The sequence below is a fragment of the Podarcis gaigeae genome (assembly GCF_964106915.1).
Source record: "Podarcis gaigeae genome assembly, chromosome: 2".
NCBI lineage: Eukaryota > Metazoa > Chordata > Lepidosauria > Squamata > Lacertidae > Podarcis > Podarcis gaigeae.
In genome coordinates this window covers 26567236-26638307 of record NC_139679.1, presented here as the reverse complement: position 1 = coordinate 26638307, position 71072 = coordinate 26567236, and the positions used below count along the sequence as shown (strand labels likewise).

General features: G+C 43.3%; 1 protein-coding gene across 3 annotated transcripts; it reads right to left on the bottom strand.

Annotated features, from left to right (window-relative positions):
- Window positions 1-23204: 23204 nt before the first annotated feature.
- On the bottom strand, window positions 23205-66248 carry KCNJ16 (potassium inwardly rectifying channel subfamily J member 16). Of its 3 annotated transcripts, none has more exons than XM_083727674.1 (2): window positions 66173-66248; window positions 23205-25057 (listed from the first exon to the last, which is right to left on the bottom strand). In XM_083727674.1, exon 2 carries the CDS (start codon window positions 24961-24963, stop codon window positions 23659-23661), a length of 1305 nt encoding a protein of 434 aa, XP_083583800.1. In that variant the 5' UTR covers window positions 24964-25057; window positions 66173-66248; the 3' UTR covers window positions 23205-23658. The 3 variants fall into 3 exon arrangements, with proteins under 3 accessions (XP_083583800.1, XP_083583801.1, XP_083583799.1); XM_083727675.1 differs by lacking the exon at window positions 66173-66248 and adding an exon at window positions 50425-50491; XM_083727673.1 differs by lacking the exon at window positions 66173-66248 and adding an exon at window positions 37966-38092.
- Between the last annotated feature and the right edge of the window lie 4824 nt (window positions 66249-71072).

Here is a 71072-nt window from a genome sequence, read left to right as displayed (position 1 = left end):
CAGTTTCAGGTTAAGTACAGACCTCCGGAACGAATTAAGTACTTAACCTGAGGTACCACTGTATTATCTTTTATATATTATGTTGGAAACTACTCTGTGGATATTATCGGAGATGGTTTTAGGGTAATGTGACCAGTTCGGCCGCACTGGGTGCCAGCGTCACAGGGGGTGCTGCAGCCATGATGTAGAACGGAGTGCAAGATGCGGGGGCATCCAATTTTAGCATTGTTCAGGGATCTGCTAAAGTTTGAGGGTCCAGAGGGCGCCATGTCATAAAGGGCAGTGTACAAATCTGATGAATAAACAATACATAAATTGTTGGCCCGCATGGCAGCAGAGGAAAGAGAGAAAGCCCCAGTTTTATTTTATTTCTGAGGCCAATAAAACGTACTTGGGAGAATCCCTTAGTTCTGCCTCACAGGTGTGCACAACTGGAGGGTATATTTATTCCTTTAGGGAAGGGAATAGCACATGCTTTCATGGAACATGGAAATGCCGTTCAGTGGAACAGCACATGCTCTCAACCCAGAGCATATTTCCCAGGTTCCTTCCATGGCATCCTCAGTTAAACAGATCAGGTATTTGTTTATTTACAGCATTCGTTCCTCACCCTTTATCCAAAATGGCTCTGAGAGTGGCTCACATAAATCAGTTCGGAGAAAGACATGACAATCGGGGGGAGGGCGGGAAAAGCAAGCTCAATCACATCTTGAGCTTGCAGTTCAGCACACTGAAGCTTACAAGCTTCACACACCATGGAACCATCCTGACCATTGGCCATGTTGGCTGACAGTTGTTAGAAGGCCATTCACAGAGTAACAATTCCCAGCTCCTTTAGCAGACTATGGTCCCCATAACTTGTTGAAGTGGCAAATAACCCAACAACCCACCCACCCCACACTTATACAAACAAGCTACAAGAAAGGTGAAAGGTAATGTAGGTAAAGGACCCCTGGACAGTTAAGTCCAGTCAAAGGCAACTATGGGGTTGCGGCGCTCATCTCGCTTCAGGGCGAGGGAGACGGCGTTTGTCCACAGACTGTTTTCTGGGTCATGACTGGTGCAATGGGACACCGTGACGGAAACCAGAGCGCACGGAATTGCTGTTTACCTTCCCACCGCAGCGGTACCTATTTATCTACTTGCACTGGTGTGCTTTCGAATTGCTAGGTTGGCAGGAACTGGGACAGAGCAATGGGAGCTCGGATTCGAACCGCCGACCTTCCGATCGGCAAGCCCAAGAGGCTCAGTGGTTTAGACTACAGCGCCACCTGCTCCCAGCAACGCTGCAACCAACTGAATGCATCCAACCAAGCTCTGGACCCCTCAACCCCACGCAATGCCAATAAAGATAAACAAATATATAAATAAGGGACCTACCGATGAGATGCTGACACAATCCCCATATTAACACTATGCAATGGAACGATAGAACAATACCCCCTCTTTCTTTCCCCCTTCCCTTCCCCCAGCTGCAAGATGCCCATGACATTAGTATCTCATACTGAAGGTTAACGGACTGCTATATTTACTTTCCCATATTCTGTAACACAAGAAAATCTTCAATAAAAACTAATTTAAAGATGGTTTTAATGCATGGTGTGCTGGTGACCTGAGTGACCTCAGGCAAGTCCTTGCGTCGGCAGCCTAAGCTGCCTCTTAGGCTTGTCGTCAGGCTTCAGATATTACTCTGGGCTCCTTGAAGGAAGGAGAGGATGCAAATGCCAACAGATAAATAAAGGCTCTTGCCAAGCATTTTTATTCTCTTCCTCCTCTAGCATGGAAGCGAATGTTGTGTGCCCCTTGCTTCCCAAGATTTGCAGGCCCAAGAGCAGTTTGAAGATTGCGGATTCAGAGGCTAACTGTTGTCAAATGCTTAGCAAAGCCATCTGTTTGAAGACAAATGTTTCCTTAATGACCAACACACAAGGAAGTTGATGTTACATGAAAACAAAACAAAAACCCTCTTCCTGCTGCATTTACTTGACTGAGAAAGAAGGGGTGAGATACAGTTGAAAAGTTAACTCTTACTGAAAGATGAAGGTTTGTTTTCCTCCACTTATTAGCTGTGTATCTTGTCATCCATCCATTCACATCCTAGAATATAGGAAGAGTTGCACCCACTGTATTCTTTAAAATGAATTCTGTTTTCTTACTGCTTTTGTTTTAAAACTCATTGTCCAATTCACTGTACAGTAAGGATCAGCAAATCTTTAAATTTTAGTTTCTGATTTCTTCACTCCAAAATTCTTCCCATTTCCAAATCAGTTTGAATTCCCCCCCCCCCCCAAAAAAAAGTCCCCATGGAAATTCATCTGCATTTTAGTGCAAAGTTATCCTAATATAAGCACAGCTTTGTATGCCATTTTTTGCCTAATATGCACTTTCCCCCAAGCACTATCCCCCTTATTTCTGTATGCTGTTTTCAGTGGTTGGCACATTTCTGTACACATTGCAAAATTCAGAAATAGACATTTTTTATACAAAAAAATGGCTGTGCTTAAGCTGTGTATTATTGTGAAAAGTGTGAATTAGGTAGGTACACCTATAAATACAAGTGAATTGTTAATGGAGAAATCCGAGGGCTCCCTTGGACAAAAAGCAAAGACACCAACCAGGACAATTGGAGCAAAACAGCAGACAGTAGGCTTGGTATTTATTGAGACTGTCGTGACAGGACTCCAACTCACTACAGGATGAAGCAAGATGGAAGCCCTGAAAAAAAGAAGACCCCAACTTTTATTAGCTACTAATCCCCCATGCTACACCCCTAAGACTACATCATAACTACATCATGACTACATCATTGACACATCACAAAGAGGAGGGGTTCAGGGAGGAGTTGTGGTGGTAATCTGAGTGTCTTGTCACCTGTCCGGTTCCTCCTTTCCCCCTCCTCATGATTCATTTCTGAGGACAAAGAGGAGTTCACTGTTTCCTGCCCCCAGAGGGAAGGGCTGGTCACTGTCCTTTGTTTCAGTCCGTACTGAATCCACTTCCATATGCAGGTCCTTTGTGAGTGTAATGATCTTCTGTCTAGGACCATCAAGGTTGGCATTCCAACTGGGTAGGGCTCACTGTGGACGTGTTGGTATGCTCACGGAAGTTTCATTAAATGAAGCATCGCATATGTTGTGTGTGTGTGTGTGTGTGTGTGTGTGTGTGGAGTTTGTACAAACTGAATGATGGGGGGGGGTTCCTGCAACAGAATCAAATTTCTCCCCCACCCCTGCTGTACAGCTATAGCAGATATAGACAGGAATTCCCTTCTTCTTATCCTTCAGTTTGCTACTCTAACTGGAATTAGTATAACTGGGACCTAGAACAAAATATTGTCCCATGGGATCCTGCTGTTCAAAGCTTCAGCTGTACGCTCTATTCCACCACCACCACCCTGGGTTTTCCATATTCTCTCCCTGACAATCAATACTGTGTGCCCTTTAGGTGTGCTGAGTCATCATTCAGTACTTGTTTGTTTGTTTAATACTTTAGGATTATTTGCATAGGTAAAGGTAAAGGGACCCCTGACCATTAGGTCCAGTCGCGGACGACTCTGGGGTTGCGGCGCTCATCTCACTTTACTGGCCTAGCAAACCAGCGTACAGCTTCTGGGTCAGAGCAGCGCATGGAAACGCCATTTACCTTCCCCCTGGAGTGGTACCTATTTATCTACTTCCACTTTGACATGCTTTCAAACTGCTAGGCGGGCAGGAGCAGGGACCGAACAACGGTAGCTCACCTCGTTGCAGGGATTCGAACCACTGACCTTCTGATTGGCAAACCCTAGGCTCTGTGGTTTAACTCACAGCGCCACCCACACCCCTTATTTGCACAGAAGTGGGGATTATTATTATTATTGGTGCTTCTGAAAAACTTGTGGTTTCCCCAAGTCTTCCTATTGTGTATGGCTGGTGCTGTTTCAGCTATATAAGGATAGGCATTTGGAATCTGCCATTAGTAAATATGACGCCATTAGAAAAAGAAGCACACAGAAAAGTAATGAATCAACCCTAATGTCATTTCAGGGGCTGTTGGAAGCTGAATAAGTGCAGAACAGAGCAACAGAGTGGAAAGCTCTGCCCGGACAGGTTCAAGGCACTTGTGCTAATTTACTCGGCCCAAAAAATTGAGTCAGAAGCACATCCCTTAAGGACCATCTGATTCCTTATGCTCCACCTCAATCACCAAGCCCTCTCATGGGGCACTTCTAGTGGTTCCGCACATCCCAGAGCTTTGGTTGGTTTTCACTAGGGTAAAGTAAAAGGTAAAGGACCCCTGGACAGTTAAGTCCAGTCAAAGGTGACTATGAGGTGTGGCACGCATCTCACTTTTCAGGCCAACGGAGCCGGCGTTTGTCCACAGACAGCTTTCCAAGTCACTTGGCCAGCATGACTAAACAGCTTCTGGTGCAACGGAACACCATGACAGAAGCCAGAGCGCACAGAAACACCATTTACCTGCAGGCCGCAGCGGTACCTATTCAGCGCTGTCTTTAGCATGTGCGCCGTCAGAGTGCAAAGATCCACCCAGCGCACCCAAATTTAGTTTAGCCCCCAAATTAACACCACCACACTTAAACTTATAAGTATTGTTTAGGCACCTACTTAGGAGAAACATCAGTCATGTCAAAGGTGCTGCTGACCTCACTGCCGCGTAGCAGCTCAATACAATACGTAACATAATATTTTGATGTAAGAGTTAATTTCGCGTGCATGGCGCTGTTGAGAATGACAAGTGCCATCACTGAGTCTGACAAGCACTGCCGTTGTTAATGACAAGCGCCACCGCTGGCATGGCACGTCTTTGGTAAATGAGTGCGCAAAGTCGAAAGTCCTTTAGTGAAACAATAGGTATACATTTTGGTAGTACCTAGGTATATATGTATTTTGTTTTTCGAGCTTGATCAAAATTATTTAATATTTCATAACAGGTAGATAGTTAAGAGCTTAGGCGGCTTCAGCAGTGAGCACCTGGCACCCCACAGAATTTAGCACCTGGGTGCCCCGCACCCCTTGCACCCTTGGGTAAAGACGGCCCTGCACCTATTTATCTACTTGCACTAGAATGCTTTCAAACTGCGAGGTTGGCGGAAGCTTTCACTAGGAGCCAAGCCTTAAGTGTGGCAGGCCCTGCCCTGTGCAACTCCCCACCATATTGTTTTGACAGGCCTATGCACTATGGATTTTCTCTTTTTCATCCAATCAGTATTTATTGATGGTTTTAATGAATCCTTTGGGCTGACTTTATTCTTATATGTTGTACACTGCCATGATATATTTTGTATGAAAGTGTGGATTATAAATACATAAGCAAATAAATAAGCACCGTTTGTAGATGCTGGCAATGAAAAATGGAGTGTTAGCAGTGGAACAGGATTTGGAAGGTCATAAATAAGCCTCTTCATTTGCCAGACAGGCCCAAACAATGGGCCCTAAACTCTGTCAACCCTACAGCTGTCTTAATTAATTCCCTCCCATTAATGGAAATTGGATTAGAAAAAGAAGACAGCGAGAAAGGGAAAGAGAAACTGCCTTGGCATAGGAAGCAGTGGTAGCCAGGGCAGTAAAAAGATGACAACCATAAGTGAAAGATGCCATCTACCTTTCAATAAAAGTCTTTGCTGAAATGGTTTGGAAGGACAGTGTGTCCTAATGGGTGCTAAATGCATTATCTTCAAAGACTAGGAAGCGAGGAGACTGTGTGAGCACTTATTGTTCAGTGGGTATAATACTTTTTATAAAAGGAAACGATTGATTTTGTTTCGTGTGTAGCAAGGGAAACCAAGCTAATGGTTAATAAAAGTTGCTGCAGTGGTGGGAACATACCCTTCCCCCTCTCCTGAGCTGACATAAGTGAGCTGACAATTCCTGGAAGGAATAGGGTTAAGAGCCAGCAATTTACACATGGCACAGTGTGTGAATGTGCTTTCATCCTCTTCCTTAAACCCCCCAGATGCTAGTTCTACTACTCAAAAAGGTTGCATGAAAATGAAGATGTAGAGTGGAGGTGAACACAACCGTAATTGTCTTTTCCTGGTTTGCAAGCTTTTTATTTTTATTATTTGTGTGCACTTTGTTTGAATTTGAATCAAAGCAGAGTTCTCTGCCTGTGGCAAACCCGCACGCTGATTGTTGAGGTTCTCAAAAGTTTGTTGAACAAAGCCACTTTCTCACAAAGAACCAGGAACTCGAACGATAAGCTTGTGTGGAGTATGAGGAACATGTTGCAACAGGAGCTGATGTTCTCCTGCCAGGAAGGAACTTTACCTGTTTGATAATAAGGTCTTAGACGCTGGCTTAAAGAGCACACAAGCTTAAAAGCAATAGGTCTTGCCTGATATTTAAGAAAGCAGTTTCCTCTCTTCACATTCCTAACTGATAGTCTGCAGGGCCTCTCATATAATCAGTGGTGGAGCAAGCCAATCAGGCGCCTAGGGCAGAACGCTCTGTGGGACCTCCAAGGAATCTGCCTGCCTCCTCCCACTCAGCTGAGGGAGAGGTGGCGGGCAGATCGTCTGGAGCCATGCGGAGCCTGTGGGTGCCCAAGCCATTGCATCACTCCCAGGAGAGTGTTGGTTTCTGCTTCCTTCACTGAGCAGCGAAGTGCTTGTCACAAGACAATGTTTACATTCCACAGTCAAGTGCTGTTGGGTTTTCTCACGGGAAAGGAGACTGGATGTGACGTACACTGGTTTCCTGTTTTTCACTGTTCTTTGCAGTTCAGTGTGATTCTCTCCGTGCTTTAGAGGAGAGAGGATGCCTTTCTCTGCTCCGGCAGAGGGAAGATGTTTTTCTGTAAATTACCAGCTTTGAAGTGTAAATAAAGTAATATAGAGCATGTTGGCACGTACTTTTCATCATTCCGCTGTGCACTGGACACTGCTTATCTCCAACATTTGGTTCCGGGCCCAGAAAAACGCAGTGTTTTGAGAATGGACTCCAGAAGTCGGGCTCCTGGCAAAGGAACAAAGGAGCAAAGAATTGGAGTGCCGGCAAAGGATCGGAATGCAGAGGGCCGGATCGGACGATATCTCTGCGCGTCAAGATGATTTGATGAGGTATGTGCTACAGCTCCGGGCAGCCTGCCAGCTTCTAATTAATGGCTTTATGGCTGGACTTTGAACTTTTATAGCCGGTTTTGCCGTGGCACAGGCAAAAGGCTAGAAGGATAAATTTTTCCTATGCTGGGGGAAATCGAAAGTAAAGCAGCTGCAGCAGTGTCGCAGCATGAATTTAAGACAGCAGAGAGAACTTTCACTTTTGAACTTGCCTTTGGAATGCGGTTTGAAGCAGCTGCAGATAAGCAAAGCAGTTAAGCAGAAAGGCACAGGTTCAAAGGCAGAGGCTGTTTTGAATTTGCTTTTGGATTGAAGCAGCTGTACACAGACACAGCTAGTATAAAGCAGCCTGATTTAAAGCAGCAGAGATGACGCAGAAGGCTAATGCCAAAGTCATGATGGCTAGCTGCAGAAGGCTGGATGAGGCAAGTGGGGAATTTGATGCCAATCAGCCAAATGCTCAACTCACAGTAGCCAGTGATACTGCCATGATTCAGAATGGAGCAGACCGCCGGGGTGCTAGCTGCATCAACAAGGGGGAGACTTCACAGACGTCATCCCAGAGTGCAGTGGAACCACCAGATGGCGCCAGAGCTTTGAAGGCAGTGAAATGCTACTCGTGTGGACGTCTAGGCCATATGAAGAGGGAATGCAGATATCCCAGGGCCAAGACAGAGCAGCGCAGCGAAGGCTCATCGCGTGGAAAAGGCCGAGGCAAAGGCAAAGGTCCGGTGTCCAGGACAACGCAGCACAAGGCAATGGTCTCACGCTTCACTCCAAAGGTTGCAGAGGTCCAGAAGACATCTAGATCTTTCTTCGTTGTTGATTCGGCTGCAACGCATCACATGTGCAATGATAAGCGACTGTTCGTGTCTTTTACACCGCAGGAAGGTGCGATTCACCAGGCGGATGACCACACAATCCCCAGTAAAGGCTACGGAACTGTTGTTCTTCACAGTTTGGACTTATCGATACAGGATGTGCTTTATGTGCCAGATGCCAAGCATAATCTGCTCAGCGTTGGACAGCTGAATGAGCGGAAAATTGACGTTTCCTTTAAGAACAAAAGGTGCATCATCACAAAGAAAAATGATTATGTATTGCATGCTGAATATGTTGATCTTTTGTATGTTTTGTATTTTGATGATGTTGTGCAGGATGACACTTGTTGCATTGCAGGTTCTAACAAAAGTTTGCATGCAGATTGTATTCACGATTTTCATCGAAAATTTGGTCATTTGCATTTTGAGGCAGTATCTAAAATGCCTGCCTTGGTTGAAGGTATGACTATTAAACCCTGCAGGTACCACATGAAGTGCAAGGCATGCGCAGCAAACAAGGTAAAAATGGCTGCGAAAGGTAAGGTGTCTAGTAGGCAAGCTACAGAACCATACCAGGTTGTTCATGCTGATTTGGTTGGACCACTAGCGCCCTCTTTGGGTGGAAACAGGTACTTCATGGTTCTCATTGATGCATTTTCCAGGTATATTTATGTGTACAATCTCAAGCAGAAATCAGAGGCTTTTCCAAGGTTCAAGGAATTCTGTGCTTGGTTGGGAAATGTGCATGGTAAGAAGGTAAAGACTCTTTTCAGTGATCGCGGGGGAGAATTCACTTCTCAGCAGTTTGAAGCTTTTCTGACTGAGAAAGGAATTCAACACGATTTGTCTAGTCCTCGCTCGCCATGGCAGAATGGACTTGCGGAACGAGCAAATCAGACATTGCTTCAAGGGTTAAAAACCTTGCTGCATGATGCCAATCTTCCAGAGAGTTATTGGGCCGAAGCTCTCTCATGTTTCACTTACAGTTATAATCGCAGGTTATCTTCAGCGATTGGTTGTACCCCCTATGAGAAGATGTTTGGCAAGAAGCCATACATCAAACACATGAAAATTTTTGGTTCTGACATGTGGGTTCACTCACCACAAAACTCCAAGTTAGACAAGCGTGGATTGCATGGTATCTTTCTAGGTTATCAGAAAGGGTCTTACAGAATAATGATGACTGACTCTAAGACAATTAAGCTCACAAGAAGTGTTGAGTACAATGCCAAGTGGGGGGAGAATGTGGGAATTTTCCAATGTTATCCTGATGACAGTGATGAAACTGAGGATAGTCAAAAGCAACCGCAACAACCCACACCCACTGATGAAGGTTCTGATTCTGAGTCTGAAACTGAATCGGGTGATTCAGAGGATTTCAAGAGTGCGAAAGCCTCTATGCGACCCTCTGAAAGCTCTGATCAAGAATTAGAGGAACCATTGTTCACAATAGGTCACTTTTCTCCCAAGAAGGAAGAGGAGAGTATTGAAGACTTAAGGCTAATTCGCAGGTCACAGAGAGCAACAAAAGGCAGACTTCCAAAGAGATTTGCTGATGAGTTTGCTAAGATAGCAGTAACAGCTGTTAAAAGCTCCAAGAAGGTATTTGAACCTTCAAGTTTCCAAGAAATCCAGGATTTGGATTCAAAGGAAGCTGAGCCATGGTTAAATGCCATGAAGGCTGAGCTTGATTCCTTGGAAAGGAACAAAACATGGGACCTTGTTCCAGTAGTTCCAGGAATGAAACTGCTTGGAAGCAAATGGGTCTTCAAAGCGAAGACTGATCAAAATGGCAAGATAGTCAGACACAAAGCCAGATTGGTAGCCAGAGGTTTTGCACAGGTACCAGGTGAAGACTATCACGAGACCTACTCACCCACCGTGAGGTATGAGAGCATTAGGCTTATGCTCAAGCTAGCTGCAGAAGAGAATCTACACATTAGTCACCATGATGTGAATACAGCTTTTCTGTACGGATCTCTAGATGAATCACTTTATATGCTTCCACCTGATGGCGTACAGGTAAAACAGGGATTTGTTTGTGCTCTGAAGAAGTCCCTTTATGGTCTCAAACAAAGTGCACGGTGTTGGCACACAAAACTCACTGAAGTATTGTTTTCTCTAGGTTTTAAGCAAGGGAAAGCTGATCCATGTGTATTTGTCAAAGAGGAGGGGCAAAAGAAACTGTATTGTTTGTTTTATGTTGATGATCTTTTATTCTTTTGGAAGGATGTCACAATGTACAATAACGCCCTAGCTCAACTGAAAGAGCACTTTGACATGAAAGATCTTGGTGAGGTAAACAACTACCTATCTCTGGAAATAGAGAGAGATCAAGATGGTAACATTCTAGTACACCAGTCACGTAAAATTGCTGATGTGTTAAGCAAACTAAACCTGATGGATGCTAACCCTGTAGACACACCGATGACAACAGGTTATCAGGTAGATGACACTGGAGAAGCATTTTCTGGTACTACACTGTACAGAAGTGTGCTAGGCAAGCTAAACTTCATTGCCAGATGTTCAAGACCTGACATTGCTGTTAGCTGTAATTTGCTAAGCAGACAAGTCAACAATCCTACTGTTAAGGATTGGAAAGCTCTGAAACGCATAGCGCGGTATTTGAAAGGCACTATGCATTACAGACTGAGATTTAACAATCAGAAGTCTGGTGGTCTTGAGATATTTGCAGATGCAAGTTTTGGAAGTGACACTACAGACAGGAAAAGTACGTCTGGAGTTTGCTACAAGTACAATCAGGGTCTATTTGATTGGTCATGCAAGAAGCAAACAACAGTTAGCTTAAGTACTTGTGAAGCTGAACTGAATGCACTGTCTTATTCACTTAAGGATTGTGAATGGTTGTTACAATTGTGCAAAGACATAAAAATTCCTGTCAAATGTCCAATCCAGGTTTACCAGGACAACAAAGCATGTTTGGCTTTGCTGAATTCTGAAGGTTGTAAGCAAAGCACGAAGCACTTGCAATTAAAGTTGCAACATGCTAGGGAACGTATTCAAAAGGGACTCGTAACGGTGTCCTATATGCCAGGTAATGAAATTCCTGCTGATGTATTGTCCAAGATTGTATCAAGGGATCAACACTGTACCTATGTGCAGAAGTTGGGTTTGTACTAATATTGTACGAACACGCTGCCCAGTGATGTTCACAGAAAGGGGGAGGATGTTGGTTTCTGCTTCCTTCACTGAGCAGCGAAGTGCTTGTCACAAGACAATGTTTACATTCCACAGTCAAGTGCTGTTGGGTTTTCTCACGGGAAAGGAGACTGGATGTGACGTACACTGGTTTCCTGTTTTTCACTGTTCTTTGCAGTTCAGTGTGATTCTCTCCGTGCTTTAGAGGAGAGAGGATGCCTTTCTCTGCTCCGGCAGAGGGAAGATGTTTTTCTGTAAATTACCAGCTTTGAAGTGTAAATAAAGTAATATAGAGCATGTTGGCACGTACTTTTCATCATTCCGCTGTGCACTGGACACTGCTTATCTCCAACAGAGAGATGCGTGGCTCGGGCGCACTGCAGGCCCCACATGGCTCTTGCTGGCTTTTGCAGGAGGTGGGGGAAGGGACAGAGGGCAGCCCCTCAATCTCTTCCCCCACCTTGCGGAGAAGCCTGCAAGAGCCACGCTCCCTTTAAAGAGCCATGTGGAGCACATGTGCGGCTCTTGGGGGCTTTTCCCCGAGGAGGGAGAAGGGACTGACGGGCTGCCCTTCTCCCTCCTCGGGGAAAAGCCCCCAAGAGCCACACACACACTCCACACAGCTCTCTAATGGGAGCACTGAACAGAGCTTCCTGCCTGCATTCGCTCCATAAGACACACACACACATTTCCCCTTACTTTTTAGGAGGGAAAAAGTGTGTCTTATAGAGCAAAAAATACGGTAACTTTTTCCATGTTACTGATCATCCTTCCTCCTACTGCAGGCAGTAGGCATGAGTCAGGCATTATATTTATAATCACCTTTAATGGTTTAAAAGTCAGCTTTGATTGTCTTACATTAATTGGGGTAATGCCCAAATCCTATTAGCAATTTATGGGTTACAAAGGTTGAATGGGCAAAGTATAATGTCATATTCTTACCAAGTATTCAAACAGGGAAAAAAAGATCAAGAACATTCTTTTTTTTAATTCACTATTTTCCCTGTTCTTAAGGATCAAGAATATTCTTAGCAGAATGGTTTGCTGTGAAAGATACAAAGCATATCTCAACCTGCAGGTTCTGCAGCTATACTCAAAAGCATGAAGTAAGTTTCGGCATTTTCGGATGCTACTATATGAAGGTAGCAGATTCAGAAACAAGAAGTAAAAAACAGGAAGCAATTGATTTTTAAAAGAACACTTCTTATTCATTCACTTTTCACTGAAAATAGCCTTCTAAAGTCTGTTTTTCCTTGCCCAATTGATCTTTGGTACCTGAAACATTTCTATTTTAAAGACTGTGAAATGCTAACATATTTCTCTAGAAAGGTGAAGGCAATGCAGATGAATTGCAAAAACTTTTTGATCAGATTGCCATTCACCTTTCCCATAAGTGGCCATTTTAGATTGGCATAATGATTCATTAGGAGTTTGTTTTCCAGATGAATGGAAATGTAAAATGTGCTATCTAAAATTCAAATGGTTTTCAGCTGATGAGTTCTCTGCAATTCTCTTCCTAAGCATCGTTACTAGGGAGCAAATTCTGGATATGGCAGAAGGCCTTGGGTCCCTTTAAACACCTTTTGCTCAGTCTGTTATCCAGGTGTTTACCAGTTGTTGAGCAACTTCAAGGCCTTCCCTGATCTCCCTTCTTAGGGTTCTTTATTTTATCCTCTTTATCTTTAAACTGGATGTGGAGTGCAGAACCCTTCGAATAGCAGGCACATTTAGACAGAAGACTATCCCCTGCCTGGCAAATGATTATCGTCTGCAGTATAGGACACAGAACAACCCTACATCTCAGTATTCCTGGAAGAACACCATCTCCTCCTCCAGACCACAAATATGGCTATGCTCTGTCATCCCTGCTTCTGACTTCCCCACAGAAATCTCCTCTGTACTGATGATCCAAATTGATTAATTAAAGGGCATCTCATGACATGAGCTGCAGCATTCTGCACATGCTGGAGTTTCAGTATGCTTTTCAGGAGAGTCATCCAGTCTGGATGTTGGACTAGGAATGCTTTCTAGAAAAAGATGATGCTGGTGCACAATGCAGGGCCATGCTACTACTCACAGCAACACTTGAATGTCCAGGAACAAAACCAGTTCTAGGAGTACTGACATGGTTCAAAACTGGTCCAAAACAGACTGTGTACACTTAATCCCAGATTAACTTTCCTGTTGACCCAAAGCACCTCTGCTGTTCAATGTTTTAGCCCGTATCTAATCCTCCACCGATTGCAGACACTGATTCAGAATTTTTACTGGTTTCCTAGATTCAAATTAAAAGAAGTGAGGCACTAACATATTGGTGACAACTCAGGCCAGTTTTCCAGGTGACCTCTCTCTGTGTCTTTATGTAAATGTTAAATACCCTATCGGGGATAAAAATTGCCCTTGAGAGGCCCCATGGGTTAGTGGCCAAGAAGCTAAAGAATAATCCCTCAGCACCACTGCTGGGATGTGCTCCTCCAGACAGATTTCTTTCAGTGTGGATTATTCAGTTCAGAGGAGACCATGAGACCCTTTTTGGAGGACCAGCTTGGACTGTGAAGAAATTCCATGCATCAGAAGACCAAGGTGGAAGAGGGCATTCTACTGTCTTGTTAAATAGTAATGATTTAATACCTGCTAAGGGACGCAGGTGGCACTGTGGGTTAAACCACAGAGCCTAGGGCTTGCCGATCAGAAGGTCGGCGGTTCGAATCCCCGCAACAGGCTGAGCTCCCATTACTCGGTCCCAGCTCCTGCCAAGCTAGCAGTTCGGAAGCACATCAAAGTCAAGTAGAATAAATAGGTACTGCTCCAGCGGGAAGGTAAACGGCATTTCCGTGCACTGCTCTGGTTCACCAGAAGCGGCTTAGTCATGCTGGCCACATGGCCCAGAAGCTGTATGCTGGCTCCCTCAGCCAATAAAGCGAGATGAGTGCCGCAACCCCAGAGTCATCCATGACTGGACCTATTGGTCAGGGGTCCCTTTACCTTTAAGTAGGAGTTGAGTGTATGGACATCCACTATTCCCATGATTGTGATTTCAGTGGTCTTGAGGAAGCTTAACTCTGTGTTTGGCTGTGGCCAATGCACAAACATGTGTGCATATGACCGTATAGTGCACAGCTGTGTATCAAGCATGCTCAGAACCATTATTATTTTTCCATGGCTTGTGGCTTGAATACGCAATAGGAGCTCAGCATGCATGCTATTGAGCTGGAAATCATTGTAAACAACCTCATTTGGCTTTGTTAAAAGGTTTGATTAAAAGTACTGAAACATCATTCCTCTTTTATCGCAGTGTGCAAGTATAAGTAGACGGGCAGCATTTAGTTTCTTGTAATAGATACTCCCTTGGTGTCACTATGTTGTGCCACAAATAGATTGTTGCTGTCTTTGAGATGTTCCTTGTAGAGTGCAACTGGTATTAACTTGCTTATACATTGAGCCTGGCCAAACAAACAACCCCTGACAACCTTCTGCTTCTATATATGTATAATAGGAATGGAAATGTTATGCTGTCAGTCAGGGAATTCAAGACTTGGTATTAATGGCATCACCTACTTAGCTAAGTTTAATGTGCTGTGTGTTGACAGTGAGCAATTGAACCAAACTGTTTATCAGATTTTTCATCAAGTTCTATTTCTCAGGTTGAATAACACGGCACAATTGGTTACTGGCTCAATAGCAAGGGACTGAATTTATGCAATAAATGCTCCCTACATGCAGTTTGTATACAAAGCCAGTGACCGCTTGCCATATACAGCCATGATTGATATTAATTAATCTATAAATAATATAACTACTATTCATAGTGACTTTAATAGAAGCCATTTGCACCAGTACAGTGGTACCTTGGGTTACAGACGCTTCAGGTTACAGACGCTTCAGGTTACAGACTCCACTAACCCAGAAATAGTACTTCGGGTTAAGAATTTTGCTTCAGGATGAGAACAGAAATCATGCTCTGGCGGCACAGGGGCAGCAGGAGGCCCATTAGCTAAAGTGGTGCTTCAGGTTAAGAACAATTTCAGGTTAAGAACAGACCTCCAGAACGAATTACAGGTACCACTGTAGTTTGATATATAGCAGCAATAGTGAACCCACAGTCCTCTGGATATTGTTGGACTCCAGTTCCCATCAGTCTTCAGGGATCATGGGAGTTGTAGTCTAATAACATGTGGAGTGCCACAGGCTCTACGCCCCGGCTACAGGGGGTATACAGTGGTACCTCGGGTTAAGTACTTAATTCATTCTGGAGGTCTGTTCTTAACCTGAAACTGTTCTTAACCTGAAGCACCACTTTAGCTAATGGGGCCTCCCACTGCCGCCGCACCGCCCTTGCACAATTTCTGTTCTCATCCTGAAGCAAAGTTCTTAACCCGAGGTACTATTTCTGGGTTAGTGGAGTCTGTAACCTGAAGCATCTGTAACCTGAAGCATATGTAACCCAAGGTACCACTGTATTAAACTACTGTGGGAATCAGTGGGTTTGTACAGATCAGATGCCAAAATTATCTCCTGGTCCATTTCCTTGACTGCAGCTCCTCATATACCAAGGAACGAAACGGGCTCCATTGTGCTTGGGAGGGTGATGGTGTCAATGGTCCGATGAGTCTTGCCATTCCATAGTGAAACGAGGGCCTCAACAGCATCGTCTGTTTTATCCACTGGAAAATCCATCTCCTTCCAAGGGGATGAAGCCTGGCAAATTCCAGAAAGAAAAGTGCAGCAGTTCTATTACAAGGGCAGATTTCACACTTGGGGGGGGGGGGGATGGAAACCACATTTTCTTCCCCTAGTTTCCCCACCCACAGAGGTCAATTTCAAAACTGGGGGCATGATGGACGTGTCCCTACTTAAGAAACCTGCCGGAGTGCAAACAAATAGGTCCAGAGGTTGTCGTGCTAGGTTCTTTTTTTCCTTTGCTCAAAAAAATCGAAAAGTCATTCCCCCCCCCCCCATTGTCCCCCCTCCAAAGGATCCTCCATGAAGGGGAGAGGGGAAGGGAGAGGGAAAGAAGTGGACCACCCCAATAGTCAAACTTTGCGACTTATCTTCTGTTCTCACAGCCAGACTCAGAGGTCCCTATAAATTTTATTGTCTTAACCTGTATATTAAGGTACTTTTATAGCTCTGTTTAGAGTAGGTAATGTCTTGATAATATAAAAGTTTTAAATTTTTTGTATTAATCCAGCATATTTTCTTTTAATTGTTGAATGATCCTGTATACATTGTGGCAGCCTTTGGCTATGTGCAATTAAGCTGACTGACTGACTGACTGACTACTCAGAGGACCCACATGATGAATAACTTTACTTCACCATCCCTCCCCCCCCCCCCAAATCACAGTGATTGGAGTGTCCTCAGAAAACAATGTAATTGTGATTAAAAACTAGGCCCATACATCAAAACAAAAGACCCTCCATTCTCTACCACACCTCCCTGCTCTCCACTGGCTCCTCTCATGAGCTCTGAGAGTTTCCTCAGGTAACTTGGAGAAGTTTCTCAGAAAAGAAAATGTCCGGTCTTGTGGGCGGAGGTTGGAAGAACTGATGCTGCAGAGTTACTTGGAAAGTAGAAGAGTCCCCAATCTGCCACAACACGCCTTGTTTGTAGCGAGACCTGAGTCTGCCTTGAATCACCCTGAATCACCTCGTAGTTCGGAGTGCACACTATATGCCCCTTTGAGGTCAGTCCATAAAGGTTACGTCTGCTTAAGCCTCTTGGTTTCCATGAGCTTCTGCATGCTTCAGTCCTGCATTGGACAATATTTGAAGAACTCCCTGGAGGAGAAGGAGGCTTTGAACGTGCATTTGGGTGGCAGGCCAGTCTGCACCTTTGTTCTATCTTCAGTATGTACAGTACTCGGATAATGAGGCCATTGGGACCCTAAGGAGCAAAAACTTTCCCTGGGGTGTGAAGCAAGAATCAGAGTGAGCCATTTTTTCCACTAGTAAGTGCTTCCCAGCAATGATTCTCTGAATGCCTCATCCCGAAGCATAAATCAAACACACTGAACTATTCTGTGCATGTTGAATCCCGTGTTTTTTTAATGTCCACAAGGTGGCGGACTGATGACCCACAATATCCCACCATTAAGTGGCTGCGAGAGAGCCCAGGTTAGGACAACAGGTCTTTTGCATGTTTGTTTCGGTCCCTGCTCTTTGGACATGGTGGGGCACTCCAGTATGAAAAAGAAGAATTGGGATTCATGTAAAAGTATCTACCTTTAAGAAAAATGAAACAGAGCAACAAAACAAACCAACCACAACCTCCATGGAACTATGTAAAACTCAGAGATTCCCTCCTTCTTTGCCTAGAAAAGTGAAACTAACACTAGGGAAAAATTAAGTATGACAAGTCAGATTGGTTTGGGGATTTGGAGCTTTCAAGAAACCCACAATTCCATTGCACAAGAGTTTTGAGCAAACTTGAATGTCAGCAATGGTTAGATGTGAAGCAAGGAACAGGTTGATGATTCTGACTCCTCAAGGGGCATAGGTTTCAAAGCGCATCTCTAAACATTATTGTGTTGAATGTTAGGGATGTATGCCCACTGCTTCCTCCTCAAAAGTATTTGTGCTCCTCAAGCATTCTGTTCAAAGCCCCCAAAACCCTTGAGGACAAAACTGGCTTGCTGTGTGGAGCAGAGTCACAACATTATCTTCCCAGCAGCGGCGGCCTGCAGCTTACTGGGACAGAGAAAGGAAGATTGGGGCTGTGTGGGATAGGGTTGCCATACGTCCGGGAAAACCCGGACATATCCTCGGGGGGGGGCAACATGTCCATCTGGGCAGATGTTTACATTTTAACGGAAATGTCTGGGGTATTTGGGCTCGGGCAATTCAGGCCCAGGCTTGGCTACTCTGCATGCCTCAGCCACTGCCAGCCCGAGCTGGGAAAAGATGCGCGCAGGCACAGTGGTGGCATCCCCGCTCACCTGTGCATCTCTTTTGCCAGCCCAGGCTGGCAGTGGCTTGGGGTGTCCTCTTTTTTGCTCTTCAAGATATGGCAACCCAGGAGCACTGGCACAGCCAATCCAGTGTTCCTGCCAGTCCACCCACTCAGCTTTAGAGAATGGCTACACACTGTTGTCCACTGCACCTTCCATTGTGTCCTAGACAGAAGCTTCCTGTCTGCCCTTGGTTCAATGCAGGCTTGGTTCAATGCAGGATTGGCGTTGGACTCTTGGTTTCCCCACACCCATTGACATCACACTGGCCTTGGCAGAGTGATCAGGGCTCCATGGCCTTTCACCACCTTTTTGGTAGGTAGCTGAAAATGGGAATGAACACAATGAGGCATCTTCTGGGAGATGAAGGGATACTTCCTCAATGCCATGGAGCTCTAGGGTGGGACTGACAAACTCTCTCCATGTCTCAAGAATATGAGGCAGGCAGAATTCCCTTAGAACAGTTAATGTGCTGGTGAGAAAGGTCCTTGTTACTTTCCACATCATTTAGATTCTATTATTGCCCATTCACATTTAAAAACATCCCTCAAAAGAGACAGATAGGGAGGCCAGTCTCTTTCTCCCTATCGTTGCCACTAGTTACTTGTAGAAATTTCTTGAACAGACTCTGGCACAACATCCTTTAAAACAACTTTTTTTGCCTATTTGTTATGTATTGTAAAGATACGATGTTAATTTGAAGTCATTCATAAACATACCACCTTACCCTTGTATTTCTGTATATCTTGTTTTTTGCAAGATGCTTTTAGTTTCTTTGTAGGGATGGGTGGGATATGCATTTTAAAAACAAATAAAAATGGAGAGCTATCATCTCAGGCTTCTACTTTTGAGAAGACAGTTTTCTGTTTTGCCTTTTACCCATAATACGGTAACTAGTGAATGTAGTACGCAGTTAACTATCCATCTTTTCTCTGAAAGTTTACATATTAACGTACCCCGTAAGTTTGAATGGAACAGAAGGATATTGTAGCCTGCAAAGCACAAATGAGTTTACCCACACACTTTCATACCCCAGCTAGCACAATGGAACCCTTCAGTTAAATTAAAAATAATCCCACACTTCTGCATAGTGCACCACTACTCATTTTCATCCTTCTTTCCACAGTTCAACAGAGATTTCTTTTAGGTTGGAGAATGATGAGCATGATCACAGATTTGCAAGTATTTTATTCAATAAACCTCTAGCAAGCAGCACCCATGTGTCCCTAGGATTATAGTTTATGGCAGCTATAGTTCCATTCCATTCCATTTTTTTAAACCCAACTCTGTGTACATTTGATCTAGCAACTTTCCCACTGTGTTTGCGCCTGCTTTGCAGACTGTGCCACAGAGTTCCTTTCTTGCTGCTACTACCTGGTTGTATTGTGGAAGTAAATTGTTTTACAGCTGTGGGACTTATAAGCCGGGATTGCAAGGTATAGTTGCAAAACTGTAGGGGGCAAAAAATATGACAGTGCTTCAAATATGCCTGGGAGCATAAGAACTGGAATTCAGAATGAAAATCCTCAGGCATTGTTTTCTCCCTGCAGTGTGCACTCTCTGAACCTATGTGGGATCCATGCTATGGTGAAGAGCCCTGAAGTGAAAACATATTTTGGAAATGTACAGAAACTGTACATGGTATGTTCATGCAGTCTGGCAAGATTCTTCTGGAAACTGCAGGACTTTCTCTCCACTCTGTATAAGAGTCAATGCTTAAGAGTCAATGCCTCTTGACCTCTTGTGAATTTTCAAAATTGTAGATTTGGAAGTGACTAAAAGGGTCATCATCAAAGGGTCATCTACTCCAACCCCACAATTTTTTAAAGGGGTGCTTCAAAATTGAGGAAGAATTGGTCTTAACAGCAGAAATCCAGACCAGTATTTCAGGACTTATCGAGTAGGGGCAATACTTTGAATACATTCTTCTGATTTCAGTGTGGTGCATGATATTGGAATCCATTGAGATATGAAGCAAATTTCTTCAATGATTTGAGCTCACATGGGAAAAAGGGGTGTAACGTGTTCAGAGCTTCCTGGACATCTAATGGTTTAATGATTTCTGGGCTGGTCTTGGGTAGATGCCGTGTGGACCCAGCAATTTTTCAGTTTTTGTTTTAGGTCTAGGATTTCATCTCTCATCACTGCTATCTACCTCAGTTCCTGAGACTCCAATCCTGCAAAAGTTAGTTCAGGTACCACCTGCCCTATATATTCTTCTGTGAAAACAGATGCAAAGAATTAATTCAACTTCTCTGCAATCTCCTTGTGCTCCTTTAGCACACAATTCACTCCCTTGTCACCCAAGGGTTCAGCTGCTTCTTTAGATGATCTCCTGCCACCAATGTATTTAAAGAGCTTCCTGTTGCTGGTCTTAATGTTTTTAGCAACGTGCTTCTCAAATTAGTTTCCTAGCATCCCTTGCTGTCTGCATTTACTTTATTTTTGCTTTGGGGTATTATTATGTTTTGTACCCATGATGTAGAGATTCGGCAAGAAAGTAGAGGCTGGTGGGACCAGAAGGCAGTAAGGTTAGTTAATATTCCCAAGTTAGTCACACCCTTAAGCCACTGCTTTAGATCTGTCCCCATGACTCCTGGCTGCCATAATAATATTTTATTATTATACTGTACTTACCTTGCACAAGGCTTGCATGAAAAGAGTTCTCGGGTTTAATTCTGGCATGTCCTGTTAAAAGGAACTTGTAGTGTTGATGGAAAAGATTTCTGTCCGAAGTCCTGGAGAGCTTCCTTCAGTCAGAGCAAACAATGACCCAACAGCCTGTTTCAGTGAAAGGCATCTCTACATATATTCCTCTATATGTGGTTCCTGTTATAAAGCAGGTATGAGTCAAGGTTCAGAGAATCCTATCCCTCCAGCGGTGGCAGCCAAAAAAGCAGATAAACACGGAGAGTCCTTACCACGTACAATCATACCTCAGGTTACAGACGCTTCAGGTTCCATTCTTTCGGGTTACAGACCGCCGGAAGTACCGGAACGGGTTATTTCCGAGTTTCAGTGGTCACGCATGCGCAGAAGCGCTGAGTCACAACCCACGTGTGTGCAGACGCAGGTTGTGAACGCTCTAGGTTGTGAACGTGCATCCCGCATGGATCACGTTCGCAACCCGAGCATCCACTGTAATATATTCAATATTCACAGAGAGAGAGGAATGTTGTCCCTATTCAATACAGTGGTACCTTGGGTTAAGTACTTAATTCGTTCCGGAGGTCCGTTCTTAACCTGAAACTGTTCTTAACCTGAAGCACCACTTTAGCTAATGGGGCCTCCCAGGCCGGCAGAGCACGATTTCTGTTCTCATCCTGAAGCAAAGTTCTTAACCCGAGGTAATATTTCTGGGTTAGCGGAGTCTGTAACCTGAAGCATATGTAACCCAAGGTATCACTGTAATGGTGTTGCGCTGAGTAAAGCACAACACCCTCTCAGGGGCGGAGGAAGGGGGTGCGGTAGATGAAGGCCACCCCAAGTGTCACCACTGAGGGAGCTGACAAAATGCCGGGCGGCACTCACCACCGGGCCTCTCCTGGGAGAGACGTGGTGGCTTGGGCACACACAGGCTCTGCGCTGTCCAAATGGTCCACCCACTGCCCCCCTAGCTGTAGGGTGGCTGAGTGGGAGGAGGCAGGCAGACTCCAGAGGCCATGCAGTGTGCCCCACCCCTATAGGTGGCTCGGCCTGCCCCTGGGCGTGCCACCCCCTCTGCCTCTCTTATCCTGCATCATCTCTGTGCCAGCTGATCTGGGCTTTCTGCCTCTGAGCTTTCTGTTCTACTACTCTCAATGCATGCCCAGTCCTGGGAGAGGGGGGCTCAGGAATACTGTCAAAAAAATCCTGAGTCTGTCAGGTGTCCCTTCCCCGGTGTTTCTTCTTCCTCCTGTTCTTCTCCCAGCTTTCCCCCTCTGCAGTCTCTGAACCATGTCCTTCTGCAAACCACTGTTCCATATTGATACTGTCCTCTTGTTCTCAGGGAGGTTCAGGAGAAGAGGGGCGGCCCCCACCTTTCCTCCTCAGTCCAGCCCCTGACAGTATGACATGGTCTGTGGGCTGCCAGTTGCAGAACGGAAGGCTACAACCTAAGGAAGAATACAACAGACCATGGAACCAAGGGAGACTAGGAAATCTGTTTAGGCATCAAGGTCCAATTATGACAACAGGGGTTATCTGAACCTAGGATGAGGATGCACTGAGGGAAAACTGAGATCCCTCAACTTAAAAGTTCAAGGATGCAATTTTCAGACAAAAAGAAAAGAAAATTGGTCTGATCTATCTGTGTGCTTAGGAATGAAGAACAAAGTGAGAGAGGATCCAAAATAGTTGGATGAAATATATTTATATATTATTTTCTTTTTTAAAAAAAGTACACCAGCTATCACATCGTTATCTCTAAGTTACAAATCCTCTTTCCAGATATGCAGAACAATTTTTAAACATATTTTCAACATGAAATGATTAGGTAGTTGAAAAGAAATGAAAGTAACTAAATAAGAACAAGCCATAAATTTGAGTGTGATAGACCTCACATCTTTGTAATGTCTAGTAGCAAATAAATCACTGATCAACAGAAAGTGGAAGCAAATAAGGTGCCTTGCATAATGACTTTGGCAAAGCTAGCTACTTTTTTCAAACTCTGAGTAAGAATTATTCTTTACATATTTTTAGGAGAATTCAAAATATTTTATTAGAAATGGCAAAAGAAAATTCTGAGAAAGCCTAAATCCCCCATAGAAAAATCTAGTATATATATATATATACTATATATATATATTTGCTTTCGTAGATTTTCACGGGTACAGGAATGCAGGTTTTGGTGTCCTCGGGTGTCTTCCCGTGTAAAAGTTGGGGTGTCTAGGCGACGTTTCGACGAGGTCTCACTCGTCATCTTCAGGCTGGTGCTTTCGGCTTCTTGAAGCCGAAAGCACCAGCCTGAAGATGACGAGTGAGACCTCGTCGAAACGTCGCCTAGACACCCCAACTTTTACACGGGAAGACACCCGAGGACACCAAAACCTATATATATATATATATATATATATATATATATATATATATATATATATAGTTTTTACAAATAAACAAAAATGTGAAGTAGTTTAATTAACTTCTCTTTGTACAATCAAAAGAGCTACTTGAATGAGATGTGGGCCTAGGGTACACTTGGCAAATAGACTACCAAGCTATGCTGCAGCACACAAATCAATTATTTTGCAATTCTTTAATTTACTGAAATGTACATTAATCCAAAAGACAGTCACACTGAACAATCCAAAATTAATGTGCCTAAACCATAGGACTATAAGGTCCTGAAGCAGTTTTAACTCAAATAATCTGACTTCATGGCTTCAGTGATAAAGCAACTTTGAAATTCTTATCAACAGGTATCCTCCACTTTCAGTATTGATGCTGAATATTGTTAAGCATTCTATTTAAAAAATACAAGGGCACAAAATTCTATTGTTTGCAAAAAAGGAATTTTTTTAAGGAGATGAATGATATCAGCATTATCTACTAAAACAAGAAAACCAGCTAGACCGAAGTCTCGATGAAGTGTCAACGAGTCTGTTCTTCCGTTTTATGATTTGAGGATACCAGGTCCACAACTTGTGCGCCTTGAAAACTGCTGCAAAGTCAAGAGCAGCCATTGCAACAGATTGTTAGATCTGGGATTCCATTGAGATTCTACTTAAAGTCACCAGCGCTCTCTCATACGGCACCTCCATAACATTGACTTGGTTAGAAGTTTTGGCTGACTCTTCAGAAATTTCAGAGTGGATGATTAATGCTTCAGCACTAAAGGACCTGGCTCTTAGTCCTAATCTTGGTGCTGGTGCTGGTGCTGATGAAGAGGAAGAAGAAGATGACGACGTTCCAGGTTCTCCATCCACTGCTTTTTCCAAGGTGGTGTATTCTTGCTCCTTCCTGTCTAGGTGCTTGGCACTACAATAAGGAGCATAAACCTCTGTGGTTTCTTCAAATTGGAGGCAGTTGACTTTGTAGTACTTCTTCTTCATTTGCAGGACGTCATTGAACCGGTGCCCCCAAAGGATTTCTCGAGGCACATATGAACTCCTTGACTGATGGGATGTCCCCGTTGAATCTCCAGTGTAAACAAATGTAACCAGGATCTCAAAGTTGTCTTTAGCCAGAGCCTTCCTATCCATATCATACAATGGGCTGTCCTGGTTAATTTCGTGGATAATGGTCACTGGGGTCGCAACAATGATCTGGTCATTTAACAGTTTTAAGTCCTTGTATTCCATTGTCATCCTTCCCACTCTGTCTTCCACATACCGCAAGAGCTGGGCTCTCACTGTGCCTTCTACCATATGATTAGGGCGGAAATCACCTATCCGCCACATCAAACAGAGTTTGCCATCTCTTAAGCCTACCGTGGCATGATAGCTAAAGCGGATGGTCTGAGCTCGCTTCCGGGCAGTGGCCATTTTGGCCAAGGCAGCACCGATGATGAATGTGTCAATGATGCAGCCTAACACTGACTGTATGATAACTATCAGGATTGCGACAGAGCACTCTTCAGTGACACAACGGGATCCATAGCCTATGGTCGTTTGGGTTTCAAGAGAGAATAAGAATGCCCCCGTGAAACTATGGACACTGACAACACAAGGGGTCGTTCCTTCATCGAGTGATAAATCACCGTGATGGAGTGCAATCAACCAAAAGACCAAGCCAAAGAACAACCAGGAAAGGATGTAGGACAATGAGAAGATCACAAACATATGGCGCCATTGAATGTCCACTAATGTGGTGAAAATGTCGGCCACATAGCTCTCCCACTCCCCAAAGATGTGCTTGAAGTACACATTGCAGCTTCCATCTTTCTGGAGAAATCGCTTTTGCATTCTTTTAATCCCAATCGAAGTTGTGTCTTGGTAGCTGTGTGCATGTCTGAGTTTATTCGTTTCCACACTTAAAAGCTTCTCGCCAGGCTCAGCCATGCTTCTTTAATCTGTGCTGTGTGATTAATTCAGAAGATGCAATTAAAGATGCCAATCACCAGCTGGTCTCGCTCTTGTTCTCTTCATTTATAACCTGCAGATGAAACCAAAGAGAAAAGATTTCATATTTTTGCCTCTAAGTAAATACAAAAGCATATATATCAGTGTCGGTGTGCATGGTTAGCATGGATGAGGAGTGTGCACTGCTGCAGATTGGGAAATTTGACACTTACTGCTGAATGAGAAGGCAAAATGTACAGCGTGACCACAGGTAACAGGCAAGACGTTGAATTTCTTAGTGCTCCCCTGTGTTTTTTTCTACCTATGAATTGAAAAGCAACACAGCAGACGAAGGCCTGGGCTAGAACCTTTCTCCATTGTGTGCTAGATTTCCATTTGCAGAAGTCTGGTGGGGGGGTTGGGTGGGAGGGTGTTGCAAATGGAGATGTTCAGAAGTGGCAACCCCTACATGTAATTTGAAGCGGTACACTCCATGTACCACCTCATTCATTCAGCTCCATTCAGCATATCCAGCCCATATGGTGAACATTTCGGGGGCCAAGGGTGGAGAAAACAGCCACAAGAGGCTTTGCATTCTGGTCTGGCAGCTCTGTCTGTTCCTTGTAGCTCCCATCAGCCTTGGGAGCATGGCCCAAAAGCCATTGATGATAGGAGTTCACAAGAGATTGATTTATTAAATACTGTACATATTCAACATAGTAACAAACGAAAACAATAACACCACATACAGTTTAAAAGGCCATAGGTTGATTAATAATAATAATAATTTTTTATTTATACCTGCCCTTCCCGGCCAGAGCTGGGCTCAGGGCAGCTAACACCAGTAAAATTACAGGGAGGGGGGAAGGGGAGAAAACCAATTTAAAATGCAGCCTCATTTTAATAGTATCCAATAGATCAATACCATAAGGGGAGGGAAACATAAGGGTCCAAAACCAAAGACTGAGTCCAAACCAAAGGCCAGGTGGAACAGCTCTGTCTTGCAGGCCCTGAAGAAAGATGTCAAGTCCCACAGGGCCCTAGTCTCTTGTGACCAGAGCATTCCACCAAGTCAGGACCAGTACTGAAAAGGCCCTGGCCCTAGTTGAGACCAATCTAACCACCTTGCGACTTGGGACCTCCAAAGTGTTGTCATTTGTGGACCTTAAGGTCCTCCGCGGGGCATACCAGGAGAGGCGGTCCTGTAGGTACATGAGTCCTAGGCCGCATAGGGCTTTAAAGGTCAAAACCAGACCTTAAACCTGACCCAGTACTCCACTGGGAGTCAGTGCAGTTGGTAAAGCACTGGGTGAATGTGATCCTGCGGCAAGGACCCTGTAAGGAGCCTCGCCACGGTCTTCTGCACCCGGTCGAGTTTCTGGGTCAGCTTCAAGGGCAGCCTCGCGTAGAGTGAGTTACAATAATCAAGCCTGGAGGTGACCGTCACATGGATCACTGTGTACCCAAGGCCTGTTCTACTACATCAGCCACAGATTAGCTGCCCTAAGGGTCACCCAGGAAAATCACAAGTGAGCTATCATTTTTTTCTACCCAAGCAGCAAGTTGGATAGGCTCCGTCCTATGAGGCATATAGTACATCTCATTTAGGATGTGCTAAAAAACAAAGAATCCCTCAGCCACGCAAGTAATGACAGCCGTGCAAAGACAGTTTTCCAAAACACTTTAAAGCCTAGCATACTTTCCTTTTACTTTTTTGGTCGAAGAATGATTGTGACATATGGTGTCGTATCCTCAGAATATGGCCTTCATTAAAAAACACAACATTCATGCTTCCAAAAATACTTCTTGGAACACAGTTATTGGAAATATTCATATGACTTGCTGTAACTGCAGCTTTAAAACACCCCTCGCCATTTTTCCCCCCTCATTTTTTTTCATCCATTGCTCTCTCGTGAACCGACATTTTAATACGCTGTCTTTGAAAAACAAACAGCAATTGGAAAGCGTCGTGGTGATTTAAGGAGCTGCACATTAAGAGGTGTGAAAAGGAAGTGCACTGCAACCAAAGGCCAGTAATCTCCCATTTTAAAACATGCTTGGGGTTATATTTTGTTTTTCTCCCCCTCCCCCCCCCCCCATATTGACTAGGTCAGACAACAGCTTATGTGAGAACAAATGTAATGCTGGCCTGAGCCACAGCTAAAAGGAGTAATTGTCTTGGAAGGGAATCCAGGACAAGGCAGGCAATAATATGGAAAGAAAATCTCAAAATAAGTATTTATGATGGGCTTTTCAAGAATGAAAGAGACCGGGGGCCTCTCCAGACTGCTGCCTTTGTGTGGCTCTGTTCTGCAACATGTTCTTGGCACAGAAATATTGCATTAGTAGTGGATTTATTCTGCCTTAGTCTGCTATGCTATGTTGCTTCAATGCTACCACATCATTGTTCTCCAGAAGAGCTAAAGAAGGACCAAAATAAACCAAAACATTTTTTGTTTTTGTTTAAAAAGTTGTCTGATTTCAGCAGGGTATCAACCGGTTGGAAATGAAACAGTGTGACCACCCCATAATTTTGCAGGGGTGAACAGTATTGAAAGCAGGATCATGTGTGACAACCCCAATGGTAACAAGAGCACAGAGCATCATGAATGCGCAACAAAAAGAACACCTGGAGGAGTGTCAACTCAGACCCTCCAAATGTCCCTATTTTCCAGGGATAGTCCTGGATTTACAGAAGCCGTCGCAATTTCTGATTTGATCCCAGTATGTCCCGCTTTCCCCTATTTTCATTGGAGAAATGTTGGAGGGTATGTTTCGTGTTATGAGAACCCTGAACCAAGGAGATAAGTAACTTTACAACCTTTAGAAGATACCTGGATAGGGGAGGGTTTTTTAAAATGTTGAATGTTTTATTATGTTTTTATATAAGGTGTAAGCCGCCCAAAGTGGCTGGAGCAACCCCAATCAAATGGGTGAGGTATGAATAATAAAATTGTTGTTGTTTTTGTTGTTGAGAGCCAGTGTGGTGTAGTGGTTACGAGCGGTGGACTCGTAATCTGGTGAACCAGGTTCGCGTCCCCGCTCCTCCACATGCAGCTGCTGGGTGACCTTGGGCTAGTCACACTTCTCTGATGTCTCTCAGCCCCACTCACCTCACAGAGTGTTTGTTGTGGGGGAGGAATGGAAAGGAGATTGTTAGCCGCTTTGAGACTCCTTAGGGTAGTGATAAAGCGAGATATCAAATCCAAACTCTTCTTCTTCTTCTTATAGAATAGTGTGTCTATTTTCATCTGAGAAATCTTGCAGGGTATGCCAACTGCAATGGTTGCTTTGGTCCAAGGAGCAGCCGCCAAATCACGCAACATCGGAAATAAATAATATTACCAGTTCATATTTACAGTATTTTTAAAAATCTGACAGCACTTATGACTGGACAGTGTTGTGTTGGGGTTCACTTCCAACATGGTGCACGGTCAACAAACTGATCAGATCCATGCTTGCAGATTTAGCCTAAGTCAATGATGGGGAAATCTTGCATCAAAGTCATGAAATGGGCTAGAGATGCAATATTGAGGCTACTCAGGAACCGAAGGGGGACATCAAAGCTTCTCCTCGCCTGACATCCCATTCTGCATAAGGCTTCCTCTTGGACTGTGAAGCTGCACTAGTAGCAATGAAAAATTGGCTCCGCTGATGCACCCAGATAGCCCTGACCCTGCAGTGTCCAGAGAAATACAGTGGTACCTCTGGCTGTGAACAGGATCCGTTCCAGAGCCCCGTTCGCAACCTGAGCAGAACGCAAGCCGCGTCTGCACGTGTGCGGGTCGCAATTCGCTGCTTCTGCACATGTGTGTGACATCATTTTGAGCATCTGCGCATGCGCAAGCGGCGAAACCCGGAAGTAACCCATCACGTTACTTCCAGGTTGCCATGGAATGCAACCTGAAAATGCTCAACCTGAAGTGTCTTTAACCGGAGGTATGACTGTAACTGCAATGCCAGTGTTGAAATGGCAGCTCTGTGATGCCTCACCAGCACACCAGCAGTCTCTGCACCATCTGCTCACAATAACTCTGGTATTATGGGATATATAGGGTAGGCATCTATGCATCATGAAAATAGAGGAAATGTATCACCAAAAAAGGAGAAAAGAGGGCACATATTTCCCTTGGGAAGTTGTGGACTCTCCTTCCTTGGAGGTTTCTAAGCAGAGGTTGGATGCTCATCTGTCATGGATTCTTTAGCTAAGATTCCTGCATTGCAGGGGGTTAGACTAGATGACCCTCGGGGTCCCCTCCAACTCTAAGATTCTATGATGCATTCTATGGCATTTGCAAAGCATATGCATATGCTGATTGATATGTATAGATCAGGGCCAGATTTAGGTTTGATGAGGCCCTAAACTACTTAAGGTAATGGGGCCCTTTATATGTCCAGCTGTCCTTTGTCTACAAAAAAAATTTGTCACTGTTTTTTGTGTTGAATAGATGCTATATGGTAATTTATGGACCTAATAGGTATCTAAAGCCATTTGCCACTGTTGCTGTATGTAGGTTTCATTTTATTTGTTTATTATCTAATACAGTGGTACCTCAGGTTACATACGCTTCAGGTTACAGACTCCACTAACCCAGAAATAGTGCTTCCAGTTAAGAACTTTGCTTCAGGATGAGAACAGAAATTGTGCTCCGGCAGCACAGCGGCAGCAGGAGGGCCCATTAGCTAAAGCAGTGCTTCAGGTTAAGAACAGTTTCAGGTTAAGAACGGACCTCCGGAACGAATTAAGTACTTAACCCGAGGTACCACTGTATTTTGGAAATGTACATCCAGGGTTTTTGTCTCTTTAATTTTTGGGGGGGCCCCCAAGAGAGCGGGGCCCTAAGCTATAGCTTGTTTAGCTTACACGTAAATCCAGCACTGGTATAGATGCAAGCTTCGAAACAATCGTAAGGATTTAAATATTTTTGTTGGTGGTGTTGTTTGCATACTGCCCTTCACCCAAAGATCACAGGGCAGTTCGCAACATAAAATTGCAAAATAAAACACGAAAGAGAAAAGTGAAATGCAGTACATCCCACTGTAGGGAGGACTGTGAACATGCAACTTGTGTACCTGCATACGACAGATGGATCACACCGTGATCCCTGCCCTCCCTTCTTATGGTTCTTTAAACTGGATTTGGACCAGACAGCCCCTTCAAACAAGAGAACTGTCTACAGAAATTGACTCCTCTGTTCTGAAAGGAGGAAGACTACATAAAGGGAAGGCTTGTGAAGATTTGTTGTTTGTGGCAGGGACATGAAATGACTGCTCTGGGTGCACTGAGAGTTGAAGGACATTGGTTTCTCCATCCACGATCTAACTCAACAGGAAATTTTGTTTGCCATTCTCTTCCGCTGTGATCTTGACCTGGGTGCTGCTGTAGGGTCTGCAGCAGCACTAAGATGTTGCCCTCAGATCACCAGTTTAGAATTGGGGGAGTCTGTGTAAAACCAAGCTGCTGTGCTGTCTTGAAAATAGAAACATTTCTTAGTCATGGAAGCATTGTCATTGGAAAAGGCCTTGATGCAGACCTGCAGTTCCTGTAAAGAGCCATTGTCTAGTCACCGCAGAAAGTGGGAAATTTGAATTTTTCAAGAATCTGGTCATAGGGGAAAAGTGAAGAAAGCAGCATGAAACCTATGTTCCAAAGTATTTCTGTTCTGAGAATCTGATTAAATAAATAAATAAATAAAAGAAAACAGCCTGGGACTTTGCTTGTAATGGGGGTCTTTCCCTCTGTAATCTCCAAAGCATGCAATGAATTCAACTCAAGCTTTGGTTTAGTAGTCGCATCACACTTTCGCACTACTCATCAGTGAGCGTTTGGAATGAGCTTTAGTGCTTTTTGTTTCATCCTTTCCCAGTGAAGTTGTGTAACCTTGCGAGACTTTCTGTTCTGAGACTAAGAAATGTGAAGAGCTGGAACATTTTGACCTGTTTTGAAATCGGACCATCCACTGGTTACTCATTTTCAAGAAAAAATAATTTGTTTCAGAAGGCAGCATCTCAGATGAAGCCCTTTCTCTGATTGGCTATATGTGAATTTAGTTTTCACTTCCCCAGGTCTCTATGGAACCAGTGACTGTGCTCCAAAGACCTCAGGTTTGTATACACAGATACACACTCTATTCTGTGTGTGAGGAGATAAATGTTTGCTTTCATGGGGCCTGCTGACATCCCACTGAGATCAGTGGACCTAAGAGCTCAGTGCCCTTAGGGTCCATTGACTTAAATGGGCTCCTTCCTCTTCTGAGGGTGCCCAATGAACTTAGAAGTCTCAAGCTTTGCACCCACGTTTTTTCCTCCCTGCCTTCCTTTGCAGTAGGACTTTGTATACACTGTGGCATATGTATGGTGTGTACACAGCTTTAAATAAACCTTAGTACTTTTTTCCATTGGAAACTGGGAGTGTGATCATGCTATTCTTGCATTGGGAATATAGATAATTTTTTTAAAAATTAAGATTAGGAAAGAAGCCCACACAAGAATGCTAGATTTTGTAGAAAGCAAGACAAGTGAGAATTATTATTAATAATAATAATAATAATAATAATAATAATAATAATACCCCACCCAGCTGGCTGGTTTCCCCAGCCTCTCTGGGCAGCTCCCAACAGAATATTAGACAATAAAATACTTGAAAGTTAGTGGAATGTAAAAATGGTTAGCACCCTATATCCTTCTATAGTGAGTTTTTGTTGCTCTCTTCTCCATACATGTATGGACCAGTTGCGTAATTCCTTCCATTTAAGGAGGTCCTTATATTGCATGTATAAAGGGTGGCAACAACTTCAAGAACCAGTGGGGAGATTTGGGAAAAGGAAACAGAGAACTCAGTTGCCCCTTCATTTTGAAATTTGCCTTATTCTTCTGTGCTTTAAAAATAGATCAAAGTAAAGTACAATAGTTTGAACATGGGAATATAAATATGCTTGAAATGAGCTGGAATCTATGTTTAGTAGGAGCAAAATACTACTTGGATTGGTCTCAATAGAGACGACTTAATATGTCAATATAAAAGTGTTTATTAAACATTTGAAAGAAAGACATAAATAGCACAGAGCAGGAGGCTGTTATGCAGACTTGAATGTCATGCAACGGTGCTGTCATCCACACTAGAACAGCCTACAGTACCATTTAATTCATCTAACTGAAACCAGATCCTGTTTTTAAAAAAGGAGGAGGTGGTACTTGGCCAATGATGATTGACAGAAGGATGGGGGAGTGCACAGAAGTTGACTGCAGCTGGTTCCTTTGGCAGTCAGATCCATGGCCTCCAAAGGCAGAAGGGACCATGGCTCTCAACTGATTTGACCTCCTAAATTAGATGGGACATGTAGATGTAGCTACCAATTTCTGCACTAAGGTCAGAAGTGGAGACTGACAGCATATGATCCTAAGCATCTTTACTTGCAAAATCCTACTGAATTAAAGGGTGCTTGCTCCCTTGTAGATAGGTTTAGGATTCCAGCCCAAATTTGATTTGATTAAGACCACTTGCTCAGATCTGCACCCATAAAAAAGTTTATGATGTCTCCCAGTATTTAAAGATACACTAAATCCAGAAATGTGTGTTTATGTGTGCATTTGTTTTAAAAAAAGGTCAGCATTATTTGTGTCTTCCATTCTCTAAGGAGTTCAATATATTTTATTGTTGATGCTAAACTCAGTATTTTAATGTTGTTTTCAGCACTCTGTTATTTATTCCTGGAGCCATTATGTGGTCTACTTTTAAAACCTTTTAAGGGACATGGGGCTAATTCCCTGGAACAAAACAACAGAGCAGGGTATAAATCACCTTGTGAGGTAAGCTACCTTGAGAGGAAGTGATTGGCCCATGATCCCCTAAGGAGCTTCATGGCTAAAGTTCCTCTCCACCACATCTAGATATCTATTAGGTAGATATTCTGATCATCATTATATTTTCAGGATTTTGTCAATACCAAGAGTTGGAAACACTGTTTCCTAAAAATTTGTCCTGCTATATCTGTGTGAGTGGCTCTTATGCCACACCAACTGTAGGCCTCATCAACCCTTAACCAAATCATGAGTTCATACAACCAAATACTATACAGTGGTACCTCGGGTTAAGTATTTAATTCGTTTCGGAGGTCCGTTCTTAACCTGAAACTGTTCTTAACCTGAAGCACCACATTAGCTAATGGGGCCTCCCGCTGCTGCAGCACCACTGGAGCACAATTTCTGTTCTCATCCTGAAGCAAAGTTCTTAACCCGAGGTACTATTTCTGGGTTAGCGGAGTCTGTAACCTGAAGCGTCTGTAACCTGAAGCGTATGTAACCCGAGGTACTACTGTATGTCTAATCAATATATGTACATTTTCGCCCCTTTGCCAGAAGTAGAGAACTTGACTGGTCCTCTCCAGATTTATTTTCCCAAGGAACCTCATGGGTTACATGCAGCTTTTGGAACACAGAAAACACCAATCCTCACTTCCAGCTCTTGCTGGCAGAGAAGAGTAAATGAGTTTCTTGCGGTTCTAAGCAAGACATGATGTAATATAACAGCACATTGAATAACAGGTAAAAGGCATCTCACCAACAATCAGAGGATCAGGTTAGACTACTTTCTGTTAATGTAGCCCGTTTTCTGTTAATGTGGCCTGAACTCTCAAGTAGTTTTAAAAATTATAATTAGTAGGCTGTTTTGTTGACATTTCAACCAGCAGTTGAAATGATTCAACAGTGAATGGCCATAGCAGCTGAAAGGCATTTGTCTTGTAGTGTGTTTGTATAACCGAAACTGCTAATTGGTCATTTCAAGACTTGCATTTCTATAAGTTAGAAAATGCATACATTGGGTATTAGCTATTCAGAACATGTATATAATAGGCACTCCATTGTTTGGGACAGAGGGTATTTTCTGCTGCAGGAAAATGACTTCTAAGAGGATCGCTCCTTTTCAGGGTCCTGGCCAATCTTGAACAGCATACCCTCCAACATTTCTCCGATGAAAATAGGGACATCCTATTCTATCATCATTATCCTCACAACAGCAACAAAAACAAGATTTAGGCTTCTCTTGAAAAAAACTAATACAATATGTAAGATTTTTTTAGAACATATTCTAAATTGTTTAAAATTTCATTCAGTTTTAAAAATTCTGCCCATTTTGTGAAACATTTACTTCCAGCGCTAGCAGAGGCATGGATGTGATTTCCGGATGGGATTTTTGGAAAGAAATATAACTTAGAGGAGGCTATAATTTCCATTATGTAATGAAAGATTCATGAGATAATGGAATGAGACCAACAGGGATGTGTCTAATGGACATCTGATTTTTGTCTTCTTGTTGTTAACTTTTTAAATATAAAACCCAACAAACCTTCATATCCAATTTCTGGGGTTGCCTGCTGAATCAAGACCACACACACACTGTCACTGAACAAGCAATTGCCACTCTCTGTACTGACAATGCAACTTGAGAGGTCATACTGTCCATCAACCCACAAGCAAGTGATGTGGCCGCCGGGACCACATAACACCGGTTCTGAGAGATCTGCAGTGGCTCCCAGTACGTTTTCGAGCACGATTCAAAGTGTTGGTGCTGACCTTTAAAGCCCTAAACGGCCTCGGTCCTGTATACCTGAAGGAGCGTCTCCACCCCCATCGTTCAGCCCGGACACTGAGATCCAGCGCCGAGGGCCTTCTGGCGGTTCCCTCATTGCGAGAAGTGAGGCTACAGGGAACCAGACAGAGGGCCTTCTCGGTAGTGGCGCCCGCCCTGTGGAACGCCCTCCCATCAGATGTCAAAGAGATAAAGAATTACCTGACATTCAGAAGACATCTTAAGGCAGCCCTGTTCAGGGAAGTTTTTAATATGTAATGCTGTACTGTTTTTAACACTGATTGGGAGCCGCCCAGAGTGGCTGGGGAAACTCAGCCAGATGGGCGGGGTATAAATAATAAATTATTATTATTATTATTATTATTATTATTATTATTATTATTATTATTATTATTTTAAAACTGGCAGCCCCAATCAGGTGGGGCAGTTCTTTCACAAAGCACCAAGCAGATGAATTGTTTGTTCTGTAGAAATGATTCATTCTGGCATCTTTATTAATTTCAGAAACTGTATACGGCTTTTCTGGATATATATGTTCCCAAGACCGCTCGCATTAAAAACAATGAGATGCATTCTATAAAGTATGAAACATCTGCCAAACTGAGAATCATCACAGAACAATGGTGTAGAAGCCCGTAGATAATCTAAGATAACCTTTACCCCAAAGTGGGATCTTAATGAGCCAGCATTGTCATAGCGGCCATGCAAAATGACCCCTCTCCTACAGATGAACTCCTATTATCCCAATGAAAGTGTGTTTCATAGGCATGAGTAGAAGCAAGGAAGGTACCATATAGGAGCTGCTGGAAAGTTATCGTTTAATAGAACAACTCAGAGCAAATAAGGTTTCTGCAGGAGAAGGCAAAACAAAGCTTCATAATTGCTAGTACAAAAGGAAAGTTCTTTGCTGGTGAACAGAGCCATATAAAATATAAAATCAATGGTGGTGTTTCGGAAATGTCAACATTACCATTACATTAGTATGGAAGTAAGTTATTTTACATAAAAGATATATGCAGTGCTTTTTTTCTGAGGGGACGCAGGGAGACGCATGCCCCTAAACATTTTGTGAATCTTTTGTCCATTTACTGTATTTATTTTCCCCGATTTGAACTATAAAGTGGTGATTTTCTTGAGTCAAAATGAGAGCACTCTTAAACATTATTATTTTTTGAAAAAAAGCACTGGATATATGTGACACACTCTACGTAGATTATTCCATTGATGCTAGAAAACTTTTCCTTCAAAGTGCCACAAGCCACTGAAGTTTCTTCTTTCCTCCCCCTCCCCCCTTTTATATAAAAAAAGCATATGAGCATGTTGTAGTGATGTTTGGATCAGGTTAGAGACGAGGGAAATGTAATAGATGTTCTCTAAGATGCTCAAGAGTGTGAGCTGGAATTAATGTGGATCCTATTTTCGTGTTCTTATTACTAAAATGTCAGTAGGCACCAGTTACATGTTTGGGAAATTCCACTGTAATTAGTTCTTCCTAGAACTTACATCTGAACTCTTTTCTCCCCCTTCCAATTGTCTGCCCTACACTCTCAGGATTATGCACACAGTGCCCTGATTCAGAGATATAAGAGCAGGCAGTAAGCATGTGAAAGTTTGTGTGTCCTCACAGTGGAAGGAACAAAACAAAACAAGTTTATTCAGACAATAACAGGAAATGCTAAGGGGCATCACTGTAGATGTAAAAGCTGTTTTGTGACATAGGAAGACTAACCTAGTACAAAAGCACTAACAGCATGCTATAAATAATGGTGCAAGCAGTATACTGGAAAGACCAGGCATCTAAAAATTAGCCAGTAGAGGCACAATGTGAGCCTGTGAATTAACATGTTCATCGGACCAAGAGATGCAGTGTCATGTAATTGGGGATTGGGGCAGTGTGGGGAGGACAGTTGAGCTTTCTGGATAGAGGGGGTGAAACAAAATCCAGAGGTCAAATGGTAGGCTGAGGACAGAATCCAGTGAAGAGAGGAATGGGGAGGCCGTGGAAGCTGGTGAAAGGTTCAGGGGACCAAAGTGTGGAGAAAGAGATCAAGAAGATTAAGGCAGGGGCTCTGCTCTGATTTGTTGCATGATAAAGGCAATCAAGGGTGATATCTGGGAAGGGAGGAGCTCTGTCACAATAACTGGGTGGGGCAGAGCAAAGAGAAGAAGAACAAATAATAGCAAGCTGAGCCCAAGGGATTACAAAGCCCAGCAGAAGAGCACTGGTACAAGGGACCACTCTCAGAAGGTCCAAGATTTTGATCTGAATCTCCTTGCTACCACAACACATCTATTGTCACCAGGTAAAGGTAAAGGGACCCCTGGCCATTAGGTCCAGTCGTGACCGACTCAGGGGTTGCGGCGCTCATCTCGCATTATTGGCCGAGGGAGCCGGCGTACAGCTTCCAGGTCATGTGGCCAGCATGACTAAGCTGCTTCTGGTGAACCAGAGCAGCGCATGGAAACGCCATTTACCTTCCCGCCAGAGCAGCACCTATTTATCTACTTGCACTTTGATGTGCTTTCGAACTGCTAGGTTGGCAGGAGCTGGGGCCGAGCAATGGGAGCTCACCCCGTTGCGGGGGTTTGAACCGCCAGCCTTCTGATCGGCAGGTCCTAGGCTCTGTGTAACCCACAGCACCACCCACGTCACCAGGTACCTGTCCACAAATAGCTCAGTTGCTTAGAGTGTGGTACTGATAATGCCATGGTTGCAAGTTCAATCCCCTTATGGGGCAGCTGCATATTCCTATATTGCAGGGGGTTGGACTAGATGATCCACAGGGTCCCTTCCAACTCTACAATTCCACAAGTCTGTGAAATGTCACGCTTCTCCTCCGTCCTTCCACAATGGTACCACTGCAGCTCTTCTCCAAGATTTCCATTCCCCATTTCCTCTTCCTTCTCCCAGTCTACCAGCCTGTGATCCCCCAAGAACCTTGCCATGTTGTGCTTCTATGGACCAAGTTGTTACCAATGCAATTTTCTCCTCTTTGGAGCACCTGCAGTTGGAGACTAGTGAGAGCAGTCCTGACTTGACATTGAAACCTTTCTCTCCACACAGGAGCAATCCCTTGAATGGTTTAGGAGCAGCATGTGATTCCAAGCCCCTCTTTATCTGTCCCCGCACTCTCTTATCACGTGCAAATCAAACATCTGCACACATGGTAGCTCTCTTGCCTGCAGTTTTGAAACGGAGCCCGGGTGCTGCAAGAATTACTCAAATCCCAATTTTATTCTCCCTTGGCTTTTGGTTATTGTGGGAAGAATTAATCCATATGGGCAGTTTTTCCCAATCTCATCAGTGCAAAATCCACAAAGGGGTCTAAAACCTTAATTCCACCCAGTTACGAAGCCTGCCATTACGATGCAGCCTCTTGTATCTCAATTCTGGGGGTCCCCAATACACTCACCAGTTTGTTGGCCAAGAGGGCAGCTGCATCCACCAAGTACCAGCTAGAGCTCGCTAGCTAAAGAGCCACGGCAATTACTGAAGTGGAACAAAACTGCGCTCTCCTTAATTTTCTTATTTATGTCCACACCACACCCCAGAAAGCTACAGCTCAAGCTAGCCTTTTTATCTTTGAGGTCTTGATTCTATGGGGTGCTAAGCAACCTTGGCTCCCACAGCTCATTGAGCATTTAGGACACACAGGCTCTTCACAATAACCCTGGCAGCCATTCAGACTTGTGCTTCCGCATTAAAGTGTTAGATACTTCCAAGAAAGCAAAACAAAACTCAGAGAGACAGAGAGACAGACAGAGAAAGTTGCGTGTAAAAAGGTCAGTTCAACTCTGAATCATTGTTGTGGCTTTGCTAAATCCTCCTAACCGTTTTCCTGAAAATGGGATCTTCTCCCTAAATTTGGTTCTGATGTTCTGGTTGATTTCGTATGTTTTAACTTTTGCTGGTATTTTTTATTTTTTTCTTCAGGTTTTGTTTTGGTTTGTTGTTGTTGTTTATTTTTAAAAAATGTGTATGCTTTATGCATCCCCCCCCTTCAAAACAAAACGAAACATGGATTGAGTTTTAATTGATTTTGTAGTTATGTATTTTGGGCAACACTTCAAGCATCAGTACGACAGAGGATGAGACAGACAAGTGTTTGAAATAAATAAATAAGTTTGGCTCTCTAAAAATATACAACATGCCAGCCTTTTAGGAGGCAGACAATTAAAATAATCTGTGTTTGTTTTGTGTCAGGCTCTGCTTGAACATGTGACCATCCCAAAGGAAAGTTTCAATGTTTCTACTGCTTCTGATTAAAGCTGCCCTAGAACTAGTCTCCAAGACTCTTCTTACACCACAAAAGATGAAATAGGACTGGACCAGGGCCGAGCTGAATCCAGCATGCATCTCTCTCCCCTCTCTCTCTCTCTCTCTCTCTCTCTCTCTCTCTGGAATTTTCCCAGTAAAAAAAACTTACACAAATATATGTGTCACATTTCAGTGATCATTTGAAAGGGGGTAGGGGGATTGAAACTGATAAAAAGAAATGTATTCCCATTCAGAGTGAAGGCAGGAAGCAGTGCTTTCCCTCCGATTTGTCCCTGTGATGCCTTAGTCAAACCTGAGCAGCCATGTGCAGCTGTGGCATCATAATTCTGATGCCTTGACCCCTGATTGGTTGGATCACATAGCAAGAAGATTTCAGGGGTGAGGTGAGCCAAAGTGGCATTGAACAGCAATGAACAGGAGAATGCCAAGTTTGTTGATTGAAAAAGGAGGCTTTCAGAGAACATACGGGGAGGCAGACTCCCCTTCCCCCACCAAAAACAGCCGTGAAAATTTGGCACAGCCCCAGACTCTACAATGGTCTGGTCTCAATGCAAACCCAGTTGTATTTTTTTTGCTACACCAACACTTCCCCTCTTCCCTTGCAAGGCACAGCTGTCCTACCCAATGAGACTTATTACAAATAGATCATGGTACTGGTCCAATGACATCCCCATAGCCCAGGGGTTTTCAACCAGTGTGCTGTGGCACCCTGGTCAGGTGTGCCACAGGCAACACTGGCCTCTGCCCCTCTTCCATCCCCTTCCTTCCTTTGATGCTCTCTCAGGTCTCTGCCTCCCAAAGGCTTGCACAGCTGTTTGTTGCAGCAGCCCTGGCTACAAGCTCCCCAGGTGAATGATGCATCTGGGGCTGGCTAGGGGGTGCTTCCCAGGCCCCTGCAAGGCAGTGAGGAGATGGGAGCAGCTCAGAGATCAGGGACAGCAGCTGCAGCTGCCCAGAAGACCCCCAAAGAGAGGGGATTGGAGAGGAGGCCAAGGGAACACTCAACAAGGGAGAGTGTTTGAAAAGGGGTGAGGGGCTGCTGGCTCTGCAGGCAAGGGGAGACATAACTGGGTTCCTGAGTCCCACAGGGGTGCAGCAGAAAGAATGCAGTTGGTTAAGGGAACCATGGACCCAAATAAGTTGAAAACCTTTGCCATAACTTATTGAATTTCAACCAGCCTAAACATTCAGAGGGACACGGGTGGTGCTGTGGGTTAAACAACAGAGCCTAGGACTTTCCGATCAGAAGGTTGGGAGCTCAAATCCCCGCAACAGGGTGAGCTCCCGTTGCTCAGTCCCAGCTCCTGCCAACCTAGCAGTATGAAAGCACTGGTTTGCCAGAAGCGGCTTAGTCATGCTGGCCACATGACCCGGAAGCTGTATGTCGGCTCCCTCGGCCAATAAAGCGAGATGAGTGCCACAACCCCAGAGTCGGCCACAACTGGACCTAATGATCAGGGGTCCCTTTATCATTACCTTTAAACATTCAGAACACAGATGCACTGCACACATTCACTAGTGCCGTGTGCAGCGCATGGCCTTACTCTCTGTTTTGCTCTCTGCCCTGCAAGCCAAGCAGAAGGTGCAGGTTTCATTTTCATGGGACAGGCTTACAACCAGCTTTTGGAGCAGCCACACCACTTCTTGACCCAGGGAAAAGAGGTGCAAGCAAATGTCAAAGCAGTGCCCAAGATACTACTACTAATTATGCAGCCCGTGGGCACCCTACTGCCAGAGGGAATTTTGTAATGATGCACTAGTTTCTGCACTGATCTCCAATATCACAACTACCTGTCTGGAGAGAAATCCTTTTATCTTCCATTGCCGAGCATCTTCTGCCAAGGAAAATCACAGAGGAGGCAGGGTTGCCTGGACCAAAAGCATTTCCCAGGGTGCCACTTTCACCTGGTGGGTGCGTGTCACCCTCCCAACGCATGAAAGAGGTCACCCTGGAAGAGAGAAAAAACACTGCAAGAAAGAAATGGCGCCTTACAGGTCCTTCCCATCAGGGATTGGGCAAAGCGGGCTGAAGAAATGGAATGTGTCACTTGGAGTGCCCAACCGACTCTTTCTGAGCTAGGTAATCATGGCTTAGGAAGAGAGGAAGGCAGTGGATATCTCAGACACAGCAGTTTTGTTTCAGAGGAGGGCTAATGGAAATTGAAAGTTTTAAGGCAAAGCATAAACTATAGAAACAGTATGCATAACACACTGCTAACAGTAAACTGCTTGCATAATATGCTTGCAGTATACTTATTTATTCAAAGCATTTGTTCAATCAAAAATTTCCTGGGCAGTTTTACAGTTGCTCAGAAAAACAAAAACAAAACAAAACCCACAAGGATTATTTTACTATACTACTCATGGTGTTAGAACTACATTTTACTTATCCGTATTTGAGTAACACAATGGCATGGGTGTGGGGGGGGTGTATTTGTCTATTCCCCTTGTACAGTTTCCCGTTGGGTCATCCCATTCAGACAAATTGCTGGAACATCTCAGCATGAATGTTTCCATCCCACCCCATCTGTATTCGAATGACTTACGGCTTCCCATCCTATCCATTCTGTCCTTCTGACATCTCTTCCTGAATGTCTTGCTGCTGCTGTCCTTTCCCAAAGCTGTCACAATGGATGCAGTGTTCCACTTCTCTCTTTTCAGGGCCGCACACGCAATGCACTTTCTTCCAAGCCATAGAGCTCAGCTTTCCCAGGCAGGAAAGAAGTGCAAAATTTAAGCAGAAGCATTGACAATGAAGAAAATCTCAATTACTTGTCCTGAACTGATGCTGAAACCACTTGTCCTTATCTGACTCTTCATCCATTTTAATATTTCTGAACACATTTTCAATGAGGTCTGATTAATATATTTCTGCCAAAAAAGTTCTTGCATTTCTTGGCAACACAATTTTCAGAGTAAGTGTTCTCATAAGTTTTAGCTAGATTCTATTACAGTACAGTGGTACCTCGGGTTACATACGCTTCAGGTTACAGACTCCGCTAACCCAGAAATAGTACCTCGGGTTAAGAACTTTGCTTCAGGATGAGAACAGAAATTGTGCAGTGGCGGTGCAGTGACAGCGGGAGGCCCCATTAACTAAAGTGGTGCTTCATGTTAAGAACAGTTTCAGGTTAAGAACAGACCTCCGGAATGAATTAGGTACTTAACCCGAAGTACCACTGTATGTTGGTTTCACCTGCAAAATATACACAGGTATGTGCACATATTCCTTTGTCAGATGCTGGGATCCAGCTACTTAGCATTTCACTCAGCCTCAAAGGTAAGAGAAGGAAAGAACAGCAAATCTTTTTCTCAATGGTACTGCTAGGGTTGGTCAAACGATACTGTACCATGTCCACAGTCGCTGAACTGAGATCTTTTATATTACTTAAGCAATTGCTCTGCATGATATTAAACTAAGAATTTGCTTCAAAGTTTCATCTCTTAACCCCCAATGGCAAAATAAATCATTTTACATTAATTCGCATAGCGGAGCCTGGAGCCTTAGGTATACACATGCATTTCACAGTCTGAAAGGTCATAAAACTTTTCTTTCTTTTTTTACCATCAAACACTGTGCAGCTGAAGGTTTGTTCAAAATGCTAAACTGTTTTCATTCTTCGTTTGCAAATGTGCCAGCCAAATGCTCTCGAAGTTCCATGGTTACAGATCAGGTTCTGTTCACTTTGATTCTTGTTTAATGTGCTGAGTATTCGTAACATTTTCCATAGAGAGTGATGTCAGCCTTGTTATGTCTATGCTTAGCAGTTCTGTGTGGAACTACAGGTGATATGCTGGAGTTTTGTAGGTAACATTTCTTGAATACATGACGGTGTTCAGTACAGTGGTACCTTAGTTCTCAAATGCCTTGGTACTCAAACAACTTGGATCCCAAAGACTGAAAACCCAGAAGCAAATGTCCCGGTTTGCGAACCTTTTTCGGAAGTCGAATGTGCTCTGTTTTGAGGTTACTCTTCCAATTTGAGTGCCACACTTCTGTTTTGAGTGCCACACTTCTGTTTTGAGTGTTATGCTTCCTATTTGAGTGCCATGCTTCTGTTTGGAGAGTTATGCTGAGGTCTGTCTATTTTTGCTATTTATTTTGCGTTTTTGTTTTCACAGCTCTGTTTTTCTTGTGACTCTGCGGAACCCAGTTCAGCTACTGATTGGACTGATTGTGTGACTGCAGTACATTGTTTACTGCTTTCATTTTATGGATCAATGATCTCATTAGATAGTAAAACCCATGTTTAATTGCTGTTTTACAGGTTGTTTTTAAAAATTTGGAATGGATCAATCCATTTTGCATTACTTTCTATGGGAAAGCACGCCTTGGTTTTGGAATGCTTTGGTTTTGGAATGGACTTCTGGAACGGATTAAGTTTGAGAACAAGGTACTGCTGTAATAACTACCTTCACTTTCCATTCTAGAAACATTTCTCTGCTTTTTCTGCCGAGGCATGTGAGCGGCATAGTAGTTTCTAAAGCCTGCCAATGTCACCTTTATAATATCATGTTCTATATGTTTACAAATATATACAGAGGGAAGCATTGGATTGAGACTATGATTCATTTCATGGGAATGGTCACACTTTGACTGCAATCCTATACATGTTTACATATCTCTCGCTTGGACTACTGCAATACGCTCTATGTGGGGCTACTTTGAAGGTGACCCAGAAACTACAACTAATCCAGAATGCAGCAGCTAGACTGGTGACTGGGAGCGGCCACCGAGACCACATAACACTGGTCTTGAAAGACCTACAGTGGCTCCCAGTACATTTCTGGGCACAATTCAAAGTGTTGGTGCTGACCTTTAAAGTCCTAAATGGCCTTGGCCCAGTATACCTGAAGGAGCGTCTCCACCCCCATTGTTCTGCCCCGAAACTGAGATCCAGCTCTGAGGGGCTTCTGGCGGTTCCCTCACTGCGAGAAGCCAAGTTACAGGGAACCAGGCAGAGGGCCTTCTCGGTAGTGGCACCTGCCCTGTGGAACGCCCTCCCATCAGATGTTGAAGAAATAAACAACTACCAGACTTTTAGAAGACATCTGAAGGCAGCCCTGTTTAGGGAAGCTTTTAATGTTTAACAGACTATTGCATTTTAATATTTTGTTGGAAGCCGCCCAGAGTGGGTGGGGCATAAATAATAAGTTGTTGTTGTTGTTGTTTAATGGGACTTAATTCTGAACAAACAGGCACAGATAGGATTGTGCTCCATCAATATTATGGAATTCTTGCCAGTGAGATGTGGCAGTTGGCTCTTGGCCAGGAAGACCTGGGTTCAAATCCCTGCACTGAGTGACCTTGATCCTTTCAATATTTCTCTCAGCCTAACCTTCCTCAAGCAAAGGTTATTGTGAGGGCATGTGGAAATGTAAAAATTGTATATGTACACAGCCTTGAGCTGCCTGAAGAGAGAGAAAAGCAAGATACCCATGTAATAATTAATAATGCCAACTTATTTCTTTAAAAAAAAACCAATCTCTTTGCTGAGCCCTGCGGTATATAATTGTTGGCTTTGTAGTGAGCAAATAGGAGGTGGCCAAGTCAGCTGCTCCACCCCTAATTAATTTTGGATTGGAATAGGTTTGCTTTATAGTGTTGTTATGTCAGTCAGAGTCTCTCTTTATTCCCCCAAGGCAAACATGATGAAATGAGTGAGCAGATCTTATCGCAAAGGACTTTAACTGGGATATCTAAATAAAGCATTAGAAATAACAGGCTCAAGAAAAATCAGTCTAAACTGGCCTTGAAGTGGTTTTATTGCCATTAAGCAACTCCTGAAGAATGTTTTGGGAAACAAAAAGTTTCTTGGCCTTCCTTATAGATACAGTTCATCTCTGAGAAGTTAATGTGTTACAGCCTAATGTTTTACAGTCTATACAATTTATTACAGATTAACAGTTTTAAAGTGTTTTGCTGGAACACAGTCCCACCAAAGTGAGATGAATTTATGCCAGGAGTACACCTTTAAGAATATATATTTTTTTAACTCTTATGTGCTGTATGTGAATGGAAGAATCTCTAGCCTGTCTTGAAATGGTCTTCCTGTTTTGTTTTGTTTTTTTTAAAGAAAGACTGGGCCTACAACAATGCAACACATCCAATGTCCACCCAAGATTATCATGTCATTCACCCGGTTTGAATGGACTAGACACTGAGTCATAAAACGATCTTTCCACATGTCTCAGGTGTCCAGTTCAGCAGCCTAACTCAGGTATTCCACAGCCAGGTCACAAAAAAATATTGAGGCTTTTCATACATGCAGCCAGCTTCCATAGGATCTTCTCCTGGCTGTCCCTGAGTGCATGGATGATCTTTGGACTACTTGTCTTCTCTGGGCTATGATGCTCCTGGTAGCAGAGATTAAGAATTTGCTGGGACCCCAAAACCAGCAAAGGGCCTACTCCCCCAAGGACCCACCACTGCTCTTACTTGGAATGGAGAACTCAATAAGGCTCAGGAAGAACTTTATGACAGGGAGAGCTGTTCGACAGTGGAACGACCTCCCCCGGGAGATTGTGGGCTCTCCTGCCTTGGAGGTTTTCAAGCAGAGGTTGGCTGGGCATCTGTCATGGATGCTTGAGTTGAGATTCCTGCGTTGTAGGGGGTTGGATTAGATGACCCTCCCAACTCTACAATTCTATGATAGGTCACAATAGTGTGATGAAAAACCTCTCTTATTTTAAGTTAACAGGGCATATTGGGATTACTTTGTTTGAAGGGTCCCTATATCCTGGCCCCAGAAGTCCTTGATGTTCCCAGCCTCATTTCTACTACAACTGATCACATGTAGGCAATAAACGGAAGCTGTCTGTGGCTCAATTCATGAAAGTAATCAGAGCCACCCCAAATTATGAACTTAGTCTCTTTGCTGCTTCTGCCTCACGCTTAAATGTGCAGTCCTAGCTAGTGCTGATGCAAAGACTTCATCAGAAATGTTCGGAAGTCTTACCTACATATATACTTATATAATTAATTAAGATCTCACTAGGTAGGAAAAGGGGATGTGGGTGGCGCTGTGGGTTAAACCACAGAGCCTAGGGCTTGCCAACCAGAAGGTCAGCGGTTCGAATACCCGCGACGGGGTGAGCTTCCATTGCTCGGTCCCTGCTCCTGCCCACCTAGCAGTTCGAAAGCCCGCCAAAGTGCAAGTAGATAAATAGGTACCACTCTGGCGGGAAGGTAAACAATGCTTCCATGCACTGCTCTGCTTTGCCAGAAGCAGCTTAGTCATGCTGGCCACATGACCCAGAAGCTGTACACCGGCTACCTCGGCCAATAAAGTGAGATGAGCGCCGCAACCCCAGAGTCGTCGGTGACTGGACCTAACAGTCAGGGGGCCCTTTACCTTTAGGTGGGAGAAATTGACTGCTGAATTTACATAATAACAGTGAGAAGGCATAGCTCGCCTTTCTATGTCCTCAAAGTGAAGGATCACCACTTGAATGACTGAATATTTTATTTAGTTTTATAGAAACCATATTGAAACATGGCTTGTAGGTTTTGTTTGGCAACCTGGATCAGATACCACTGGCAGAATTGAAAAGGCTATGTTTTTCAGAAACAGAGTACGTCAAGAGTATCAAGTGGTCTATCGCCATGGAAGGACTAAGTAGAGAACACGAGGAGCTCTTGTAGCACTTGAATCTCTCTGCTTCAGAAGACAACTGTCGTGTTTATTGGAGTTTGCACTCTGTGCAGGAAGCACAGATAAGAGAAAACAATTTGGAAAAGGGCCAGCAATGTTATAAGAAGTGAAAAACAAGCTGCAGGCGGTGACGTCACAAAGCATCCTGAGGAAAACAGAAAAGGGGGGATCTTTGCTTCCAACAAATACTAAATGGATGAAGTTATCTTGCACTCATTGTTAGCAAGCATTCCTTAAGGGAACAGATATCTCTATGCTTCTTTGCAAGCCAACCTGCAAAGTGCATCAGCACAAGTGTCAACAAGTGAGCAACAGGTTGACGTTATTATGACCCATTATGTCCCAATGACAGCCGCTGAAACTTTGGGTGTTTTTCAAACCAGGAACTCGGATCTCTTTGTTCTTACCCATCAAAATCTACTATGAGGGCATTCTTCCAATCACACACCCTGAACTGTTTATGAATTCTTCACTAACTTCCAAGTACACTTCCCATTCAATAAAAAAGAAGAAAATGGCCATTGTCTAGCTCACTGGTAGTTTTTCTTAATGGCAGAATGAGTCAAAGGAAAGAGCAAAGATTCCTGGGCAAGGATGGAGCTGTATTGCCCACAAAAGGGGTGGGCAGGGGATGCTTGCTCTAGAGACATGGAAAAACCAATAAGCCAGCTGTAAAAGAAGGCAAAAAGGCTTAATTGTCTCAATGAGACTTGTTACAAGTTGAAAGTATCTTTCTTTGATGATTAGACCAGTGGTTTATTCAAAACCTAATAAGATGTTAGTTAATTTAACTTTATTATTCGTCCTTTGCTTTGACCTGACGTGGATGTACTGTACTGCAAAACTAAGGTTTGGTGTATAACCTCGGCCAGCATAAGTTGTAGGAGGGAGTTGTAGTTGAGCAAAATATGAAGGGCCACAGGTTCCTCCCCCTCCCATGTAAAGATTAATCATCTCTCAGTACAAAGAGTTCAGGCCATGGCACATTATGTTCTCTAGTGATATGCTATGGTCTGCTATTGATGTTTGAGGGGGTCTTGCATGCCAGAGAGGTCTGATTATATCCCACCTGCAATTGGCTAGAATGCAGAGGCTCAGTCCCCAAAGTCCCCATTTAGGGCAAGCTGTGGGGCTGTTTTTGCCACTCTGTAGTACTGGACCCTACAATTCAGCTTTCATAAACATTGGTTGGAGTCCATTGTCCTCATCCATAACTCCAACTATTAGGTATTCTGGCTTGACTTAAAACCAAGTCCAAAAGCAGTCATTCATTATAAATTATTTTACCAAACACTTTGAGTCCCATTAAGAATTGCCACCCTTACAGAAATAGCATTGTCCCATCAGGAGAGACTCTATAAATCACCGGCAGCTGCTCTGGCAGTGCTATTTTTCATAGTAATTAAAATACTTAGAGCTGTTGCAACACCTGTACAACCACATTCCACAAGTTGCTCAAAAGGTTCCAATTCCATTTTGGATTATTGCTATGGAAACTGCGCCACCCTTTTGCTCCCACATAAATAAAATGAGAGACAGTCCAAATATTGCATTGAAAAGAACATTTATTCATGAACTGTCTGGAGGGGAGGAATGAATAGAGAACAGCTGCCTCGTACCCTTTCCTCTAACACAAAAAAATATGGAGGACCCTCTCACATTAACCTAAAGTCTAAAACAAACAGGCAGAATACTGTTTTCATACTTTGATCTGTGAAACAACTTATCACGGAATAAATGGATAGCCAATCAGAAAGCTTGGCTTTGAAAAGAACTAGTTGAGATTCATGAAACTGCAGAAAAATCAGTCTGGTTTTCATCGAGAGCAAAAAGCAGCAGAATGAAGCTGAAGTGTTGCCCAGGTGTGAAAGGAACTGAATAGTTTCTCCATTATAGGCACCATGAAAGTCAAGATGATTTAATGCATGGTGCCTTGTAGCAACTAGAGAAACCATCAGATGTTTGAAATTAAAATATAATCAAACAACCAGTACAGGCCAACCTAGTAGAGTTCCTAGTGTTGATTTTCTGATGTCAAAATTCACAGTGGGACAAAATAAGAGCACTGTAAAATTTTATGTGTGTTTATTTCTATCATGTAGGCCTGATGCAATTGCTTAAACGCCACAATCACTTTGCCACAGGACCATTTTTGTTTGTCTGTTGTTGTTTTTTCATTTGGCTAAAAGAGCTACTGTTCTAGAATTTACAACTAATAAATGCCTCTCTTTCTATTGACTTGTATACACTTTATGAATATTCACAAAAAATTACTGTGTTGGTCACCAGACAAACAAGGACATTTAGAACATGACATGAGAAAAGTCAAGAAGAGAGGGAGATGTTGAATAAAGAGTGTTTAAACCCATGCACAGCATTGTGCAAAACAGGTAGAAATACTCTCCACAATTTGCGTGCCAAGGTCCCCCAAGCCACCCCTAAAAAATTCACAATTCACACATAATTTTTGTTTGAGGTTTTTGGAATAATTTTGGCCACAACTTTATTAAAAAACATAAATGTGAGTGGTTGCTTAGGCATTGGTTGTGACTATCTGTCCCCATGCCCAGAGACAGAACTGATTTCTGAATTCCAGCGAAAGCCAGTAAGGGCGAAACAATATTTAGGAGAGCATGGAGCCGGACCGCACCAGACCCTCATCCCCCCCCCCCCCGCATGTTCCCGGGGCTTGCATGGCCCTAAGCCCCATTCAGGGGTATGGACAAAAGAATGACAAGCTCCTGGATTCCTTTAACAGAATTCCCTTTCCGCAGCAGCATTGGAGGGGCAGGCACCGCCAATCCTTACCCCTCCACCAACCAATTTTTTTAACCAATGCCTAACCGCAACCTTACAAGTTGTGACGATTTGCTACACAGTAGGCAAAAACCAAATGGCACCAGCCAATCAGCCAAATGGACAAAATTCCTACCAGGCCCCTGCCCCAAAAGCAGACGACCCCATGACAGGCATAGCAAGGTCAACGCAATAGCCCTAGATTAGGGAGGGTGGGCGGGTGATCCAATGCACACAGCAAAAGAGCCCAGTCAGTGCTGCGTGACTTGATTTTATAACCTTTGGTCCGTCCCCCTAAATGGCAACACCAAAATTTGCCCAGTAACCCAACCGCCCAATCACTGCAGATGGTCATCCATACTAACCCGCCCAAGCAACAGAGGGGTGGCCTGTCAGACCCCACCGCAACATGTGCTCTCTATGAAGGAGAACATGCTTTCCCACGACACCAGTAGATACAGCAGCAAGCAGGTTTTGCGTGTCCGATAGTTCACAACTATATCTAAAACCGGTAAGCATTCAAAATATACTTTCTGAGAGGTGTATATATGTTGTACTTCTGCTCAACAGCTGAGAAAGGTTAAACAGCACTGGATACAAACTAAGCGCTCAGTGCTATTTTTTACTAATCTAATTTAAACTGTTTGTTCACACAACAGCCAATTCACCCTACAACCTGAAAAGGAAAACTCAATTTCTCAACAATATAAGGTGCATATGTTTCTGTAGCATAGGTCTGATGCAATAACTAAATGCCACAATAAATGTGTTCATCTTTAAAGTGCCACATTAACATTTTTTTAAAAAAAACACCCAGACTAAAATGGCTGCCTCTTTTGCATTTGCCATTCATGAATGCCTATCCTATTTATCTATTTGCAAACTACATGGATTCATTTTGCAAAAATCACAGCCTAGGCTGTTTACATCTTTTAAGCTTCCTCTTTCTAATGGCACGCTGTGTAAATGTCTTCAGGAAATATAAAGAAAGTACAGCCTTTCCAGATTCCCGAGAAACGTTTCATTTGCAAAGGGTAAGTATTTAACACTGTGACACAAATTCAAACAGCTTGAATGCCACATTCACGGTATTTACAGAAACAATAAAATAATTACTTGTAAGAAGAGAAAATGAATGTTACCTGCTGCAGCACGCATATGGGAATTCATAGCCCTGGTCTCTGGCATGACAAACAAACTGATTTTTCCCCCTTGTATTTTGCTAGTAGGTACAATCCCTCCCTCTTTCATATTGTTAAACAAACATCACATGCCTGGAAACACTCTGAAAGTATTCATGTAAAAATGATCTGTTCAAGGAGTAGACTTGAAGAGCACCAGTGTGCTCAGCAGGTGAACCCTACAGCTGGGTTCAGATACCGGATGCCTTGAAGCAGAGCCAGTGTGGTGTAGTGGTTAAGAGCAGTGGGTTTGTAATCTGGGGAACCGGGTTCGCGTCTCCGCTCCTCCACCTGCAGCTGCTGGGTGACCTTGGGCTAGTCACACTTCTCTGAAGTCTCTCAGCCCCACTCACCTGACAGAGTGTTTGGTGTGGGGGAGGAAGGGAAAGGAGAATGTGAGCCGCTTTGAGACTCCTTCGGGCAGTGATAAAGTGGGATATCAAATCCAAACTCTTCTTCTTAGCCTAATTTTCCCTTCCGCACAATGGAAATAATAACAACAACCCCCGGAGCAAGGAAAACGATAAAGAGACCTAGGCCACCTTAAAAACGTGCCACTCCATTGGAGCGCAGACTCAGTTTTATTCATTGCTGCAGTTCGGGTAGCTGAAAGGAAGAAGATACATCACCCACTTGCTTAAGTGAAATGCTGCTACATAAAAACAAGAAGGAAAGCTGGTGACGCAAGTTTCAGAACAAGGAAACTATATCATGAAAAAGGTCAGATTACTGTTTAGAGGCACTTTGCATAAGCCAGAGCCCAGAAGTCAGTCCCCCCCGCCCCCGCCCCCCGTGCTCTGCTGCCAGTGTCTATAGCACATGGAATAATAATATATTAACCTTCTGAGTTTTCTCTGATGAATAGAGGGACATTCTATTCAATACCCCTGCCCATCTGACTAGGTTGCCCCAGCCACTCTGGGTGGCTTCCAACATATCTAAAAACATAATTAAACATTAAAAAACTTCTCTAGACAGAGCTGCCTTCAGATGTCTTCTAAAGGTTGTACAGTCATACCTCATGTTACGTTTGCTTCAGGTTCCGCATTTTCAGGTTGCGTCCCACAGTGACCCGGAAGTACCAGAAAGGGTTACTTCCAGGTTTTGCCGCTTGCACAGATGCGCAAAATGATGTCACACGCATGCGCAGAAGTGGCAAATTGTGACCAGCGCACGCGCAGATGCAGATTGCGTTCTGCTCATGTTGCGAACGGGCCTCCGGAATGGGTCCCATTCACAACCAGAGGTACCACTGTATAGTTATTTATTTCCTTGTTTCAGGGATCACATAACACTATACCCTCCAACATTTCTCCGATGAAAATAGGGACTTCTTAAGGAAAAGCGGGACAGTCCAGGATCAAATCAGAAACCAAGATGGCTTCTGTAAATCCGGGACAGTCCCCAGAAAATGGGGGCACTTGGAGGATCTCCCAGTTGTAGTGGAAATGCATCACCTCCCCATAGAGCCTCTAGCCATGTCAAGCAGCAGCCATTTGACATTGTTATAACCAAAGGTTAGGGGTACAAAATGGAGGGAGGTCTGGCATGTGCTCCTCTGGGGTGAGCACTGACCTGGTGGGGCCACAGGGCTCTAGTCAAGTTCACATACCCAAGGGTTGTGTGGCAAGGAGGACAAATTCTTCCCAGTCCTTTGTTGCAGAGCCACAGGATGAGCTTGTAAATGTGCCCAAAAGTTGGGAGAGAGCTGATCCCTCTTGCCTTAGGAAACTTCACTGCCTGTGCTCTCTTTTTATTTGGTTAATTGGGCTCATCTATTGCTTGCAACTTTCCTATTCTGTTCTATTTTGAATAAATAGAATCTATTCACCACAGTATGGTTCTCTACGGGTGTGCTGGCAAAACAACACGAATCTAAACTATTCGTCTGTCGCAGTTCAGATCCGCTCACAGCTTTTCATCCTTCCTTCTTCCCAGCCCTCCTCATGAAACCAGAGTAAACTGTTTGCACAGCTTTTCATGGATGCCGTAAACCCACCAAATGGAACATTTTGTCCCTATAATCTCAGGTAATGCAGGATCCTTAAGGCATGCAAGAGAGGTTCGTTGAGTGACAGCGACTGGACTAGATTCTGAAAATGTTGGAGCAAACTCAAGCTGCAGGGAGAAAGTGCAGAGGCATAGAAGATGGGAAGGAAGAGGAGACGGGTCTCTGAAGTTTGTATTCCCCCTCAGTGGCCAGAAAACAGCTGCTTGCCCTCTCTTCTTTTTTCATATGTTGTATCCTGGCACAGTAGGATGAGCCTCCAGGCAGCTTCCTCCCTTTCTTCCCTTAGCCAGCTCCACTGCAGGCTCACATTAAAAAGCCATGTCAGAGGCACGTGTCATGTAAATCCATATAATAAACTTTCCCACACATTTTGTTTACTCACTTGGGGGGAAAGTCCTGCCCCCTTTGGCACTTCACCTGTGCTATGTTTGCAGCCTTCCATGACTTGGAGGGCAAAATTATGAAATGTATACAGTCATACCTCATGTTACGTTTGCTTCATGTTACGTTCTTTCAGGTTACGTCCCACAGTGACCTGGAAGTACTGGAAAGGGTTACTTCTGGGTTTTGCTGCTCGCACATGCACAGATGCACAAAATGACGTCATGCGCATGCGCAGAAGCGGCGAGTCGCAACCCGTGCATGTGTAGATGCGCCACTGTGGGTTGCACTCTTTTCATGTTGCGAACGGGCCTCCAGAATGGATCCCGTTCGCAATCAGAGGTACCACTGTATATTGGAAATGTCAACAAATGTGTGTGTACATTTTCCTGAGGACTTCTTAAAGAAAGATAGAAATCCATCCCTTGTCACCTCTCTGCTTTCAGATCCACAATGAAACTAAAATATCTTCATTCATACACACACACACACACACACACACACACACACACACACTGATACCTCTGGTTATGAACTTAATTCGTTCTGGAGATCTATTCTTAACCTGAGGTACCACTTTAGCTAATGGGGCCTTCCGCTGCCACCGCCACACAATTTCTGTTCTCATCCTGAGGTAAAGTTCTTAACCCGAGGTACTACTTCTGGGTTAGTGGAGTCTGTAACCGGAAGTGTTTGTAACCCGAGGTGTTTGTAACCTGAGGTACCACTGTATAGCATATGAAAACCTAACAAGCAGGAGCAATGCAAATATATTACACAACAGTACTTCAGACAATAAAAGTTAATTCAATTTTTAAAGTAAACAACCAAACACCCAAAACATATTAAAAAATGTTTATGAAAAATGCATTGAAACTGTGAGCAGCCTCGCTGAGTTAACTTAAGTAGTAAAATTCACAGTTAAAGGTCTGTAAAACAGCAGGCATAACAATGTAACAGTGAATAATATAACCGTCTTAACAGAAACAAACCCATGTCAAGTAACAACTTCAGCACCACTGTCTATACATTCTCAGGCATAACGTCTTCTCTCCTCCTACAATAGGAACAAGGATTCAAACCCGGTTCTCTACAGTTCCAACTGGTTGGTACTTGTTAGTTTTTTGTAGGCTTCCGCCCACAAGGAATGTGTAAGTAAGTCCACTTACTGTGATTGCACAATACTTGAAGGCTTGCCTAGTGCCCCTCCCCCTTGTTTTTAATTTATTTGCCTTGTGGGGGGGAAAGACCAAGATAGTGGAACACCTTGTCCTCTGCTGTTCCCACAACCCTTTCACCATTTTTTGTCAGCTGGTGGAGACTTTCCTACACCAGCAGACTTTTGCTGAACTGCTTTAGGTAAGGGTCTGCACTGATGATTATTTCGATCTGTCCTGCCTGCCTGTACTTTATTGATACATTTCATTGTGGTTTTAATTTTCACAAGCTGCCTTGCACGGGGTGTACGCCTCTGAAAGTGTCGGCGCCAGAAGATGGGGCTAATGTTTGAAAGACCTTTGGCTTAGACAAGCAGAAGAACTGAATACTATTAGCAGAAGTGATCTCTGCCAGCTTCAGCAGCAAGTGAATAAGGTTGTCAGAGATGGATTCCTCAATGTCTAGGCTTCAGGAATGATCAGGTGATAAAAACACTCCTAAGACAAGCAGGGAGTATCAGGTTCATGTTCACTCAGAACCTGTTGTTCAGATGTTAAAGGGGATAACATTTTCAGTTGATTATAGGTTTGGATCAGTGGCATTCGTTACAAAGTTGCTGCCACCGGTCATTTCAAATTTATTGTTTCAACGTTTAAATGAATGGGGGGTGGAGAATCGCCTGTATTCGTCATTGCTCTGAAAAATTTGGCTAAGCCTTAAAATGTCTTCCAAAATAAGCAATTTTGCATGCCCATGTGTCCACTCCATACCTATGATGAGTCAGGCAGGCTTATTTAATACCTATTTTAAAAATCCTTACGATGGCCATTTTAATCCAAGATTTCACCTGAGAAGAAAGGACTGTGAGACTCTGGGGATGGCTGTAATATATAACAAATTTTAACTTGGCTTCGTTTTATTTTTCTCTCTCAGTGTAACAGGTAACCAAAACAAAACAAAACAAACCCCACATGCACAACTTAAGAAAGTTCTCAAAACATAGGGAAACAAACTGTTTCTTCCCTTGATCCAAATAACTATCTTCCTGTCATTTTCCTTCCGAAGGGAAGGAAAAGGCACTGCCATTTATTTGTCTTTCATTCAAACTGTGTTCCTTTTTCTCAAGGAAGGAAGAAAACCTGGATTGGTAAAAGAGCCATAGGTATAATTGGCCTCCTTTTGATACCAGAGGTTAATAATAATAATAATAATAATAATAACAACAACAACTACCATCTAGGTGACCTTTAATTGATGAACAGATTGTGGTTATTACTGACACCCCCCTGCCTTTTCTGTGATTCCATATGCAGCTGAGCTCATTCTCCAACCTTCTCAACAGCTATTTGCAGGCTCTAGAACTCTGTGCCCAAAGAAGGTCCATTTCTAATTTGCTGTCTAATACTTTTTAAAAAACGCCAGGCCTGTTGCCCTTAAGCTTCTGTCAAAATTGATTTTAGTTAGTTGTTTTGATTGATGTTTTGCCAGTCTCCTTTTAACTATTTTTATTCTGTACTATATTGTCATTTTATGATATTTTGTGGGTTTCCTGTTGTTGTTTTCCACCTCGGCTATTCTTTTCAGGCAGGGTAGAATTCAAGTTCAGCAGATAACTATGAGTAAGTCCCATTTGTTGAATTGGTGCCTCTGTCCACCTCTCCTTAAGCTACAACATGCATGAAAAATCACTGCTACTTTAGCTCAGGATTCAAGTGCATCATTCAAGGATAACAGCATCATGTGGTCACACACATCCCACTGCGTTTGGTTTTTTTCTCCATGTCCAAGGACTCACTGATCTCATTAAATAAAACTCCCAGCTCACATCTCCTATTCATCATTCTGTTGTAGCAGCCTTGTAAACAATGGGTTTGATTGCCTTTTCTATCTGCGCAATTTTATTATCAGTCAGTCGAAACTTGGTGTGTACACACTGTGGATTGTGAAGGGGTGAAATGTTATTGACATTTAACACCTAAAATCTAATGTCAATTTGCTTTCTATTTATGCCAAGTGTAGGCGTTGGCATTCATTTTGCCCAAATCATTTATCAGCCTACAGCCTCTAGCAGAGATTAACACCTGGGAAAGGATAACTGTATTAATGCACAAATATTATCAATTCAGTTCTGTGGTCAAAGGCTTGGTAGATGCAACCACAAAGGGATAAAGATGTAGCATATTCTCAGGTGAACAGTGTCAACAGCTAAAAAACCAAGAAGGGGTGAAGGATGGAACATTTTATATGTTCAGTGAGATGGAACGGCTTTCCATTGAGTTGCATAATAGGCTATTTCTGTTCAACAGCTTTGGAAAAAGATTAGCACAAACAACACCAATATATGTAGACACTACTGAGGTCTTTTGTATAAATTAATTAGATCCTAACCTTTCATATTACTTGTGTTCCTATTTTTACACGCATTATTTTTAAACTTTACAGACTTATTTGCATGACCACTTTGTCATTTACATTCTGTTGGCGGTGAGCTTTTTTTAGCTTAATTTCCCAGTAAAATATTAAGGCCTAATCCAGCCACCAAAAAGTCAACAGATCTTAGTAGTGCTGTACATTGGGAAGGAACAGTACTTGTTGGACTTGTTGGACTTGTTGGACACCATCACCAATCAGCCCCAGCCCTCGTGGCCAATGGTCAGGGATACCACAACATCTGGAGGGCCACAGGGTCCCCACACTAACTATACATTGGCAGTGCTAATTTGAATGATGACATGCAGGTGACAGAATTAATTCTGATATTACTGAAACTGCATGTTTAAATGCTGAATGTTAAAACAGTGTGCAAAAGCTTACCCATGAAAAGCTAGCAAAAAAGGAAGAGGCTATTTTTGATTTGCAGGAGCAAATCCTTCTTCCTCATTCTAAAGTGGTGCAGGCCCAAGAAGTTTACATCCCAGTGGTACCTCAGGTTACAGATGCTTCAGGTTATAGACTCTGCTAACCCAGAAATAGTACCTCGGGTTAAGAACTTTGCTTCAGGATGAGAACAGAAATCGTACGGCGGAGTGGCGGCAGCAGGATGCCCCATTAGCTAAAGTGGTACCTCAGGTTAAGAAGAGTTTCAGGTTAAGAATGGACCTCCAGAACGAATTAAGTTCTTAACCAGAGGTAGCACTGTACATTATTATTTTTCTTAACAAATACATTGGCCTTTTGAATCAAAGCCCACGACAGGGAAAGATCATAGCAGATTTTGTTCCTGAAACAACTGCACCTTTGTTTCATTGAATTTTAAATAATGCATACATGCTTTACCAAGAAACTTCTGGGAACTTTTGCTCTTATATAGGTGAAGCAGCATTCTCTAACCAAATATTGCAACATATTAGGCAAGGCTATGTCCTCAGATGCCCCCCAAAAAAACAAATTGGCATAAGAATGTATAAAGTAACATTAACTCCTCTGGAGCTATAATGCAGGCTCCATTTAGTTCTATCAACAAATAAGCAGGATATTTAGCTACTCCCGATCTATACCCTGACAGATTTTAGGAGTAGGCGCTATCCTTTCAGCACCATAATAGCAAGCAAGCCACGATAAGCACAACATCGACACATACATTATTATGTGCAGATCTCTTTAGAGACTGGAAAAGAGAGGCCTTCACAGTTGGAGAATGAAAGCTTATCACATGCTGAGAAGCTGATGAGCAACAGTGAATCTAAAAACATTGTTTCATCCTCAGCAATCCTTTTAGCCTAAATAGCTAAAAGACAAAAAGGGGAAAAAACTCAAGAAACCCCGAGCAAATTAAAATGTTTTCACCTGATACCCGAAAAGAAGAAATATGGACAGTGTCCTTACTGGGGAGGAGTTCCAAAAATGATTAAACCTTGAATGACTGAATAATAATAATAATAATAATAATAATAATAATAATAATAATTTATTGTTTATACCCCGCCCATCTGGGTGGCTTCCAAAAGAATATTAAAAACACAGAATATTAAAAACACAATCAAACATCAGTCATTAAAAACTTCCCTAAACAGGGCTGCCTTCAGATGTCTTCTAAAAGTCAGATAGTTGTTTATTTCCTTGACATCTGATAAGAGGGCATTCCACAGGGCAGGTGCCACTACCGAGAAGGCCCTCTGCCTGGTTCCCTGTAACCTCAGTTCTCGTAGTGAGGGAGCAACCATAAGGCCCTTGGAGCTGGACCTTAGTGTCTGGGCTGAATGATGGGGGTGGAGACGCTCCTTCAGGGAGAGGGCCATAGGTGATCATAATACAATAAAAGTATTCTGGATCAAACCAAAGGCCCATATAGCATCCTTTTTTATCAGAATGTCCAATCAGATGCCTGTGTGAAACCATAGCTCACGGGCAGAAAATCTGCCCTGCATGCAGGAGATCCTAGGAGAGACTCCATGTGTGGAAACCTGCTAGTCACTGTAGACAATACTGAGATAGATAGACCAAAGGCCTAAATTCCTATGAACCACAACTGAAAAGGTCCCCTCTCTGCCTTACTCCAGATGGAGGGGCTGGTAGGGAGTAGGGACACCAAGCAGGGCCTCTGAGGTTGATCTCAGTAACTGAGCAGATTCATGTGGGAAGAAGCAGATGTTAAGGTATCCTGCTTCCAACCTCCTTAGGTTAAAAAAAGTCCAGTGTTCTTAATTTTGTCCAGAAATGGACTGGCAGATGAGGTAGCTGTTCCAAAACTAGAGTGACATGCGCCAAACACTTGGGCCCAGTTTATTATTGTGCTGACATATTCTAACATTTCCAGTCTTCAGAGACAGTCCTATATACAACACGCCCTGAAATAATCTAAACAAGAAGCTCCCTGAGCACAGATAACAGAGGCCTGGCAATTTATGTCTTTGAAGGATTTCAACTGGCACACCTGTCGCAACTGGTGAAAAATACTTCAAGCTATCAAAGCCACTAGGTATCTTGAAGCTGAGATATCTTTCTTTACAGTAGCAGCACCTCCATATTAATATGGTCATTCTAGCCTTCAGAGCTAATCCACATTGTATAAATGTTATTCATTAACATGAATGGGGAGCCACTTTTCCATCGGTATATACTCAGCTTCAGTATAGACCAGGTGGGTGGATAGTGATTTCTTACTTATTGAAATTAAACGCCATAGATAAGAAGAAATGAGAATAGCTAGGAAGGAGTTTTCCAATGAAAAGCATGGCCTAACTAAAAATATTAATATGAGCATCACCCGGCTCAAAATATAAATTATGTTCATATGAATGAGCTTTATTAAACTGATGTGATTGTTATGGTAAGGTAAACATCTGCAATCAAGGAGACTAAATTGCACAAAGCAGGTTGGTCTAATCTGTGTTTAACCTTCCCATTTTCCATTGCCTTGTTTCAAGCTCTGAGTGAAATGTGTTTGACAAGCTTCACTGACAGATGTTGCAGGGGATCTGTTTTAACAATCGGTTGCCCTATTTGCAGTATCTGGTATCAAGAGAAAATTTTCCACTAAGTTAACTAGCCATGTTCACTTATTTGCATTGCTCTGCAATTGTATGTGTGTGATGTATATCTGCTTTCTATTTGTGGAAGTATAAGTTGATCTGTGGTGAGAAAGAGGCTGCTAAGAAGATGGCCCTGCTTTTCAACAGAGGCTTTGCTGATAGGGTATTTTGTCCAAACTTTAGGAAACTTAATGAAATATCGTCAACCCTGCGGCTCAGGGCCAAAGCAGGTGTGGCATTTGTATTTTCACAACAGCCCTATGAGGTTGATTAGACATAGAGATAATGACTGGCCCGAGATCACTCAGTGAACTTCATGACAGTGTAGGGATTTGAACCTCAGTCCCTACAGTCCTAGCTTGATACTATCCACAACACTACAGCGCAGGTGGCACTGTGGTCTAAACCACAGAGCCTAGGGCTTGCCATTCAGAAGGTCGCGGTTCAAATCCCCACGACGGGGTGAGCTCCTGTTGCTCGGTCCCAGCTCCTGCCAACCTAGCAGTTCGAAAGCACATCAAAGTGGTACCGCTCCGGCGGGAAGGTAAATGGTGTTTCCGTGCATTGCTCTAGTTTGCCAGAAGTGGCTTAGTCATGCTGGCCACATGACCCGGAAGCTGTACGCTGGCTCCCTCAGCCAGTAAAGCGAGATGAGCGCCGCAACCCCAGAGTCGTTCGTGACTGGACCTAACGGTCAGGGGTCCCTTTACCTTTACACTGGCTTTACTGTGTGATTTGTGAGCAGGTTTGTTGTGAGCAGATTTGTGAATGACCTCAGAATTTCAGATCTAAAAGCCATTCCACATCTTCCATTAGATGGCATGCATACAATTTGCTATATGCTTCTGTAAAAATGCAATGTATTCGCATGGCAAAGAAGCCTTCCCCCTCACCCCCCAACATGCATTATGCAGGCTCAATTGTTAGAGATCTGCAACTGGCTGTGGTTCTCCAGAAGTGCCCACTCAGTAGCCCATATTGACTTCACTGATAACAGATGGAGGTGGCCCCAGCTTTAGGGGGTGTAGTCATACCTGCCCAGTGTTGCTGTGGGTGGCGGTGTACACCAAAACCACAACCACTACTTCTTTATTGTGTTGGAGGGCATGGGGAAGGCATGGAAACCTCATCAAGAGGAGGATATCGAAAGACATTTTCAGTAACCACACCCTCTCTTGTGGGCTGAAGATCTAGAATATATCTGGATTAAAAGCAGCTTATTGAGGATGACTGCAAAGAATTCTGCATTGTGTATGTCAAATAAACTACTGCTTTGTGCTCTAAATGGGTAAGTGGGTACACTGTCAGCATTTGTTTATTTTAACAAGAGTGAACGCTTTCAGCAGAAGCTTCTTTTGCTGCAAAATATTCCGATCAGCTCTGCCACAGCAACAGGAGCGAAACTGGCACAGCTATGATAATGGCATTTTTGCCCGAGGGAAAGAGCAGCAGCAAGGAATAGATCCCTCCTCTATCAGACTAAATGAGAAAGGCAAGACAGTATGTGATTTCTATGATAATGAGTAAATCCCTTAAAAATCCCTTTGACTGTCCACAGCACAGCCAGCTGTTGTATCTCAATCTCTCGACCCCTTAACAAGGCTGATTTGGATCATGCATTGCGGGTGCCTCTATAAATTATTAAGTATAAAAAAGCGAAGTAATCATAAAAGCCTGCCAACCTTAACAATATTTTTTCCACCAGTTAAAGGGATGACCCCAACAAATGTTGCAGCTGCGTAATCTCCATTCATTTTAAGGAACTTCAGTGCATGGATAGCTCAGTTGGTTGCAGCGTGGGGTTAAAAATGCCAAGGTCATTGGTTCAATCCCTGTATGGGACACTTACATGGCAGGGGGTTAGACTAGATGGTCCTCAGGGTCCCTTCCAACTTTACAATTCTATGATTTCATGTCAAGTCCTGCGGGAGCCCCATTTCCAGAACGTAAGCTGTGATTCAGGATTTCAAAGCCCTGAAGACCAAGTCTATTGACAAGAATTGCAACAATTTAGAACCATTTTTCAGTTGACTTTAATTTTAATTTGCATAGCGAATAAACACCATCAACGCATGACACCTACTGAACTATCATTATTGCACAATTACTTTGAAAGAAAGCAAGTAAGTACAATAGACTAATAGATAACACGCCAAATATTTCATTTCATTTTTCTCCCTGCACCCCCCTCTCTTTTTTCTTTTGCTGGAATGGTTGCATAAGAATTATCTTTTACTGGCAGCCAGTAATTTCACTAGAAGTTAGAATTCTCTGTTACTATCAAGTGTCAGATGATTCTGTTCATAAATTATGTGATGGAGCCTTCTACTTTTCCCCCTCCCTCAAAAAATGACATTTTTGATCAAGAATGATTATTTCCTCTAGAGGAAAGATTGCTTGTGACTACATCAAGATGACTATTTTAAGTTGAGCATCTTGTCAGGAAAGCTTCATTTGAAGATGGCAAGAAAGAGTTTAAAACTTGAAAAATAATATCAAGATGGTTTCATTTTCTCATGTTCATCAGAACACATGGTGGAAAATTGTTCTTCACCAGAGAATGAAGACATGTGGCAGACTCCCACATCCAAGCCCAGAGAAGAGAATTCACCCCCTAAAAGAGGCTTCTGTACACAAATGGCATCCCAGATCAGGTCTGGTCAAGTGGTAATCTCTTACCCACATGCCAGATCCAGCCTACTTACCACAGCGTGATAAAAACATGGCAACAAGCTATTGAAAATAAAAGGCCAGAGCGGGACTGCATTGTTTCCAAAACTGAGAAAGTTTTGGCACCTCAGCCTTGCAAGCACCATTTTCCAAACTCAGCATTCATGTCGGTGCTATTAAATGTGAGAGAGGACGTTTGGTGTTTGACCTTATATAGCCTTCCTAGAGATCATTTTGCAAGCCATCTGTTTCATGAGGCAGCAACTGTTCATCAAATCACGAGCATTCAAATTGCTAAATATACCCCCAGGCAGACAAGCAAGTGTGAAATCCCACTCTTTTGGCATGGACTGTTCCGCCTACGGCTCATCTATTAAGAAGTGCTCCAGAGGCTACTTTTTATTGACAATCACTGGTTTTTATAGACTTTGGGTTAACAGCTGGTCAAAGCACTTTCGCCTAGATGCCTCTTGGAAGTGACATTGCTATGGATCTCAACAGCCCTAGAGACACATCCTCAAAAGTAAGACCCACTGAATTCAATGGGTTCCACCTAACTGGGTTCAGAAATGTGGTCTATGGTGCATGTTGATGAAAAGGATGGGGCAGTTGAAACTGCTTTTAAACATTTCTGTTCGCATCCAAAGTGTGAACTTTAACCCAGAGAGGATCACAAATGTGACACAATCTCTGCTCAGATCACTTGGGAGGTGAAACCAGTCTAGTCTATGCAGACTCCTGAGATGATAGAGTGGACTGGAGTACAGATGGAGAAAGTTGTTTTTCTTGCTTTCCCACTATTAGGCTTGCTACAAGATGGGAGAGGAAGAGGCCAACCAATCAGGGAGAAATGTCCTATCCCAGTTTGTTCTTTTGCTGCACTAGTTTCTTATTTTTTTCCCCCCTTTTTTAAAAAAAATGAAGAATGTTAAAATGTGATTCCACCCTCCACCACCACCACTACCTGAACTTATCCAGCCAATTTTATCACCTCAGCACTCTTATTTCACCACTCAATTAGCACCTCATTCTGCCAAATGTGAATCCCAGATCACGGATAGGGAAAAGAGGAAAGGTCAACAGCAGAAAATGTTAAGTTGGCCCAAACCCATTTTCTGGAAGTAAGCACCACTGAAACCAGTGCAATCTGCTTCTGAGGAGATTTCTATAAGCTTGCCCTGTCTGCAGTGGAAAATGTGAATGAAGTGAGACTGTGGTGGCCCAGGAAAGAGATTGTCCATGAAGAAACAAAAAGGACTTAGAAGGTCAAGCCTACCTACTAAAAGTCTCTCGCTTCAAAGCAGGGCTGCTCTAAGACATTTTGCAGCCTGAAGCACTGCAGAGAATGGTGTCCTTCCCACGCCCAGGACAGAGTCACACTGTATAGTAGCTCTAAGCATGCACAGAATTGGCTTTAAAGGAATATTTTCTTTCAGAAAAGTAGGTAGAAGAGAAATGATTTTCACTGCTGCCCTGTATCTTTCATAGAAAGTGGAGTGCTAACAGGCATAAAAGAGTAGAATAGGAACCCATCTAAGGCACTAATGAATGATAGGAGTATGATACCATCTTTAACTTAAGTCACGTTTAAGTATGATACCATCTTTAGCAACAACTCACCTAGAATACAGATTGATGGTTGAGCTATATTAATTGATTTTTAAGAGTTCTAAAGAGCTGGAGAAAAGCTCGCTGTTAACAGTTACTTTGATTTTGAAGGACAAATTACTTTCAAAATTACCCCTGTGGGTTTTATTTGTGAATTCATAGCAGATTTATCCAAATCCATCCTTGGCATAAAGCTTCAGCCGTCATTGTCACAGCAGGCAAGTTCTTATCAGTAGAACTCATCTTCTGTGTTGCTCACGCTCACAACAGAAAGAATGCATGAGGAGAAAGGCGTTTTTGCCCCACTTTGCCCAAAATCATGCTGATTACCATGTTAGCTTGGAGTTGTGCTTGACCTCCTTAGCTCCCAAGTGATGACCTACAAAGAACTTTTCTTATTTTCCCACACCAACAGTAATTACCCAGGAGGGAACAAATGGGAGTGAAGATCCTGAAACCTAATGGGCTTTTCAAACTTAACAACAACTGTTGAAGACATTGCTTTAAATGGGCAGATAGCTTTTTGTTCAGTTTTTCCCCCCTTCTGACCTACAGAGCTATTCAAGTTTGAAATGCATGTTTAAGAAGAGAGGTGCTGAGGCTCAGGCCTGTCCAAAAACCCTTTCCTCTGTAACCCAGAAGCCCCAACCACCACACCACCGGCAGCAGGGATGGTCCACCCATGAGGAAAGATGAGGAGACCACCTCAGGCAGCAGGATCCACAGAGGCATCAGATTCCAGTGTAGAGCTTTACTCCCCGCCCCCTTGTTCCTGAGGTAGATCTTCACTCACCCCTTCTTCCCTGGTGGAGAGAGGATGCCATTTTGTGGTTTGCCTCAGGTGCCAAAATATATTAAGCTGGCCCTGTGCCTGAGGCAATATGTCCCACTAATGGCTCCCAACACAGATCCAGGTTGGAAGGAGACCAGTAGCAATGCATCTGCTTTGTAGGAACTCCCCTTTTTCACTGAGAGCATATGTGAAAATTGGATGTTCCAGGAGGCGTTGTTACTGCTCTCTCTAGCTTTGGTTTTGGCTGTGTCTTTGGCTGACCCAAAGCCAAGTTGGAAGCCGCCGACACTGAGGCCAGATTGTGATCTCCTGCTCCCTGTGGCCACCCAAGATGGGTCACCTCAGGTCACTTCACTGGTACACCAGCAATGCTATGGCAGCAAGCTGGCCTAGGGGCTGCAGGGCAGGCCACATGGTACACCTTTCTAGTCATTGTCCATGCCTCAGAATTTGCCGTCTGAGGAAGCTGCATCACTTTGCCTCATGGTAGGACTGGCCTTGCTCAGGTGACAAAAGATCTCTGGCCACCCATTCATAGAAGGCAGGAGAAGGCAGGCAAAATTAGAATTAGGCCTCATCTGCACTATAAAGTAGTATCATGCCACTTTAAAGAGTCATTGCTCCTCCCTGTTAAGTATCCCGGGAACTATGGTTTGTTAATGGTGCGGAGTGTCATGAGGAGCCCTTATTCCTCTCACAGAGTTACAATTCTCAGACTTCTCTGCGAAGAGGGATGGAGAATCAAGAATTGTAACTCTGAGGAATAGGGATCTCCACTAACTCTCCACAAATATTTCTCGAGGAGAGTTTCTGCTCTGAGGCTTGCCTGTGTGGGTTTGTTAACTGTCCTGTCCACTCCTCAGTGAGAAAGAAAGAAAGAAAGAAAGAAAGAAAGAAAGAAAGAAAGAAAGAAAACATTAGGCGCCCATTGCAATGGAACATTTTTCCCCATGGAAAAATACCTACAGAGGAACACATATGGAAAATGTTATCATTGCCATTAGGATCTCACTCACATGAAGCCCTTGTTTTAACATCACATCACATTCTCTATGATTGCTTTCATTGCATTAGATTAGATTTCCTGCTTGCTCCTGATTATGAACCTTTCAAAAACCCATGTGGATTTCATATTCAAGCAGTTCTCAACTGATTTACTCCAAGAGTATCTGTGCATAGAGGAAACGCATTCCTTCAGAATCAATCCTATGTATTTAAGAGGCATGTTTCCTCAGTATGCGTCTGTTTCCCACCATAAAATGTCCACGATTACAACAACTTCCTTGTGAGAGCAAAGCCGATTTGCAGGTGAGAAAGATCCTCCTAATGGCAAGAGCTCAACTTCAGAGCTTTCAACCAACTTGGTCCAAGAGACAAATCACCACAGATGCCAAGTAAATCAAATCAACAACACCCTCCAAAACCTTTTCATGTCAGTCAAGGTGCTTGCCCTTTTCTCTGCTCTAAAACATTGCCTTCTTTTCCCTGGGAGAATATTGGCACAGTTTTGATGTTCTGCTGTTTCTTTGTAGAGAATGCCACTCAGGAAAACACTGGTATCGGCATCAAATTTATAGATGTAACAGGAACAGTGATATCAAATATGAAGCCACTTACCATTGTCCCTTTGCTACCTCCATGCCTGCAATCATGAAACTGTAAAAGAAAACAAGGTTTGTGTTAAGGATCAGACATCTCCAAAGCCACAGCCTCCAAAGTCCCCAGTTAAACATTTACCCCAATTTGCAGCTGTAATCTAGCTCCAGGAATCTGCTTAGGTCGCTCCTGGCATCTTGATAATCAGGTGACAGGCAGCCCGTTTGCTTGCCGCCATGCCCATCCCATTTAAAAAAAAGTGTGCTGAAATATTCACAAAAGTCACTGGCACACATTCAAGCTAGGATTTCAACAACCGTGAAAAAGAGAAAGATTTCCTGAGTCAAGAAAAACAAAAATCCAACCACCATTCATAATACAAATACCTGGTTTGGTGTTACCTATTGAAAAGTTACTAAAGGGAATAGTCATCTCAGAAGAGTTCTCTTTTTGATCCTCTTTCTTTCCTCTGTTTGCCCTAAGTTGGAGTGGAAATTTCCAGAGCAGGCAAAAGGTTAAGCTACTATTAAGGAGGTGGGTGGTGCATTAAATGGAACAGTTAATTAGTGCCAGGGCGGCTCCAGAAGGGGGAACACAATACCCTTCAGACACTCCATACATACAGCCAGTGCTTTTTTCCTGGGGGGGACACAGGGGTACGCATACCCCTAAACATTTTGTGAACCTTGGTACTTTTGTCCATTAATTGTATTTATTTGAACTATAAAATGGTGATTTCCTTGAGTCAAAATGAGAGTACCCCTAAATATATATATATATACTGCATACCTGCTAAAAACAATACATTTTCCAACATGCTAAGAGCATTTTAAGCACGTTTTGTGTTTATGGCTCATTAATGGTGAACCACAGCTATGGTGTGAAGTGATATATAAATCTTCAAAATGCAATCAAACCTTGGTTGTCGAATGCACTGTAATCTGTTCCGGAAGCCCATTCGGCTTCCGAAATGTTTGACAAACAAGGGGCAGCTTCCAATTGGCTGCAGGAGCTTCCTGCAGGAACTGCGTCAGATGTTCAACTTCCGAAAAATGTTCAAAAAACGGAACACTTACTTCCAGGTTTTTAGCGTTCAGGAGCCAAAATGGTCCAAAATGCAGGCATTTGGGAACCAAGGTTTGACTGTAAATAAAAAAAATAACATAATTAGAAACACATAAAAGTATTTACAATATTTATTTCCACCAAACAGGTTTTAAAGCATATGCTTATAGAGATGTTTTTATCCAGACAGACATTCCCAGACAGCTGATCCCAGCCATGCCTACTGATGGATTTATGGAAAAGCAGAATAACATCTTACATTACTTTTGCAAATAAAGGTAGATGTAAAGGACCCCTGACAGTTAAGTCCAGTCACGAATGACTCTGGGGTTGCGGCGCTCATCTAGCTTTACTGGCCGAGGGAGCTGACGTTTGTCCGCAGACAGTTTTTCCGGGTCATGTGGCCAGCTGGTGAAACCAGAGCAGTGCACAGAAACGCTGTTTACCTTCCCACTGGAGCGGTACTCATTAATCTACTTGCACTTTTGGTGTGCTTTTGAACTGCTAGGTTGGCAGGAGCTGGGACCGAGCAATGGGAGGTCACCCAGTCGCGGGGATTCAAACCGCTGACCTTCCGATCAGCAAGCCCTAGGCTCAGTGGTTTAGACCACAGCACCACCTGCGTCCCCATTGCTTTTGTAGGTTCTTGTTATTACTGTATATGTTTCCTGACATGGCAAAACTCTTGGTGTGCATCACATTTTTCCCAACCCTCTCTTGACCTCCTAGTTACTTCTTTGCTCCAAATTGCACATAACACACAACCCCTCATTCATGCTCTTTCTCATGTCTACCCTGGGACCTTACAGTGAAGGGAAGGATGGTGGTGGAATGGATTTCATTGTTAGCTGATTGAAGCAAAGAACTGACAAATCAGCGTAGCTTCAAGGTACCGCCCTCCCACCAAAACCCAAAACAAAAATTATAAATCATGCCTATGATTATGCGTATGATAGCCCTATTAGAATGTGTATTATATTTGTCATTAGCTGATCTGTTTTAATGACTGGTAATTTTGTGATGACTTTAAAACGTTATGATAATAATCAAACAAACAAATGGTTCTGTTCAGCTTCGTTTACTTCAACACCCCATGAAAGGACCCCGCCCTTGCCTCTTTCCACCTGACTTAGGGCAGGGCTTGAGAGGCTTCACAAGAACTGTGGCTGCTGCTTTTAAATTGTTTTTAATTTTTATCTGTGTTGTTTTAAATGAGACCATCTTGGCTGTGAGCCCTGGAAGACCTGCACCCTGCCTTACTGGCCCTTTCCCATCTGGCCTGGGAGAGTGGAGTGCTGACTGACTCCAGCTACAAAAACTGAGGCTGTTGAACAGATTCTTGGGCTGGAGTATGCTTTAGTATTGTTGAGAGAGCTGATGCCGTTATTGATATTATTGTTGTATCTTTAGTTTTAGATCTTATTATTTATGAGGAAATTGTTTCCATTAGGTTGTGTATTTTTTATGTGTTTTATTTATTGTTTATGACTGCTGTTATGTTTGTAATTATGTAAATCTTGTCATGTTGTAAGCCGCCTTGAGCACAGTTTCAACTATGGAAAGGCGGCATACAAATAAATTGATGATGATGAAATCGCAGTCTCTGAGCCTCCTGTCATTTCAACTTCGTTGGGTTTGAGAGCACTGTGTGCCACACAGCCTTTCATGCACCCCCTGAGCTCCACTCAGGTGCAATGGAGAATGCTTTGATATCCCTAGAGTTGAAGTTAAGATTCAACTGACAGGCCACTCACCTGGAATTGTTTGAGGGAGATACAGTGGTACCTCGGATAGTGGTGGGAGGAGAGAGAGGTGGGAAAATATTGTTAAAAGGGTGCAGTCATAGGTATATCAGTGTATTTAAATCTGAATTGTCAAATTGTGTTATTGTTATTATGGTTTTTTTGTAGTGTCTTTTGCAGTTGTTGCTTGTATCAAAAAGATGATTAATTTTTTTTAAAAAAAAAAAGAATTGCAAAATAATTGATTTGTGTGCTGAAGCATAGTTTGGTAGCCTATTTGCCAAGTGTACCCTAAGCCCATATCTCTTCTGGTTGTACAAAGAGAAGTTAGTAAAAACTACTTCACATTTTAGTTTATTTCTTTAAAAAAGCTAGATTTTTCTATGGGGGATTTAGGCTTTCTCAGAATTTTCTTTTGCAATTTTTAATAAAATATTTTGAATTCTCTCTAAAATATGTAAAGAATAATTCTTACTCAGAGTTTGAAAAAAGTAGCTGGCTTTGCCAAAGCCATTATGCAAGGCACCCTATTTGCTTTCACTTTCTGTTGATTAATGATGAATGATAAAAGATTTGAGGGGGCCAGGACCCCACAAAGTTGATGGGCATTGCCACTCAAATGTTGTGCATGCACCGTGTCATGTGATTGATTACCTGGGCGCCCACAATATTTCATTCAGTTGGCAGCCCCGGTTTGTGGTGCCCACCGTTGGCTGACTGGCATTACGTGAGAGAAAAATACAAAAGACTGGAACTGGAAAAGGTCTGTGTGTCTGCGTTCTCCTTCTTGAGAATGAGAAGCATACAGACGATATTTCTTTTGGCAGCTGAAATCTAATCCTTCCTACCTTGGTCAGCATAACAAAAAAAGAGCAGGAAGCATAGGCAGGGAATTTTCCATTCCTGGAACTTTTGTATTATTATTATTATTATTAAGTAGACACATATTCCTTCTCTATCAGGTAATTGTCAGATTGAGATGTTTCCATCCTGTCTACACATCTTGTTTTGTCTAGGGCACTTCTGTGTTATTTGACACCCCTTTCACTGACCAAAAAAACACCAAACCTTCCCCAACCTCAACAGAGCTTAGAACATTGCCATTGTGCAGGTCGAAACTCGAGAACTTTTTGGATCCCTGTGGGGAATCGGGCTGGAAGTTGGAGACTATGTTAGTTGAAAGCCAGCCTCTGCTTGTCCCTTAATAAAGACAAGGTGCGCTCATATTCTGAACAAAACAGCCTGTGGGTTTTCTCCCCCTCTTCTAGTGTCGCCACCGCTTTTTGCCACTCTTAGTGCTTTGGTTCAACTTTCCAACATATGGGAGGCTATTCTCTCCGCACACCCATTACACAGCTTGATTTATAGATGCTTAGAAACAGACAAGGCTCAAAAACGAGCGAATGTCTGTTTAATATTTGGGGATCTTGAGGAATGTGTTGGCCGTCACTGCCGGCCCTCATGGAATGTGTGGCTGTGTCTCATGTGGGCAGCTTGAGTCAATACTTTCAACATTAAAACAAGTCATAATTAAAATATGCATGATCTACAAAGGCTTTAATTACCACACAGTGCCGGGTGCCTCTCCCTGGCAACGTCGCGCCTGTAGGAAAGACGAGCCCGTACCACTACAAAGGCAGCGCTAACGACGACGCACGCAAGATATAAAAAGAAAAGAAAATCGTATTGGAAAAGGGGAAATTGGGGGGGGGGGGATATTACAGATGAGCATTCTCATTTTGTAAGCTGGAGTTACACAGCATGTGCATAACACACTGACTGGAAATTAAAACAGCTACTTGCGCTATTGGCTATCTGTCTCATGTCTCCCCCCTCCCTGCTCTATCTTTCTCATTATAGTTCTGAACCAGCCCCTTTCCAGATCTTTACACCTGGTTTCCATTCCCCTCATGGAGCATATGGGAATATCTGCCTCATACGGAGAGCCACCTAACCAGTCAAGATGGAGGAGACTCACAATTAGGTGCTCCTGAAGTTTCTGTTTCACTAATAAGCAGCTTTACAAATCATAGAACTGTAGAGTTGGAAGGGGTTCTGAGGAACATCTAGTCCCATGGTTCCCAATGTGGGGCACATGCCCCACAGAGGAGGCA

What these genes read in the sequence shown, in the direction of transcription:
- KCNJ16 (XM_083727674.1), bottom strand. Translation starts at nt 24,963, where the DNA reads ATGGCTGAGCCTGGCGAGAAGCTTTTAAGTGTGGAAACGAATAAACTC.